Below are 72,089 nucleotides of genomic sequence, written 5' to 3' on the forward strand. Positions count from 1 at the left end.
GCCCAAACGCAAACCTCGCATTAGATTGACTTGAACATTCTCAAAGCCAATTTTTACCACTTAGTGGGGACCATGGAACCCCCCTTAAAGCCTATAAATAGCTGAGATCTCAGCTGAAAGGGGAGGAGGAATTTTTAGGAGAGCTCTTTGGAGATCCTTAGCTTTTTGGGAGAGCTTTTGAAGCATTAGTGGAGCTTTTGGCTAGATTTTTGAACCAATCTCGGTTATTTCTATTGAGATCGATTCTTTGGCTGAAAAGGATTTGTTTTCCTTTCTTAAATCAACTCATTTTTAGAGTTTATAACTCGTTGAGAGTTTATAACTTGCTCGGCAAGTTCTTCATAACTCGTTTAGGCTCCAAAACTTGCCTTGTAAGTTCATCCAAACTCGTTTAGAATTATAAAACTTGCATTGTAAGTCCTCCTAAACTGGGTTAGAGTTCAAAACTTGTTCAGAAAATTCTCAAACTCATTTAGAGTTCAAAACTTGCTTTACAACTTCTTCGAAGATAAGAAGAATCGATAAAGTTCTACGAAGCAATGTACCCGGATCGTCAATGGGATACAAGATTCAAACTCCTATCGCTACCAAGAAGAACCCAGATTTAAACAAAGGGAATGATCCATCCTTCTCTCTTTTATAAATCGGGGAACCGACAAGAAAAGTTGTAATCTCTTTTTCTAAGTCAGTTAGAGAGAGATTACAAAGAGAGATTGTATTTATTCTTTTTCTAAGTCAGTTAGGGAGATGAATACAAATTTAATTCTCAGTTTTCTTTTATTTTTTCCTGACCAACAGTGAGCCAATGCCCTTGCATTCTGACATCCTAGCATTTAGAAATATATCAATGTATATTTTCTCTGATATAAAATAATCCCCTTCTTCGATCTAGCTGTTAGACCCTAGAGGGGGGGTGATTAGGGTCTTATGCTAATCTAATCTGATTATATGCCAATAAAAACTAATAACAAGTTATCCTAGCAAGTATGAAATATAACAACTATATAAGCTAGGATAAGCAATATGAACAATGAGATATATCCTATATGATGAATATATATATGCAAGGATATATAAACTAACACAAGATGATATATCCTACCAAAGAGATATACAATACGATATATGTATATGCAAGGATATAAAACTAACACAAGGGTAAATAAAATAAAACAAGATAGTGGATGATATAAATAATAAGATAATGGAGAAATGAGCAATGAGCACAAATAAGAATAAACGCCAAAGCACACCCAAACACAATCAAATGATCACAGAGTTCGGACCTTCCGTCCTACGTCTCCGCTCCCCACTCCCGGGGAGAAATCCACTATCACAACCGGGTTTTCTACGTTCATCCGAATAACGTTTACACCACATAATACGGTTTCTAGTTTACCGAAAACTCTACAACTAACACACTCTTGTAATTCCACTCTACACCCTCTCAAGTGTTGAACTAGACGTGTCTTCCTCAAGTGCTCGGTTACAACCTCTCTCTAGGTTCGTCAACCGACGCCACTCCTCTTGGGACGATCCCCGACTCTCGCCACACACTTCTCTCGGTGTACAAGTGTATTACAAAGTGATCTCACAATAAGCACAATATAAATCAAATGATTGTTCTCTAAATAAGGTGAGAACTCAATTAAGCACAACTCTTAGTCACAAACCCACAACCCCAAATTATACTATGAATGTAAATACAATAATCTCAAAGGTTGTGTGTGAACAAAGAGATATAAATCAAAACTAAACTCAAGGTAGTTCTAGCTTAATAACAATGATAATCAAATATATAAAAGAGCTAGAAATAGAGTTTTGAAAACTTCTCAATAGATCAAGAGGTGGAGGGAGAATAGTTGGAAGCTCAAACTTCAATAGATGATCTCCTAAAGCTCTTGTGAAATTGATTTCTCAAACTCAAACTCTCAAATGCTTAAAAGCTTCTTAAAACATACAAAAACTTAAACCCTTCTTTGAAACTTTCTTAAACTTGTTTAAAACATTCTTGGATGGATCTAAGTGTTGAGGGATGATGGGTATTTATAAGAACTCAAGACAACAACCCAAAGCCAAAGAAAAGCCCAAAAAAACAAGGCAAATCCCCAAAAAATCGGAATCAGGAAAAATAGAGCCGTTGGGCAACGGTAACTAACAGAGAGTTTGGCGGTCGATCGTGGCGGTCGACCGCGGGTACTGTAGCAGTGCGTATCAGTTTTGTAAAATCAATTAAAAATAGTAACACAGCTCCAAAAATTATGAAATATTGTGAAACGGTTCTAGACATATAGACTAATATGTTAGAGAAAGAATTTCTGAAAAATCATTTCCCAGTTGAGACAAATAAATGTTTGAATACAGATTTACAGTTTCTGAAAAACTGCAGACATACACGATTTTGTAAAATTAATTGGGCACAGTAAATCAACTCCAAAAATAGTAAAATTTTGAGGGAAGTTTCTAAACATGTAGATAAATATGTCAAAGAAAGAATTTCTTGAATACTACTTCCCATTTATGAAAACTCATCTGTTTTGTAAAACATGCACGAACATGTGCACGAATAAAAAACATGATTTTGTAAATTCCATTAAACATAACAAATCAATTCCAAACTTGATGAAACTTTACGAAATATTTATAAAAATGAAAACAAACATGTTGGAAAAAGAATTTCTTAAATTAAATTTCCATTTGTGAAAACTCATGTATTTTGTAAGTGTGTCCAAAACATGAAAATCCAAAACCATGCATGTATATATATAACTATATATATACATAGAAACCAAATACGTGTGTGTATATGATATTGAGCTTAAGGTACTTAACACACATAATATAAAACCTAAACTAGATTACCCAAGCCGATCTTGATCTTCAATAAGCTTGACTTGGTACACTATGCGGATGAAGCTTGAACTTGATCTTTAACTTTGAATAGCGTAGGCTTCTCTCCACAATTCCGCCAACCTCCATTTGATATCGTCGTTGAAGCACTATTCCATCCATCCTCTAACTAGTTTTTTTGCCTAGAATAAATACGAAAACACAGACACTAGACAAACAACATTAGTCATAAATTATTTGTTAAACATCATCAAAACAAGAAAGCCAACAATCTCCTCCTTTTTGATGATGACAAACAATTTACAAAAATGATATATGCATGAAAGAAAATTGAATATATAAATTATAATTCACATGCATATAAATAAGAAAATGTATACTCACAATATTTCTCCCCCTTTGACAACATCAAAAAGGGGAAAATACAAGAATAAAGAGAGCGAAAGCTCCCCCTATAAATAAGCATGGGTGAGTAAAAACAAGTATAGGGATTGCTCCCCCTATCAAAATGCCATATACAATATATGAAATGAAGATCATGGCAAACATATGTGAGCAAGCATAGATGAAAAATATACTAAACACAACTCACATGCATAAAGACAAAGAGAACATATATAAATATATCAAAGTGAACATAGTGTCTCATTTCTCAAGCATAAAAACCATGTATGAAAGAATTTATGAAAGCAAAAGAATGAGGAATCATGAGAACCATGAAAGAAGTTTTCAAAAGAAAACAAATCACTCAAATGAAATCATAAATCAAAATTTGAGTCCAAAAACAAAGTTTGATCAAAGAAGAAAATTTTCTTTGTATAACTTGATCAAACCACATAAAGAGTACATTATAAAGCATATTTAAAATTTGAATCATCTATTTGTGCTTATATAATGAATTCAAAAGAACAAATCAAAGAAAAATTTTCATAGTTCAAAAGTAACATACAAGAATTATGAACTATAGATTTTAAAAAAATCATTTTTAAGAGTATAAAACCAAACCATCATTGATTTTCAAAAATCAAGAGAGACAACCATAACTAGCTCTTGAGCTAGTAACAACCCATATAAATATTTAAGCATCCGGTAAACATGATTTGGGAATAAACACCCAATAAACCCGGAGGGTTATATAAATACAAACCTCTCATCAAAACAAAACCAATAATCATGAAAACAAAAGAATTTGACCAATAAAAGGAATTGTTTTTATAAAAGTTTAAAATACATTTTTCAAAACCAAGAAAAAGAAAAATAAAAACACTAAAATTCTTGGTTTAAATTCAAATTTGTTTTGGTACCCAAGTATTCTTGGTACCAAAAGGTTTAGGGACATGACCCCTATTATTCAAGCTCAAAGCCTTAGGGTTATGAACCCTCTTGGGCGCATGTGGTGCACGAAAGTGGTCAAAACAAAAATTATATAAATGACCTTTACGATTGCAATTTGTGCAATGAAAAGGTTGAAATAATTTGCGTTGACCAAATGGTTGTGCACGGGAAATATTAGAAATATTTGCAAACATGGATGGTCTTTTAAAATTATTTTGCAAATGTGAAACTCTCTTTACATCAAAACAAAATTTGGCCAAATGACCAAATCGACCACAAAAATCACATTTAAACACATGAACATGCTTATGATGAACATGATGAGTATGTGCATATGTATGTGATGAAGAAGCCTTATGAGATGCACAAGGAACATTAGTCTTGGAGGATTTATGTGCATCATATTAATATTGAATCAAAACAAGATATGCGGTTTTTCACACGATTCAACTCATTATTATGCATACAAGCATTGGAAATAGAAGTAGATGAAACATGATCATTTCTAAAAGAATTAAACTCTTTTCTAATAGTTCCTACTTCTATCATGGCATCATTATTAGTATGAGTTAAGCTAGCAATAGATGAAGACATGTTATTATTTTCCAAACTTAATAACTCATTGTTTTTTTTCAAAATAGCATTCTCTTTAACAACAATATCAAGTTTAGAATCTAGCGACTCATGATCGGATTTTAAATCTACATGCTTGCTTTTAAGATCAATAAAATTATTTTGCAATTTAGTATAGGCATGAGATAATCTTTCATATGCACAAGCGAGTTCATCAATAGATAAATCATTATCAGAATCGGAATCGCTTACTACACAAGAGTTATCCTCTTGTGGCCGTGTGTATGATGCTCCACATGAACTTGAAGAAGAATCCTCCAAAGCTTGTCGGATTGCCTCCAAGTCCCCTTGATGTGCTTCAATAAATTTTTAAAGTTTGTAAGCACTATCAAAATGAACAAATTTGTTAGAAAATGATGAGTCAAAAGCATTTAGTAAAAATTCTAACAAAAACCTGTTCATTGTAAATATTTTATTATCATGATCGCTCCACTTGGATTTCTCCAATGTGGGAACAATATAAGCGTAATCAATAACTTCCCATAAGTCAATATTTCTAGATTCAACAAATAGTTTAAATCTAGAAGCCCATTGAGCATAGGAAAAATTAATGAATTTAGGAGCAACATTTGATTCATAGCCTAAACGAAATACATTTATATTCATTATATATATGTGAATATATGCAAGTAAAATAAATGTAATCATAACTACATTAGCACAAATAAGATAACTTGGATCTTTAACTCAAGGCGATTAGTCCTTAAATCAAAGAGCACCAAGCTCTGATACCAATTGTTAGATCCTAGAGGGGGGTGATTAGGGTCTTATGCTAATCTAATCCGATTATATGCCAATAAAAACTAATAACAAGTTATCCTAGCAAGTATGAAATATAACAACTATATAAGCTAGGATAAGCAATATGAACAATGAGATATATCCTATATGATGAATATATATATGCAGCAATCACAAACAAGCAATATGATTACGGAGTTCGGTCCCCACGACCTACGTCTCCGCTCCTCACCTCGAGGAGATCTCCACTATCACAACCGGGTTTTCTACGTTCACCCGAACAACGTTTACACCTCACAATACAATCACTATGTAATCACACCTCACACACTAAGTGTTGGTCCTAGCCCGTGTCCTCCTCCTCAAGTGCTCGGTTACAACCTCTCCCTGGGCACGTCAACCGACGCCACTCCTCTTGGATTTGACCCCGTCTCTCACCACACACTTCTCTCGGTGTACAAGTGTATTACAAGTGAATCCTCACAATTAAGCACAATATAAATCAATTGATTGTTCTCTAAACAAGGTGAGAACTCAATTAAGCACAACTCTTAGTCACAAACCCACAACCCCAAATTATACTATGAATGTAAAATACAATAAGCTCAAAGGTTGTGTGTGAACAAAGAGATATAAATCAAAACTAAACTCAATATAGTTCTAGCTTAATAACAATGATAATCAAATATATAAAAGAGCTAGAAATAGAGTTTAGAAAACTTCTCAATAGATCAAGAGATGGAGGGAGAATAGTTGGAAGATCAAACTTCAATAGATGATCTCCTTAAACTCTTGTGAAATTGATTTCTCAAACTCAAACTCTCAAATTCTTAAAAGCTTCTTAAAACATACAAAAACTTAAACCTTTCTTTGAAACTTTTTTAAACTTGTTTAAAACATTCTTGGATGGATCTAAGTGTTGAGGGATGATGGGTATTTATAAGAACTCAAGACAACAACCCAAAGCTAAAGAAAAGCCCAAAAAAACAAGGCAAATCCCCAAAAAATCGGAATCAGGAAAAATAGAGCCGTTGGGCAACGGTAACTAACAGAGAGTTTGGCGGTCAACCGTGGCGGTCGACCGCGGATACTGTAGCAGTGCGTATTAGTATTATAAAATTAATGAAAAATAGTAAAACAGCTCCAGAAATTATAAAATTTTGTGGAAAGATTCTAGATATATAGAATAACATGTTAGAGAAAGAATTTCTGAAAAATCATTTCCCAGTTGAGAGAAATAAATATTTGAACACAGATTTACAGTTTCTGAAAAACTGCAGACATACACGATTTTGTAAAATCAATTGGGCACAGTAAATCAACTCCAAAAATAGTAAAATTTTGAGGGAAGTTTCTAAACATGTAGATAAACATGTCAAAGAAAGAATTTCTTGAATACTACTTTTCATTTATGAAAACGCATCTGTTTTGTAAAACATGCACGAACATGTGCACGAACAAAAAACATGATTTTGTAAATTCCATTAAACATAACAAATCAATTCCAAACTTGATGAAACTTTGCGAAATATTTATAAACATAAAAACAAACATGTTAGAAAAAGAATTTCTTAAATTGAATTTCCATTTGTGAAAACTCATGTATTTTGTAAGTGTGTCCAAAACATAAAAATCCAAAACCATGCATGTATATATATAACTATATATATACATAGAAACCAAATACGTGTGTGTATATGATATTGAGCTTAAGGTACTTAACACACATAATATAAAACCTAAACTAGATTACCCAAGCCGATCTTGATCTTCAATAAGCTTGACTTGGTACACTATGCGGATGAAGCTTGAACTTGATCTTTAACTTTGAATAGCGTAGGCTTCTCTCCACAATTCCGCCAACCTCCATTTGATATCGTCATTGAAGTGCTATTCCATCCATCCTCCAACTAGTTTTTTTGCCTAGAATAAATACGAAAACACAGACACTAGACAAACAACATTAGTCGTAAATTGTTTGTTAAACATCATCAAAACAAGAAGGCCAACACTAGCTACCTCGATACTCAAAAACTATTTTAAGAGATCCGAGGTCGTTAGTTTGAAATTATTGTTGTAGATACTTCTTCAAATGACAAATGCCCTGTGCATCGTCGCTAGTGATCACAATGTCATCAACATACAACCAAAAGGATTCGCTTTTCACCATAAAATCTCCAAAAAACTGAGTGGTCTTTCTGAGCTCGATAAAGACCAAAGGTCTGGACAACTGTGGCAAAATATCCAAACCAAGCCTTCGGAGATTGTTTCAAACCGTAGAGAGATTTCTGTAATCTGCAAACCTTGACACACTCCTCTTGAGCAACAAAACCTGGTGGTTGCTCCATATAGACATCCTTATCAAGAATGTCATTGGGGGATGTATTTTTAACGTCCAACTGATGTAGTGGCTAGTGATAGCGAGCAACAAACAAAATAAGAATGTGGATAGATGTCATTTTAGCTACATGAGAGAATGTATCGATATAATTAAGGCTATATATCTGTGAATACCCCTTCACAACTAATCAAGCTTTGAGGCGATCTAGAGAATCATCTGGATTTACTTAGATAGTGTAAACCCCTTTGAGGCCAACCGCTTTCTTTCCTAGTGGTAGGAAACAAGATCCTATGTCCTATTTTTTTCTAAGGCCGTCATTTCGTCTTACGTTGCCGCTGTCCAACCAGGGTTAGATAGAGCTTGTGACAAATTCTTGGGAATCGAGTAAGAATCCAAAGAAGATATGCATGAGTAATGTGATGGAGATAACAAAACGTAAGAGACATACTATGTAAGAGGATATTGAGAAATTTGAGAACAAGATCTCTTATCCTTTTGGAGAGCAATGGGAAGATCATCAGTAGCCTGAGCAGTTGGCTGTATGAGCATATTTTGACTTGCTAGTATATTAGGCTCTTGGGTGGATTGAGATGATGGCTCAGGTTACGAAGCAGTATGTCTTGCATAAATCTGAACTGGTTCCGCAAATGTGGATGGTAGTTCAGTCTGTATAGCAGACTTGGAAGGAACATTGATAGTGGTTTTCCAAACAATAATGTAGTCATAATCATCGGGAGGGTCTAAGAATTTATCAAAGACAACATGTCATGGTTTATTCTCAAAGAAGGCAACATCAGCTGAAATAATATATCGATTCAAGGATGGGCAATAACACCTATACCCTTTTTGATTTAGTACATTCCGACATATGGGGTCTTGTTCTATTCCATCCAAACTCGATTTCTAATATTTTGTTAGTTTTTGGATGATTTCTCGCATGACTTGGATTTACCTGCTGAAAGGTAGTTCTGAAATGTTTTTTGTTTTTAAAGTTTTCTGTGTTGAGATTAAAAATCAATTTCACAGTACCAATAAAACTTTAAGAACAAATAACGCTAAGGGATATTTTGAAAGCTCTGATATCATGTAATTTGGAGAATCCTACTAGTCAGTTTATTAGCTCTTTCTAGGATATTATTTATAATGTTTAAGGAAACAAATAAATTTGTCCCTAACCGATGTGGGACTAAACAATAGTAAACAACTACTCTCAACAGACTTCCAAGTTTCAACTGAGTGCATTTCAAGACCTTTAGCCTTAGCAGTTGAGCTTTTGTAATGACTGTACTGTTTTCTCGGGTTCATTAAGACATCTTTTGTGAGCATTTACAAGAAGTTGACATTTTAAGGGGGTTACAGATGCATGACAAGCGTTGTAAATGTACTTTCTGTCTCCAATCCATGTGAGTATGAGCTAGTGCTAGAGGGCCACCAGGCCTACCACTTTCTGCTGCCTGCCATAGTGAAGTTTTGTTCAGAATCATTAACTCTGGTCATTCACAGGTTGTAACTTTCTTTTCTACTTTATTTTGCTCTAAACTTTTTTGGAGTAATTTCTGCACGCCTAACATACAATAGTGTCACGATTTCAATTGGTGACAGGTGAATTATAGGAAATTCCACTTCTTCCATTTATAGACTGGGTCATTTACTCTTGTTCGCAGGTAAGATTGTGTTAGTTTGTTTTTCTTTGAATCCTCTCCACTGAGCTAGATGTCAAAAACATTTTTCCGATCGCAATTATCTGTCATTTAATGAATGATTGAAAATAGGCGCACTTCAGTTTTATAAGGACACAATGTTGGTATGTTAGAAATGAATCGTATCCTTCCTTTTTTTTCCCCACCCTTTCGGTAAGTGCTTTGAGGTACAGGTTACAGAATGCAGACTCTTGGACAGATCAAGTAGTCCGTCTCGCTTGAAAAAGTCCTTCCTTGACATTACATTGTAAGAAATATATGGCCTATGTGTCATATACTAAATTGAGTATAATGTTTAAATAATATTAATACTATTATGAGGATTATTGGTTAATTAATTTACAGAAAAGTACTTAATATATTAGTCTATATCAATTAATGACCAAGTAGTTAATTAACAAACACCCACGTTTTTTATCATGTTGATGGAACATGTGTGAGTGGGTAGTTTTGTTAACTACCAGAGAGTAGCTCCTCTCTCTCCCTATAAAGAAACCAAAAACATAGAGTTTCTCTACACCATCAATTAACAGAAAAAGAAAAGGGCTTGGTTTTAAAGAAGGATTAGAGAGAGAAAGCAATCTTCTCCAAGATCTCAATTCTCTAAGGGTTGATAGCATGGCTCAAAGAATGATCTCAAAGCATCTTATATTTGTGATTATCATGAAGTTCTACGATCCATGTCTTCTAATTAATTATAGAGGAATTATGATTATGTTTACATACATAGCTTATCTCATTTTACTATCTGCTTGTAATTTATTCAACGACCCATATCAGTATCCAAATCAGACAATCAAAGTTAAGGACTTCCTTTGACGATTGCTGGCATTTTTTTTAACTGATCGATTGAAGCTACTAGCAATCGGCAACTGGCTATTCCCTGATACGTATGCGGATGTATACAAGTGCAATGTAATGTAGGGTATGTAACCCACCAGCCAAATCCATGTAGTCATTATTGTCGATTGAGGGGAAATAAATGTTGCATGTTCACATGAAGAACCTGCGCCATAGATTTTGAATGGCCATCGATGGTGAATTTATGGAGCTACGCTGGACTGGTTACTCACATTTCATACGGAAGGTGGTCAGGTGAGTAAATGTGGGATTAATTGGAGAGGTTGGTCTTTCTTCCTCTATTTGTGTCATTTTCTTGTAAAGGTGGCATCCTGTGGATGATCCCCGTGAATTTTGATGAGGGGATAATCATGAAAGAGAGAAAATATTCGTAAGCTTATATTCATCGTATTAATTAATTGTACACCACAATGGCGCTAACCTGTAAATTAATAAAGTTATAGATTTGTGTATTGATTCAACAATTGACATTTATTTGATGCATTATTAATATAATGAATCAGGATTGATTGATTTTTTTTTTAATTCATTATGGCTTTTGATGGGAGTGCCAAGCTTTTTCAATGATTTTTCACCGGGTGTTATCAACAACCCTCTAAACTGTTTTAGGATTGCTTACATTTAGGTGGTGTATGTGAACGTGGGCGTGGGGGCCACAAGTGTGAACGCGGAGAGAAAAACGCGTGAATAGTTAGGACGTAGGGTCCACCTAAGACAGCGGATGTTTTTTCGTTCCTTGGACATTGTTTTCTGGCCCACCCTATTACTAGGCTATAAATACCCCTTTGAGTACCTAGGGTTGTGTGCTAGGCAGGGGAAAATTGTAGAGTTCTCTTGCGGCGGGGCTTTGTGTAACGCAGCCGAAACTTTTGGCGGCGTGCAACAGGGAAACACAGAGAAGGCAGGCGGCTGTGCAAGGGTTTTGTGCATCCCCTTTTGAGAGAGAGATCGTGAGGAATTTGAGAGATTGTTTGAGAGATTAAGTTGTGTGATTGTAAACCCTATTTGTATTCTCTTCCTCAAATAGTAGACCCCCCCTCCTTGTCCCGTGGACGTAGGCAATTTGCCGAGCCACTTAAAATTAGTTTGTCTCGTTGTTTGTGTGATTTGTAAAAGCTTATTTAGGTTCCCTCGACAGGTCAGTCCTATAACTGATGAGAGGAAAAGCTGATATCCCACTTTGTTGAGATATTTTGCTTTTGGTTCTTGTTTCCATGGTGAAACCGGAATTCCTATTGTGATCTTACTCTCTTGTTGCGCTGAGGTGCTGTCGAGGTGCTGCCAAATTTTCTGTTGTGCACAACAAAGGGTGTCAGAGCCTCAGGTTTAAGATCTAGGGTTTTTGGAATTAGGTGGAGGAAGATTCTTGTGTGAAGCTTTATTCATGAAGTTTAGGCTTCGATGGAGATAGCATTAGGAGTTGCCGTTAGAGATTTTGCTTTCCTCGTGTGGACAGGAGATCTATTTGGAATCCGGTCTAGTGCTCAGTTGGGTAATTCTTAATTTCTATAAAAGTTTGATTCTTTCTCTATAACTTAATTGGAGTTAGTTTGCAATGGGAGAAGAAGGTGAAAGCAGCAAGACAATGGGGAGTACAGTCCAAGTTGGTTTTCGGAATACCAAAATTAGTGTGGTGAATTATGACGGTAAAATCAACTTTAGTTTGTGGATGAGTGACGTACAGGATGCGCTCAATGCTCAGAACTTAGAGGCGATCATCATGGTCCATGAGAGACCACCAAAATATGAAGAGGCGATATGAGAAAAGATGAATAGGAACGCTTATGGGGTGATCAGGTCCTGTTTGGAACAGAAGTTGAAGTATGATGTGATTGTGGTGACATCTGTAATGAAGATGTGGGAAATTCTCAACACTAAGTACCTTACGAAGAGTGATGAAATTCGGTTGCACTTGTTGTGTAGGTTATTCAGATTTCAGATGTCCAGAGGTACCTCGCTTGCGGCTCATGTGAACAACTATATGAAGTTGTTGTCGGACATAGCAAATGTTGATGAGAAGATTTCGGATGGGTACAAGACTATTATCTTATTGGGCTCCTTACTGGATGAGGAGTATGACACCTTTGTGCTCACTTTGTTGAACGGGAGATCTTGTATCAGCTATAGTGAAGTTACTAATGCATTGATAAATTATGATTTGAGGAGGAAGGACAAGGAGACTTCTCATGATAGTACTTCAGGCGAGGTCTTGTCGACGAGAGGTAGAAGCCCATATCCGAGAGGTGGTAATAGAGGAAGGTAAAAGTCGAGATGTCATCACAAGTTAGCAAAGAACCAATATGCATTCTGTAAGGAGCAGGGACATTAGAAGAGAGACTGTCTAAAGATCAAGGAGAAGGAGAATAGCAAGAAGAAGGGCCCGAAGGCCAATGAGGTGAATGTTGCGAAAGACGATGATTTCGATGATTCGAGCTTTTCTCTACTGATTACTCCGGAGGTGAACCACTTGGATGCATCAGATTGGATGCTTAATTTAGGTGCTACCTATCATGTGACTTTTAGGCAAGATTGGTTTGCATCTTTTGAGAAGCTCGATGGGGAAGTTGTAGTCATGGGAAATGATCAGTCCAATGGCATTTATAAGATATGTACTATACGGATTCGGATGCACGATTGAGTATTTCGTGAATTGAAGGAGGTGAGATTTGCTCCTCAGCTGAAGAAGAATCTCATCTCAGTTGAAGCTTTTGAGGCAAAGTGATTCAATGTGACTTTTGAAAATGCTGTAGCGAAGGTTACTAAGGGATGTTTGGTGGTGATGAAGGGAGTCCGCAATTGAAATTTATACTGAAGGGGAGCATCGAGATTGGCCATGTTGCTTTAGCTATTTTAGAGGCGGACATGAGCAGGCTTTGGCATTACAAGTTAGGGCACACAGGTGAGAAGTCATTGCAGGTGTTGTATAAGTAGGGACTATTGAAGGGATCCAAGAGTGGTAAAGTGGAGTTCTGTGAGCACTGTGTACTTAGCAAAAAGACAAAGGTGAAGTTCGGGACTGTTATTCATAGAACGAGGGACATCCTGAACTATGTTCACACAGATGTTTGGGGTCCCACCAAGACTGCATCACTTGGTAGTCGACATTGGTTCGTCATGATCGTTGATGACTATTCTAGGTGATGTTAGGTGTACACCATGACAAAGAAGAGTGAAGTCCTAGATATATTCATGGAGTGCGAGAAGAGGTTGGAACTGTAGATTAGGAGAAAGATCAAGACGTTAGGATCCGACAACAGTGGTGAGTACACATCAGATCCCTTTCTGTAGCTATATCGAGACGAGGGCATAGAGAGGCACTTCACGGTTAGTCATACACCACAGCAGAATGAGGTGATAGAGAGGTTAAATCGGTCTTTATTAGAGAAGATCTGATGTTTGTTAGCGCATAGTGGTTTAGAGAAGATCTATTAGGCTGAGGCACTTTCATATATGAGCCACCTTATTAATAGGCTACCTTCATCTATGATTGAGGGGAAGACCCCTATAGAGATGTGGTCGGTAGAGCCAACACAAGATTATGACCAGCTCATGGTATTCGGGTGCCCTGCATTTTATCATGTGAGAACAGATAAATTAGAACCTTGATCTAGGAAGGTCATATTTATAGGATTCAAGTGTGGTGTCAAGGGATACAAGCTATGAGATCCAGTTGATAGAAAGATTATGCTGAGTATAGACGTTACGTTCGATGAGGCTTCTATCTTAAAGCTTCCTAACTCTCATCAGGTGGAAAGCGACCCGACAGAGGAGATATTGCAGGTTGTGGAGATCGATGCAACTCCACAGCGTCCAGATGGTGCAGTATCTATTAGAGTGCCGACTGAGGTGATGCCAGACGAGCACGACGGTGACACAGAGGATAGGGGTGCTGATGTGCAGAATCAGGGACCGACGGCTCAGGTTCAGGATTTAATTACGGTTTGGAGACAGAAGAGAGACATACGGATGCCAGTACGGTATGCCGACACAGCTGCGTATGCACTTCCGGTGAAGAATATCGATGAGATAGTGCCTATTACATTCAAAGAGGCTGAATAGAGTTCAGAGACTGATTCGTGGCTGGTAGCTATGCAGGAGAAGATGGAGTTTCTTCATAAGAATGATATGTGAGAGCTTGTTTAGCTTCCAAAGGGGCGGAAGGCAATTGGTTGCAAGTGGGTATACACAAAGAAGAAGGGCATTGAGGGTACTCCATTGAGGTTAAAGCTAGGTTGGTTGTGAAGTATTATGCATAGGAGGAAGGTATTGACTATAATGAGGTTTTCTCTCCGGTGGTGAAGCACTCTTCTATTCGGATTTTGCTAGCTTTGGTGACACAGTATGGTTTGGAGTTAGATCAGTTAGATGTAAAGACGATATTTCTTCATGGTGATCTTGATGAATAAATATATATAACTCAGCCATTAGGATTCCGATCTATAGGGAAGGAAAAATTGGTTTGCAAATTGAAGAAATCGCTTTGCAGTTTGAAGCAGTCTCCTCGACAGTGGTATAGGTGATTCGATAGTTTTATGATTAGTCATTCGTACACTCAGAGCCAGTTTGATCCTTGCGTATATTTTCTCAAGTTTAAAGGAGGTGCGTACATCTATTTGTTACTTTATATCGATGACATGTTGGTTGCCTCTATTTCCAGATCTGCTATAGATGAGTTGAAGGCACACCTTTCAAAGGAGTTTGAGATGAAGGATTTTGGTGAGGCAAAGCACATTTTATTGATGGAGATCAGCAGAGGCAATAAGAAGGACAGAATTTGTTTGACACAGGTGTCTTATTTGAAGAAGATTCTACAACGATTTCATGTTAACATGGATACGAAACTAATTAGTGTACAATTTGGAGCCCATTTGAAGCTTTCGACTGATCTTTCACCAAAAATAGTTAAAGATCGAGAGTTGATATCGAAGACACTATATGCGAGCACGGTTGGGAGCTTGATGTGCGCGATGGTATGTACGAGACCAGATTTGTCACAGGCGGTGAATATGGTTTCAAGATACATGCACGATCTAGCAGTGGGTCATTGGGACACCGTGAGATGGATCTTAAGGTATATTTGAGGTATGCTCAATGTTCGTTTGATTTATGAGCGGGACACTACACGTGGGTAGTTATGTATTGGCTACGTTTATTTGGATTATGCCGGGGATTTGGATAAGCGTCGGTCTACGACGGGGTATGTGTTCACTTTGACCTGTGTGCTGGTGTGTTGGAGATGCACCTTACATTCTACGGTGGCTTTGTCTACGACGAAGACAGAGTATATGGCCATTACGGAGGCTGTGAAGGAGGCGATTTGGCTTCGAGGACATTTGGAGGAACTTGGTATATCGTAGCGGTCCGTCACTATTTATTATGATAGCATGAGTGCTATCTATTTGACGAAGAATCAGGTTTTTCCATACGAGGACGAAACACATTGATGTTCATTATCACTTCATTCGGGATGTTATTGAATATGGCGATGTGGAGATTGTGAAAGTCCACACGAAGGATAATCCGACGGATATGCTCACTAAGGTGGTTCCGAGCAACAAGTTTGATCATTATCGAAATTTGTTGCATATTTGTGATTGTTGAGGCCGTTGACGGCCATTTGAGTGAACTACGTGAAGGCTTGATTCCCTGGGCAAAGGGATATGTAGGCAGTCATTTATGATGCAACCGATTTGGGAGTAGATACCGACATTTAGAGTTTGTTCGCATTCTTATTTGGGTTCTCGACTTGTTGAGGATTGAGCCCGTTGTCGTGAATTGTTTTACTTTGTACTGGACGTAACAAGTGAGACATTTGGTTTGGTTGCTTTGGTATCGACTTAGTTTTGGGAAAACTTCGCCGAGGTGGAGAATTGTGAACGTGGGCGTAGGGGCCACAAGTGTGAACGCTGAGAGCAAAACGCGTGAAGAGGTGGGACGTAGGGTCCACCAAAGACAGCGGATGTTTTTTCGTTCCTTGGACGTTGTTTTCTGGTCCACCCGATCACTAGGCTATAAATATCCCTTTTGAGCACCTAGGGTTGTGTGCTAGGTAGGGAAAATCACAGAGTTCTCTTGCGGCTGGGCTTTGTGAGAACGCAGCCGAAACTTTTGGCGGTGTGCAATAGGGAAACGCAGAGAAGGCAGGCAGCTGTGCAAGGGTTTTTGCATCCCCTTTTGAGAGAAAGATTGTGAGGGATTTGAGAGATTGTTTGAGGGATTAAGTTGTGTGATTGTAAACCCTATTTGTATTCTCTTCCTCAAATAGTAGATCCCTCCCTCCTTGCCACGTGGACGTAGGCAATTTGCCGAACCAAGTAAAATTAGTTTGTATCGCTATTTGTGTGATTTGAAATAGCTTATTTAGGTTCCCTCGACAGGTCAGTCCTAAAACTGATAAGAGGAAAAGCTGATATCCCACTTTGTTAAGATATTTTGCTTTTAATTCTTGTTTCCATGGTGAAACTGAAATTCCTATTGTGATCTTACTCTCTTGTTGCACCGAGGTGCTGTTAAGGTGCTGTCAAAATTTTTGTTGTGTACAACAAGTGGTATCAGAGCCTCGGGTTTAAGATCTAGGGTTTTTGGAATTAGGTGGAGGAAGATTCTTGTGTGAAGCTTTATTCTTGAAGTTTTAGGCTTCAGTGGATATAGAATTAGGAGTTGTCGTTGAAGATTTTGCTTTCCTCGTAGGGACAGGAGATCTATTTGGAATCCGGTCTAGTGTTCAGTTGGGTAATTCTTAATTTCTATCAAAGTTTGATTCTTTCTCTACGACTTAATTGGAGTTAGTTTGCAATGGGAGAAGAATGTGAAAGCAGCAAGACGATGAGGAGTACAGTCCGAGTTGGTTTTCAGAATACCAAAATTAGTGTAGTGAGGTATGACGGTAAAATCAACTTTGGTTTGTGGATGAGTGACGTACAGGATGCGCTCAATGCTCAGAACTTGGAGGCGATCATCCTGGTCCATGAGAGACCACCAAAATATGAAGAGGCAATATGAGAAAGATGAATAGGAACTCTTGTGGGGGTGATCAGGTCCTGTTTGGAACAGGAGCTGAAGTATGATATGATTGGGGTAATGTCTGCAATGAAGATATGGGAAATTCTCAACACTAAGTACCTTACGAAGAGTGTTGAAAACAGGTTTTACTTGCTTTGTAGGTTATTCAAATTTCAGATGTCCAAAGGTACCTCGCTTGCGGCTCATGTGAAAAACTATACAAAGTTTTTGTCGGACTTGGCGAATGTTGATGAGAAGATTTTGGATGGGTACAAGACTATTATCTTATTGGGATCCTTACCGGATGAGGAGTATGACACCTTTATGCTCACTTTGTTGAACGGGAGATCTTGTATCAGCTATAGTAAAGTTACTAATGCATTGATAAATTATGATTTGAGGAGGAAGGACAATGAGACATCCCATGCTAGTACTTCAGGCGAGGCCTTGTTGACGAGAGGTAGAAGCCCATATCCGAGAGGTGGTAATAGAAGAATGTCAAAGTCGAGAGGTCATCACAAGTTAGCAAAGAACCAATATGTATTCTGTAAGGAGCAGGGACATTAGAAGAGAGACTGTCTAAAGATCAAGGAGAATGAGAATAGCAAGAAGAAGGGCCCGAAGGCTAATGAGGTGAATGTTGCGAAAGGCGATGATTCCGATGATTCGAGCTTTTTTCTACTGATTACTCCAGAGGTGAACCACTTGGATGCATCTGATTTGATGCTTGATTCCGGTGCTACCTATCATGTGACTTTTAGGTAAGATTGGTTTGCATCTTTTGAGAAACTCGATGAGAGAGTTGTAGTCATGGGAAATGATCAATCTTGTGGCATTTGTGGGATAGGTACTTTAGGGATCCGTATGCACTATTGACTAGTTCGTGAATTGAAGGAGGTGAGATTTGTTCCTCACCTGAAGAAGAATGTTATCTCAGTTGGAGCTTTAGAGGCAAAGGGATTTAAGGTGAACTTTGAAAATACTGTAGCGAAGGTTACTAAGGGATGTTTGGTGGTGATGAAGGGAGTCTGCAATTAAAATTTATACTGAAGGGGAGCATCGAGATTGGCCAGGTTGCTTTAGCTATTTCAGAGGTGGACATGAGCATGCTTTGGCATTACAGGTTAGGGCACACAGGTGAGAAGTCACTACAGGTGCTGTATAAGCAGGGGCTATTGAAGGGATCCAAGAATGGTAAAGTGGAGTTCTGTGAGCACTGTATACTTAGCAAAAAGACAAAGGTAAAGTTTGGGACTGCTATTCCTAGGACGAGGGCCATCCTGGACAACGTGCACATAGATGTTTAGGGTCCCACCAAGACTATATCACTTGGTGGTTGGTTCATCACGATCGTTGATGACTATTCTAGGTGATGTTGGGTATACACCATAACAAAGAAGAGTAAAGTCCTAGATATATTCATGGAGTGGAAGAAGAGGTTGGAACTGTAGACTGGGCGAAAGATCAAGACGTTGCGATCCGACAACGACGGTGAGTACATATCAGATCCCTTTCTGTAGCTATGTCGAGACGAGGGCATAAAGAGGCATATTTGTAGGATTCAAACATGATGTCAAGGGATACAAGCTATGGGATCCAGTTGATAGAAAGATTATGCTGAGTATGGACGTCACATTCGATAAAGCTTCTATCTTAAAGCTTCCCAGCTCTCATCAGGTGGAAAGCGACCCGACAGAGGAGATATCGCAGGTTGTGGAGATCGATGCAACTCCACAGCGTCCGGATGGTGCAGTATCTATTAGAGTGCCGACTGAGGTGATGCCAGACGAGCACGACGGTGACACAGAGGATAGGGGTGCTGATGTGCAGGATCAGGGACCGACGGCTCAGGTTCAGGATTCTATTACGGTTTGGAGACAGAAGAGAGACATACGGATGCCAGTACGATATGCCGACACAGCTGCGTATGCATTTTTGGTTGAGAGTATCGATGAGATGGTGCCTACTACATTCATAAAGGCCGAGCAGAGTTCGGATGCTGATTCGTGATAGGTAGCTATGTAGAAGGAGATGGAGTATCTTCACAAGAATGATACGTGGGATCTTATTGAGCTTCCAAAGGGGCGTAAGGAAATTGGTTGCAAGTGGGTATACACAAAGAAGGAGGGCATTGAGGGCACTCTATTAAGGTTCAAAGCTAGGTTGGTTGTGAAGGACTATGCACAGGAGGAAGGCATTGACTATAATGAGGTTTTCTCTCTGGTGGTGAAGCACTCTTCGATTCAGATTTTTCTAGCTTTGGTGACACAATATGGTTTGGAGTTAGATCAGTTAGATGTAAAGACGATATTTCTTCATGGTGATCTTGATGAATAAATATATATAACTCCCATTGGGATTCTGATCTATAGGGAAGGAAAAATTGGTTTGCGGATTGAAGAAATCGATTTGCGGTTTGAAGCAGTCTCCTCGACAGTGGTATAGGTGATTCAATAGTTTAATGATTGGTCATTCGTACACTCGGAGCCAGTTTGATCCTTGCGTATATTTTCGTAAGTTGAAAGGAGGTGCGTACATCTATTTGTTACTTTATATCGATGACATGTTGGTTGCCTCTATTTCCAGATCTGCTATAGATGAGTTGAAGACACACCTTTCAAAGAAGTTTGAGATAAAGGATTTTGGTAAAGCAAAGCACATTTTAGGGATGGAGATTAGGAGAGGCAAGAAGAAGGACAGAATTTGTTTGACACATGTGTCTTATTTGAAGAAGGTTCTACAACGATTTTATGTTAGCATGGATACGAAGCCAATTAGTGTACCATTTGGAGCCCATTTGAAGCTTTCAGCTGATCTTTCACCAAAAACAGTTGAAGATCGAGAGTTGATATCGAAGACTCCATATGCGAGCACGGTTGGGAGCTTGATGTGCGCGATGGTATGTACAAGATCAGATTTATCACAGGCGGTGAATATGGTTTTGAGATACATGCACGATCCAGTAGTGGGTCATTGGGACGCCGTGAGATGGATCTTAAGGTATATTTGAGGTACGCTCAATGTTCATTTGATTTATGAGCGGGACACTACACGTGGGCAGTTATGTATTAGCTACGTTGATTCGGATTATGCCGGGGATTTGGATAAGCGCCGGTCTATGACGGGGTATGTGTTCACTTTGACCCATGTGCTGGTGTGTTGGAAATGCACCTTACATTCTACGGTGGCTTAATTTGTCTACGACGAAGACAGAGTATATGGCGATTACGGAGGCTGTGAAGGAGGCAATTTGGTTTCGAGGACTTTTGGAGGAACTTGGTATATCGTAGCGGTCTGTCACTATTTATTGTGATAGCATGCATGCTATCTATTTGACGAAGAATCAGGTTTTTCATGCGAGGACGAAACACATTGATGTTCATTATCACTTCATTCGGGATGTTATTGAATATGGTGATATGGAGATTGTGAAAGTCTACACGAAGGATAATCCGACGGATATGCTCACTAAGGTGGTTCCGAGCAACAAGTTTGATCATTATCGAAATTTGTTGCATATTCGTGATTGTTGAGGCCGTTGACGGCCATTTGAGTAAACTACGTGAAGGCTTGATTCCCTAGACAAGGGGATATGTAGGCAGTCATTTACGATGCAACCGATTTGGGAGTAGATACCGACATTTGGAGTTTGTTCGCATTCTTATTTGGGTTCTCGACTTGTTGAGGATTGTGCCCGTTGTCGTGAATTGTTTTACTTCGTACTGGACGTAACAAGTGAGACATTTGGTTTGGTTCTTTGGTGTCGGCTCAGTTTTGGGAAAACTTCGCCGAGGTGGAGAATTGTGAACGTGGGCGTAGGGGCCACAAGTGTGAACGTTGAGAGAAAAATGCGTGAAGAGGTGGGACATAGGGTCCACCTAAGACAGCAGATGTTTTTTCGTTCCTTGGACGTTGTTTTCTGGTCCACCCGATCACTAGGCTATAAATATCCCTTTTGAGTACCTAGGGTTGTGTGCTAGGTAGGGGAAAATCACAGAGTTCTCTTGCGGTTGGGCTTTGTGAGAACGCAACGAAACTTTTGGCGGCGTGCAACAGGGAAACTCAGAGAAGGTAGGCGGCTGTGCAAGGGTTTTTGCATCCCCTTTTGAGAGAGAGATTGTGAGGGATTTGAGAGATTGTTTGAGGGTTTAAGTTGTGTGATTGTAAACCTTATTTGTATTCTTTCCCTCTAATAGTAGATCTCCCCCCCCCCCCCCCTTCCCCTCCCTCCTTGCCCGGTGGACGTAGGCAATTTGCCGAACCACGTAAAATTAATTTGTCTCACTGTTTGTGTGATTTGTAATAGCCCCTCCCCAAAGGTAGATACAATAATCAAACTCAAAGTTATCCATGAGGCATCTAGATCATCCATGTAAGCACACCACAAGCAAGGTACCCCAATGTAATTAATTAATCTACCGTCTTATTAATGCGGTGGGAATCATCTTAAATTACTTTTTTGCCCTCGCTGCTTTACCCTGCTCCTCATTAAATTCCAAAACCCTTCCTTCCTCCCTTCCTGCGTCTAATCACCCAAGCCAGACTCGGCAAAAACTCTCAAAACATGAAACCCGCTCTCTTCATAGCGCTCCTCCTCCTCACCACAACGCGCCCCTCTCGCCACCCGCAAGCTCACACCACAACCCCAACTCCCCCGCCGCTTCACTCGGATCCGGGTTTTTCGCCCCGGGCACCGGTCCAGCATCCCGGCTGGGAGACCTGGGCGGCGGCGGCTAATGGAGCCGGATACGGCGGGTCGGCGGCGGATACTCCCGGTGGAGGAACCGTGCAGCCGTCTGTTGTCTGCAAGGAGAAGGGCCGTGCTATATGAAGAAGCTTGACGTGTCCGGCGAAGTGCTTTAGCTCGTACAGGCCGGTCCGGGAGAATTATGGAGGCGGGGGTCGGAGGTGGCGGGTGCAGTGTGGATGTACTAAGAAGTGTACGTCGTATTGTTAGATGTATGGATCGTACTAAGAAGTGTTTCGCGTATTGCTAGATGTATTTATGTATGTATATTTGGTTATGTACGTAGCAGCGCTGTTAGGTGTTTTGGTGTCTGTTGGATTTTGTGTTTGTGACTTGATTTGGAGCGGTGCGGGAGGGGGAGCCTGGAGTTTGTATTGGTAACTTTTTGTGCGTGTGGGCGGCGTGTTTCCTTTTTCGTAGCGTATTTCCTTTAATTTTTTATTAAATGCTAATTTTTCTGATTGAAATGTCCTGGTTGCTAATTATGGTATTAAATTCTGTTTGATGGATAAAAGTAAGAGAGAACATATCAAATGAAAAGAATACAAGTTGATATCAAGTGTGTTCTTCCATCTATCCGCTGTTTGCAGACAAGTGTGTTCGGATCAAGAATCCGCTTGAATGCATTTATGAGCAGAACTCAAGAGTCACAGACGTCTCACCCGAGTTGAGCTCATCCCTCTGATTGTAGAGAGAGAAACATGGATGTGCAACCACCTCATAAAGAAAAAGACAATGATTAATCGTGGTTCGGCAAGATGCCTACGTCCACAACCGGCGAGATCGACAATCCACTATTTATCAAGAGGTTACAACGAAGACGGAGAAGATAGAAATTCTAATCTCTCTCCCTTACTAAACCAAAACAAATATCAAATTTTCTTGTTAAATATACATAGAGAAACCCCAGATAATCTTTATGTATAGCCTCTCTCAAATTCGAGTCCAACTAGCCAAACTACTCCTCAATTTGAATCCAAACAGGAGTCCAACTAGCTAAACAACTCCCCAATCCGAATTCAAACATGACTCAAAAACACGTCCAAATCATGTGGGACCTATCGGTGTGTTCAGACTCTGTAGTCGACAGAGAGATCTGGCAATTGGTTGCTCAATATGAGCCACCGATGGGTGGCTTTCAATATAGCCAACTTCACAAATTTCCACCTTGGCGAAATTGGTAAGCCATCGATAGTCTTCATCACCCGAGTAACCTCTGATCTCTTCAACAACCACCACGATCAAATCAAATCGCCCCGTAGGACCTCAACACCGAAGAACATTGATCAAGTTGAGACAGTGCTCAAACTTGACTGTTAGAACAACCTTTGTCAACATGTTCGCCGGGTTCTCCTTAGTGTCAATCTTCGCTAGTCGAATCTTGCCACTCTCAATTATCTCAAGGATAAAATGAAATCGAACGTCAATGTGCTTGGTGCGAGCATGATGGACTTGATTCTTCGCAAGATGAATTACACTTTGACTGTCAAAGTGCACTTTAACAACCTCTTGAGATATACCCAAGTCACCAACCAAGCCACGTATCAATACGGCTTCCTTAATCGCCTCTGTTACTGCCGTGTACTCTGCCTCTATAGTAGACAACGTCATAGTTGACTATAACATAGACCTCTCACTGATCGGACCGCCGGCATGAACAAAACAATACCCACCGGTGGACTGACGCCTGTCCAAATCACCCGCATATTCCGAATCCACTAACCCTCTCGCATGTGACTCTCTAATCTTCAAATAAACCAAACCGACATCCAACGATCCTTGAAGACACCATAAAATACACTTGACAGCCTTCCAGTGTTGTTTACCTAGATTTTCCATATACCGACTAACTAAGCTGACCACATGTGCAAGATCTGGACGAGTGCAAACCATAGCATACATAAGACTACCAACCTCACTAGCATACAGAACTTGATACATGTACTCACGTTCCACCTCAGTAGTAGGAGATTACAGACCTGAAATCTTAAAGTGAGGAGCCAACGGAGTACTAACTTGCTTCGAGTTTTACATCCCAAAACGAGCCAACACCTTCTCCATATACCGCCTTTGAGAAAGGCACAACCTCCCCTTCTTTCTACATCGAACAATCTCCATCCCAAGTATCTTTTTCCCAGGATCCAAGTCTTTCATCTCAAACTCAGAACTCAACTTCTTCTTGAGCTTGTTGATTTCCAACATACTATGTGAGGCAATAAGCATATTATCAACATAGAGCAACAAATAGATGAAAGAACCACCAACCTGCCTGAAGTACACACAATGATCAATCTCACTCCGTGTAAACTTTTGCAGTATCATAAATGTGTCAGACCTCTTACACTATTTTCGCAGTGATTGATTTAATCCATACAATGATTTCTTCAGTTTGCACACATAATCCTCCTTATCGGTAACTATAAATCCACGGGGCTGTGACATATAAATGTCCTCCTCCAAATCTCCATGCAAGAATGCAGTCTTGACATCTAATTACTTGAGCTCCATGTCATACTGTGCAACCATCACTAAAAGGGCTCGGATAGAGGTGTGCTTCACGATCGGAGAGAAAACTTCATTATAGTCAACACCTTCTAGTTGTGCATACCCTTCTGCCACCAATTTTGCCTTGTACCATACACATGTACTTCCACGGGAGCTTGGAAAACCATCATTCACCGTATAGACCCACTTGCACCCAATCGGCTTCTTCCCATTTGGTGCTTCCACCAAATCCCAAGTAAGGTTTTTATGAAGGGACTTCATCTCATCCCTCATAGTTGTCATCCACTCCTAGCTACGATCACCCCTCATAGCCTCATTGTAAGTAATGGGCTCATTTCCATATACAAATAAAGCATATGCTGCCATATCCTTTTATAAACATAGACGAATAGTGTTGCACGCACTCAAGTCGAGCTCCTCCTAATCATCCTTCTCCATATTGTTGGGTTTTACCCTCTCAACACCTTGTAAAGCTTCTCCTTGTAGAGAACGTCTTTAACTTGTGTTTGCCACAAACCGAAGATGTTTTGGCCATTAAACTTCCCAATCCCATAGATTGAAGCACCCTTTGAATACTTATCGGTCCTCTTGTCGAAGATGATTCACTACGAGCCCACTCGACCAGTTATTCGATGACTCGCGAGGTCGACTCGAAAGGCGTTACTTCTCAGCCAAGCCACAGAACGACTTCAACCTCAAATCTCTTCCATTGACAACACATCAGCATCACATTTAATGCTTGGCAGGTGTCATCTTACCTCTAGCCCCGATAGCCTTCATGACTCATCAGACCACGTCAGTACCGTCATGCCTCTGATCACTTAAAATTAATTGTTAAGGTGATCTCTCCTTCACTTGCCGACCAGCACATGTAAAATAGGTGTTGATGCAGCCGCCAGCCTATACTTATTTACCGCCATCCTCTGCCCATCCGAAATGATGGTTCTACCCCTTTTCTACCAGTATAAAGAGAGGTACTATTCCAAATATCAAGGTATGCTATCTTAACAAATTCCACTGCACTAAAGAACTGAAACAATTCTTTATTTTTCCACTCAAGTTTATCAACTAACTTGATCATTGAAGGAATCATGAGGGAACCAAGTCTCATCCTCTCACGAGTTGCTATTTGTGCAAGCTGAAAGCTACTCAACTCAAATCAGATATTCGGAGAAGTGAGCGGCCCCTAATCAATGTCACCCCCACCATATATTTGACTGTTTGATTATTAAACATCAACAATTTCCTAATCTAGTTTGACTCTAATAATGAATTTATTTCCTATTCTAATAGACTCTAACTTTATTACTAAAAATAAACTAAAAGCTGCTTATTTTAGGATTTTAGCCAAAACTGGGTGCTACTAGTGAGATTTTAAAAATCTGATAATCTGGTTGGCTCTGTCTCGTCGAGATAGGGGATTTACATATATAATATGTCAGAATCCACCTTCCGAGTTGGAAGATATGATTATTTCTTTATGAAAGTCAATAATATGTATGAGTCTGTATTTAGCTCGAGATTGTCCCACTCCTCCATGAAATTGTCTATTAAGGGTTCTACATCAGTCTCCCCTTATTGAAAGAACCTTGACCCTGAGCTTATATTTTCTTGGATAGTAGATTCATCGATAAATATTTTTTCTTCTCCTACATCAATCAGCATCCGTCTTGTATTTAGCATTGATTTTCTCTATTTGTTCTTTTACCTCCTCTACTAGGACTTCTTCTATATCAAACTTGTATATAAATCTTTCCAATGACATGTGTATGTAACTGGTAGCATGTGGCTCTATAGTAGCATAAAAAACTCCACCAAATATTTTCCTTATTGTTTCCCATATTCTAGTGTTAGCGATATCATCTCATCATGTTAAAATTATTGATGATCATTGTTTCTACAAAAGAATTTTCTCCCTCATACTCCATACACAATTCTTTCATCTCCTTTGTCACAAGCCCTCCACTAAGAAATTTACACATACCATTAATTGTCACACTCTCAATTTAATCCTTCTCCTCCACCAGGAAAACATTAATATATATGTGCAATATCGCTCACAATCTCTCTGAAAATATCATGCATAATATCCTTCTTCACTATCATATCCCCATCAGCATCATGAATCTAATGCATAATGAGTGTTTGCACCTTAGGAGGAATTTCGGTAGGGGCAGGTTCTTCTTTTTAAATCATAACCAAGTCATAGATCTCTTCAGATTGCTTCAAGTTTTCTGCTAAAGCCTTGATATTTGTCACCAAGAATCTCTTCTTTGTAGTAGTCTCTATCTTAGATAGCTCCTTTTATGTAAGAGGCATGAGTATAATTCGACGCCCATCCTTCTTGAAGACATAAATGTTGCATCTGCTTCTATGGGTAGCACCAACATCGAACTACCATAGTCTACCTAAGAGCATATCTCCACTTTAACCACATCACATAATATCTCATCAACATAGCGACCTATAGAAAAGTAACCAACATATCTCATCATTCTGCACATCATTGCCCTTATGAATCCAATCGATTGAACACAAGGTATGGCATTTCTCTGTCTTCAAGCCTAACTTCTCCACCATACACTGAGAGATAAGATTCTTTCTACTATCACTATGAATAATAAGATACATATCTTCTGAATCATGGTGCATCTCGTGTGAAAGACATATTGCTTATGAGGTGGTTCTTCTTTATTTGTAGCTTCTTTAGTGCTCTTCATAATTCCAGAGTCTTGCTTAGAGGTAGGTTGAGGTTGCTTAATCCCTCTATGATCATAATTAGAGTGTGAACTTAAATATTGATTGAACACATAATTATATGTAGGAAGAAAATGACCTTTTAACAATTCCTTCATCTTCGCCCATGATCAGATTTTTTGCTTCTACTGACGGACTCGGTCCTCACATAATGATTTCCACCAAAAGACTACGTTACCCTTCAATCAATAGGCTACTCGCGTAACCTTTTGATCTTCTGCGATTCTCAAATGCCCAATAAATTTCTCCACTTCATCAATCCAATCAAGAAAATCTTTTTATATCTAGTTTCTCACTGAAAGATAGTAAATCAATCCTCATGTTTTTAATATCATATGGATCCCATCTTCAGTAGTCTCTACAATCATAATTTCTGTGCTAGGCTTCATACTCATCGATGTTGATGTTGAATTCTTCATGTGAAGTCCAATCATGTCTTTGGCGACCATCAACGCGATCTTGAACTTGTCCCTGGTTCACATACTCCACTACCAACGCAAGTCGATCTACGCAAGTCTTAATCTGAGTCAGGGTAATAAGGTCTTCGTCGCCTGCCATCGGATCGAAGAAACATGGCTCTAATACTAACTAACGCAACACGAAAGTATTAAATCTTGGAATCCACCAAGGGGTGCTCTTTAAATCCACAAAGAACGATTTTTGAATCTACAAAGAAAATATAATAAGAAAAATTTATTGATAAAAATGATCTTATTCATGAGATTTACAATTCTTCTTCTTAAATAGAAAAACAAATAAGACTCCTACTAAGACTAGAATTATAAAAAATAGAAAGTATCAAATTCTACCTAAAAATACTCCCTATAACAGAGAAAACATATCATGAATCAAAATTGAATTTATTTTCTAATCTAATTTGACTCTAATATTGAATTTATTTTCTAATCTAAATGTACTCCAACTTTATTACTAAAAATAAACTAAAAACTGGTTTTTTTTTTTTTTGGATTTTAGCCAAACTGAGTATTACTGATGAGATTTTTAAAATCTAACATTCTAGTTGGCTACGTCTCGTCAAGATAGACGGTTTACATATATAACATGTCAGAATCCACCTTCCGGCTTTGAAGATATGATTATTTTCTTTGCGGAAGTCAATAATACGTATGAGTCTGTATTTTGCTCGTGATTGTCTCACTCCTCCATGAAATTGTCTGTTAAGCGTCTTACATCACTATATCATCTATATCATTGTTATTTACCTAATCATTAATTGGATTCTGGGCTTGTGGAGTTGCCACCATTGGTTGCACGCTCTTAGTTCTTCATCTGAATCAAACCTTCCTCGAATCTTTTGATTGAGCATCTCCGCCTTTATTTACTATTTTGAAGTTCTCTGAAAACCCTCAATCAACATCATCCTCCTCCTCCTCCTAGATCACTGAAAGACACGTCTTCATTGTTTCCGAATGGTACATTTGTTTCTCTAGAACAACCAGCTTGCTCAGGCTCTTCATCTTCAAACCATGCTCACCGTCCTCTCTTCGTTCTTCTGTATGGATATAGTACTAGAGATATCAATGTTTGGATCCTTGGATTGAGCTTGGACAGGTCGGTCTTCTTCAATGACAGACTTGTCAATATTTCACCTTGCTAGTCTCAATAGTGTGCTTTTCAGTCTCAACATTGGTAAAGTAGAGGGCTTGTCTATTTGAAGAGTCTTGCTTGATGATGTTTCTGCAGATATTTGGGTTGGCTTTACAATGTTCTGTTCAGGTGGAACCGATGCATCCACCTCTTTTGGAATGAACGATGCAGCACTGGCGAATTCCTTGGAGTTTGGCTTTTATGGGTTTGCAAATCTTGTAATAAGCTTGACCAGCTTGCACAATCTGCTTGGAGTTTCGAGTATATTAATTGGTTTATATCAAATTGACGTGCCATTTTCAACCTGGATCAATAAATGGTCGAGTCCAGAATGTAGAAGCAGAAACTTATATCTTCCAAAAACGACTTTCGAGCCGTAAGACTTGGGCAAAGCTCAGTCCTGTGTGCTGCCAATCTTGGAGCTAGGCGCTCAACAGCCGATGCATGCTCTTGCTGGGTGTCAGACATGTCAATTTATAGAATAAGCAAAAGCATGTCGTAGCACATATGGAAAATGAAGTTTTCGTTTAACAAGAATGACCATGAAGATTATGACATGTTTCAATACGACATGCTAAATTATCACAGAATTTGCATTCAACCAGGAACACGTACACATTGTCGTTCGCACAAAAAGTGACAAAATTATACCAACAAATTCAACATTATCCATCTACGCACGTTTGGATTAAATCAACAAATTATTAAGCCCAGCACGCCTTAATAAATGGCAGAGATATAATAGATTCTGGGAGAGATTCTGCCAAGATAAGAGGCTCGACGGTAAGCAGGAAAATTGACATGATGAGAAGATACATGCTACACTGACGCTTTGAGATCAACTCACGTGTTGGACAAAAATGGTGTTTAGACCTCTCTTCACATACACTGGTTCACTTGCTCGCTAGATACCACACTAACTCTAATCAATAAAGGATTTTATGGAATGATCGAAGGTATCTCACTTAATTCTACCATTATCAAGCTTGAAGCACCTAGACCATATGAAATGACAGCTTGAACTGCATGATACAGTGATGATTCATCTCGTTCATACTGTTATAGGTTACCTGATGAGGACATCCACACACGTACACTAGATTTTCACCGAGTGTATCAACACAGGAGACGCCGTGTTTCAGCATTATGGTTTTGATTTAAGTTAGCAGTATTTCAGTTAAAATAATCAATTTGAATTTTGAATTTTTGAATTTTTGAATTTTAATTTTGATTTGGTAGTTAATCAGTTTTAGTAACTGTGAGAGATTTGAGGGATTCTGTGAGATTTCCAAATTTGTAATCTTTTTTCTTTAAAAGGATTGCTGTAATCAAAAGGAATTATTGAAGAATAAAAATGAAAATTATTTGCTTAATTGACGTGTGAAACTCTAGCAATATTTTCGTTTCTTCTCCAGCCGCAATAAAAAAAAGAATACTCCGTTCAAAAATACACTGCAACCTGCTCATCTCTTTCAACCCACCACCTCCAGCTCTTCTTTCTCTATCACCGCAGCCAACCCAAGCCTCCCGCCTACCTCCTCCTCCAAAACAACGCCACCACCCCCTCCCCTCCCCCCACCCACCTCCTCCCTCTCATCCCACAGTCGCCGACTCAGCTCCTTCCCTCCCTTGCTCTTCCCTCCATGACCACCAACGACCTCCCCTCCCCCACCCCCACAATCCCGCTCCAGCACCACCCCCTGTAGCTGCGTGATGCCTTCAACCGCCGCCCATCCCCTTCATCTCAAATCAGCCCCCAACCCCATCGGCGAGCTGTCGCCCTTCCCCCTACTCTCCTGCATCCTTGAGCAGCCCCGCCAAAGGCTACCACCCGCTCTTCGTGCCCTCCATGAGCAACTGCCACCGACGCCTTGTTCCAAACAGCCTCGTCAGATTCCCCCTGCGCTCCTCCACTTCGAGCAGTCTCGTCGTCTTAGACTAGCTCGACGCCATTGCACTCATCATCCTCAGTTCGTTGTCGTCATCGTTCAGTTCGACGTCATTGACATCGCCAGTTCATCCGTCGATCCGTCACCACTGGATAGCGTAGTTTGCCGTCGTCGTACACATCGTCATCCAGTTTGTTGTCACTCCTCCAGAGAACCCTCACACCAAGTCTGTTCAGACCGACGAATGTTTTGTTTTCTTACACCTAAGTATTTTTAGAACCGCTATTGCGTGCATGTTTTTATTAATATTAATATTGATTGCGCTTGTGTTGTACTCAGATTGATTTGTGAGCGAGTGATTCAGTTGCCAAGTTTATTTCACTGCTAAAAAACTAGGCATCCTAGACGGAAAATTCCGTCTAGGATACACAGAATTCCGTCTAGGATGTGTATCCTAGACGGAATTCCGTCTAGAATACCCGTCTAGTTTATTTCCGTCTAGGATGTAGTATTCTAGACGGAATTTCCGTCTAGAATACATCCTAGACGGAATATTCTAGATAGAATTCAAAACCGTCTAGAATACATCCTAGACGGATTATTCTAGACGGAATTTCCGTCTAGAATAATGCATTCTAGACGGAAAAAATTTCCGTCTAGAATGAGTATTCTAAACGGAAATTTCCGTCTAGAATACTCATTCTAGACGGAAATTGATTTTTTTATTTTTTTATTTTTAAAAAGGTATTCTAGACGGAATTTGAGCATCCTAGACGGAATTTCCGTCTAGGATACTATGCTACAGTAGTTTTTTTTTTGCAGAATCTATGTAGGATGCATGTACACAATATTGAACAACAAAAAATTATATTCATATCGAGCACAATCTAATTATATTCCAATATCAAATCAAATTATATTCAAATAATACATTCATCAAAATAATAGAAAAAATTGTTTACAAACTTTTACATCAATTATGTACACGAATTAACATAGGATTTTCCCTTCGCAATCAACTCATCATCATCACCACTCTTCTTATTAAGCCCAAGTCTAATCTTTCTTGCCTCTTCCTCTTCAACGTCTTCCTCGCCTTTGTCAGAATGATCACATGTATCTTCGCTTTTCACCTTCTTGGAACGAAAAAAAACATTAGATCTCTCCGCCTGACACAAAGCTTTAAGCAAAGTACCTTTGATCTGTAGAAAAATGAAAATGACATTTCAATATCTACTAGGAAACAACATTTTGTAACGGCTAACAGTGATGGGTACATGAAAATTGTGGTTACAAGACAATATTATGACAAAAAAAACAAATGATATAATTGCATCCCTTAGGTAGAACTAGAATGTAAATTCTCAACGTATCTGAAAACATGCACACTAGCACACTAAACACAAGATTAAGGCTCAAAGCTTTAGTATTGTGAAGAAGATTAGAACAACACACAAACAGAGAGCTGCAAACAATGAAAACATGAAACAAAAGAAAACCTTGTCAACAAGAGTATGCAAACATCTATGACGAGTTTCAACTCAGATTTGTAAGAAGCATGTCGTTCCAGCTTGTCGGTGTCAATCATGGATACATAGCTATTGTGGATTTCCTATCTTACAAAAAATTGACATTTACACATAGTGCAGAGGACAGAAAATCAAACAAATATTCCCATGAAGCCACATATCAGTTAGGGGGATAAATAGAGTCTTGGTTCTTGTAAAATCAAGATGGCCAACACAATAAATCCAAACACCAAATAAAGAACCACTTATGCAACAACCAGTTAATTTTCAACTACAATAGAACTTATGGACCCTATAAAAATCAAAATTTGTCATGTATCTACCTCGTTATGTAATTATTGTGTAAAGAATAATCCTGCATGGGAGAGATAATGGGCAAACAAACCTGTACTGGTGCGGAGTTTTAAATATATCTCATCTCCTTGACCCCTGCTCCCCTTGCTCAACCTATCTTGCAGAGAATGCCTAAGAGCACATATACAACAACCAAACCAACTATAAGAACACAATATCAACTCAATTCACAAATAACATTCATGCCGAATAGGAAAAATTCTCCTACTTACTCACTGAAACCTGCTGAGCTTTGTTTCAATCTACAATATAATCGCTTTACTGCCTAGAAACTCATAGACAAGGTAGGTGTTGCCTTCATGAAAGCAGAAACCCGAAAGCTTGTCGAAGCCTTACCCGATAAGGCTCCATACTCGTCGGACGTAGAGATGCCCAAACAATATATCATAGGACAAAAAAATTCAATACTTCCCACGCCTGCAATAACTGCTAGTGCAATTGCCATTCTGATGTTCAAATAATTTGCATACATTACTCTTTGATTTAAACAAGTTGATACTTGTACTTTAGCAATAGCAAATATAAGCAAGGGCCTACTTGGATAATCCTAATGGTTGAAGCTTTCGGTTCACGGTCCACTCCTCAAACCTTTTTAAGGATTTAAGAGTGAAAAAAATCAATCAGGAGGTCTGTCCGCAACAAATAGTTAGTTAGAATTGTGCATAAAAATTAATTGGATGGATTCTCTATTATTTCACTCTGTTTAACACAGTGTATTACTTCTGTTTCCATTTTCACATCTTAAGTTTATTTCCGTGTAAAAAAAAATTATGAATAACTTCCATAATTAATCTCTAGTTATAACCCACCAAACTTCGCTAAATCAGGAATCAGCGTACACATATTTTAATGGTAAAAAAAGTTTTTCTAAGTATCATGGAAACAAAAGGTTGGGTTCTTGAATAAAGTCCTTAACTAAGATGGGGATGTTAAATCGCTAAATAAATTCTCCCAAAGAAAATCAGAAAAGATTAAAAATTTTCCAATTACCAGCAATGCTGAAGAAGAGCTCCGACCTCCGCCAGCTCGAAGTCCCTCGCCACCTCTTTCAGCCTCGCCACGATCGCTGGAGGAGAGCGTGCCGACCTCCGCCTTCAGGTCCCCCCGCACTGCGGCCGAGCTCCGACCAGAACAGCGCGGCGATCGAGTCGACGGCGACGAGCTTGGCGGAGCGAGGAGGTAGGAGGACTCGGCGCAGCTGAGGAGGGAGAGGAGGTCGCGGGGGAGTGGGCCCAGTGACGAGGGATGCGGTCGAGGGGTTGGGCCTGGGTGGGTCGGAGAGGAGAGGAGGCTGCAGAGGGAAAGGGGAACTCGGAGTGGATGAAGAGGGAGGGGGAGAAATTAGGGAATGAAATTTAGGCGGCATTAGGGATTTTATTTCAGAGTTTGAGAATTTAGGCGGGGAAATGAACTTGGGGGTGAAATTTTGGGGGGGAAGGGAACCCACCATCCTAGACGGAAATTTTCCGTCTAGGATGTTTCCTAGACGGAAATTTCCGTCTAGGATGCTCACTCTAATTAAAAAAAATAAAAAAATATTAAAACCGTCTACTTTGCTATTCTAGACGGAAATTTCCGTCTAGAATAGTTTTTTTCTAGACGGAATATCCTAGACGGAAATTTTTCGTCTAGTTTAATACAAACTAGACGGAAAAATTTCCGTCCAGGATATTCCGTCTAGAATGTGGGTATTTTTACTAGTGTTTGCTAATCTAAATATTACAAGTCGAACTGTATTAAGAGAACAAATCATTATATTAATTATCTGAATAATTTACAAAGGTCTGAACTTAGTACATTCGTAATTTTTGCTTAAAAATCATCTGGAGCGTCACTTTATTCTCGAGTTTCCTACTTAGATCAATCGCTGATTTGGTGAAATATTATCATCGCTGATCTTTATACCTGCATCACATTGTTTCGCATCATTGCCTCAAATACTCAAATCCATATTGCTTTGGGAGTTCTTTTTATGGTTTGGCTTGCTTTGTTTTGATCAAGAGTCCTGCTTACATTAGACTTAGCACAACTAATCATATTAGAGGTTTATTTTTACTTGGGCTCTTGTTGGGTTTTAGGACATGTGGACTTATATTTCTATTAGTACTATTATTCCTCAGACAGCAAGAAGTTGGGATCTTCAAGGATATATAAGAACAGTCTTTCAAGCCAATTAGATACGTCAATCTTCAGAGCACTAATCAAAAAAGAGAGTTCTTTTATGAAGCATATTTGATATTCTTCTCTTTTGTTACTTTTATTTAGAGAGATTGTACGGAAATCTTGGGGTGTTATTTAGGATTGAGTGATTGAGAGATCTCCGCTTTGTATTCCTCACTATTTAGTTAAGCTTTTCTCCTCATTTGCCTGTGGACGTAGGCTACAAGCCGAACTATGTATATCTTTGTGTTTGTGTGTTCTTGATATTTTTCGTGCTCTCATGTGATTGATATTAGCTTATCCTGGAGAGTTTATCATAACAAATTGGTATCAGAGCCCTCAACTATCTATCGAATAAGAATTTAATGACAACCACTATGAAGTGGGATATCAAGAAGTTTAACGGTAACATCAGTTTTAGCCTTTGGAAGTTATGATGATCGTCATGTTGACACAGAGTGGATTGAAAAAGGCTTTATTCGGAAAGTCGAAAAAACCAGCTACTTTGATAGAGGAAGATTAGAACAAGTTGGATGATAGAGCTCTCACAAAAATCCAATTATGTTTGACAAATGAAGTTTTGCAAGAAGTTCTCACAGAGAAGACAACTGTTGATTTGTGATCTAAATTAAAGGATTTGTATTTAACGAAGTTGCTAACTAATCACCTCCTCTTGAAGCAGCATTTGTACATACTTCAGATGTCGGAAGGAACACCCATCAAATCTCGTATTGGTGAATTTAATTCTGTGATTATAGATTTGATTAGTAAGATTAATGTTAAGATCGATGATGAAGATCAAACCCTATTGTTATTGTGTTCTTTGCTACCTTCTTACAAGTACTTCAGGGATACTATGATCTATAGTTGAGATTCTATTGGCATCAAGAACCTTAAAGAGAACTTGTTGAATAAAGAGAAAATTGACAAAGAGTTAACCTAAGTGAAAGTAGCGATAAAGCCGATTGTTATAGATTTGGAAGAAGAAAGGGCACATTAAGACCGATTGTTATAGATTAAAGAACATGAATAAACAAGAAGAGTATGAGGGAAAATCAAAGGAGGACTCTGCTGAAGTTGATATTGTTGAAGAGGTGATTTTGTTAGCTATAGATGATATAAACAGGAGCATTGATGACTGGATTTTGGATTCGGGTTGTTCCTATCATATGTGTCCTAATCGGGACTGGTTCACCACTTATGAAGCTATTGATGGTGGAACTATTCTTATAGGAAATAACACCTCATGCAAGACTATTGGGAAAAAAAATTCAGATTAAGATGCATGATAGAGTCATCAGGACTTTGACTGATGTTAGGCATGTTCCAGGTTTAAGGAAGAATCTCATCTCTTTGGGCACTCTTAATAGCATTGGGTGCAATTTTTTAGGTGAAGGTAGAGTTCTTAGGGTTATAAAAGGTTCTCTTATGGTTATGAAAGGAAAGAAGTTCGGCAGCTTGCATGTTTTGTAGGGTACTACTATTACCGATTCGACTACAGTTACATCATCGATATCAGGAGCTGATACTACTAGATTATGGCATATGAGATTTGATCATATGAGTGAGCGCATATTGGCCGAATTGAGTAAGAAGGGTCTTTTATGTGGACAGAGTACAAAAAAATTAGATTCTGCGAGCATTGCATCTTTGAGAAGTAGAAAAGAGTCAGCTTAAGTATGACAGTGCATTAGACTAAAGGTAGTTTGGATTATATCCATTCAAATCTTTGGGAACCTTCACAAGTTGCCTCGAAGGGTGGTAGTTTTAGATATTTATTGACCTTCATTGACGACTACTCTAGGAAGGTTTAGATCTATTTTTGAGACATAAATATGAGGTGTTTGTGACTTTCAAGCAGTGGAAGTTTTTGATTGAGAAACAGACTAGGAGGCTGATTAATAGACTTAGAACTGATAATGGTCTTGAGTTTTGTGAAGAATAATTTAATGAGTTCTACAAGAAGTAAGGAATCGCTAGACATCGTACAGGCCCTCACACGCCGTAACAGAATAGAGTGGTAGAACATATGAACATAAACATATTGGAGAAAGCTTGTTGTATGATGTTCAATGCAGGTTTAGGCAAAGAATACTGGGTGGTGAATACGACTTGTTACTTAGTGAATCGATCGTCATCTATTTCTATTAGTTATAACACGAGAGGAGGTTTGGTCTGATAAACCTACGAATTATTCTAATTTTAGAATATTTGGTTGTCCTGCATATGTGCTTGTTAGTCAAGGGAAACTTGAACCACGAGCGAAGAGGTGCATATTCCTAGGTTATGCATCGGGTGTTAAGGGTTTTAGGTTGTGGTGTCCTGTTCCGGAGTCTTTAAAGATTATTATCAGCCATGATGTTACTTTTGATGAGTCTACTGTGTTCCACCAGAAACAATCACCGGTTTTAGTTGATAATGCGCGCACTACAGGATATAATGTGGAGTTAGAAATTCTTGATTCGGCTCTTTAGCAGGATAAAACTACGAGAGTTTAGCAGCCAGATCTCATTCAAGTAGATGAAGCATCTCAGTAGCTGCAAGAAAAGCGGGAATACACTATTGCTAGAGATTAGTCTAGACAAGATATATAACCACTATGAAGATATGAAGATACGATAGCTTATGCATTGTCGGTTGACAATTTTGTACCCTTCGGGTATTCAGGAGCTATTTCAGGTGATGACTTCGCTAAGCTTTACGGTCATCGTGCAGACAATTCGGTCGATTTGTTGAGGAGGCCTCTTTCAGGTGGCAAGCTCAAGCCGGGCTTGGACAATATATGCCGCACTTGATGCCCTGCGGGAGAAGGTGAAGTAAGCTAGTTTTTGGAGTGAAGGATTTCTACGCATTTGAGTCAAGATGGAGATTTTTTTGTAGGTTGCCTCAAATACTAAAATCCATATTGCTTTGGGAGTTCCTTTTATGACTTGGTTTGTTTTGATCAAGATTTCTACTTACATTAGACTTTGCACAACCAATCATATTAGAGGTTTATTCCTACTTGGACTCTTGTTGGGTTTTAGGATATGTGGACTTCTATTCTTATTAAAACTATTATTCCTTAGATAGCAAGGATTTGGGATCTTCAAGGCTATATAAGAATAGTCTTTCAAGCCAATTAGATTAATCAATCTTCAGAGCACTAATCAAGAAGAGAGAGTTTTTTGTGAAGCATATTTGATATTCTTCTCTTTTGTTCCTTTTATTTAAAGAGATTGTATGAAAATCTTAGGGTGTTATTTATGATTAAGTAATTGAGAGATCTCTACTTTATATTCCACACTATTGAGTAAAGATTTTCTCCTCCTTCGCCCGTGGATGTAGGCTACAAGCCGAACCACGTATATCTTTGTGTTCGTGTGTTCTTGATATTTTTCGTGCTCTCTTGTGATTGATATTAGATTATGCTTATGTTTAAGAAGTGTTTTGAGATAGGTAATAAAAAGAAAGTTAAGATAATAGAATGTAAAATAGTTAAGAATCTGTTCTTCTTTAAATTAGGGTGTAATACATATTAGGAATTTTATGGAGATTAATCTGCGGAATTAAACACTAAATAAATAACTACACCAATGAAAATACTACATGCAAGTAAACACTAAGATTTAACGTGGTTCGACTAATCGTGCCTACGTCCATAGGGCAATTCAAATAACAATATTTCACTATCAATCGATTGTACAATCCTTCAAAGTTACACCCGAACTTGAGGATCAAATCACAAAGAGAAAAATACAACATTACCTATAGGGCACTAAACCCTAAAGCATGTATCATCATAAGTCTCCAACTCCTGCAGAGAAATCAACACCATACTCTCGATAACATCGTCATTCAGAAGACAACGGATTTTAAATCACTGCAATCGGACAACCGAGTTATCCGGAATCTCAACTTTTCTCTCCTTTTTTTCTCTCTCCCCTCTTTTTTTCTCTCTCTCGGATTACTGTAGCTACAGGAAAAATCTGACCTCAGGGTTATACTCTTCACATGCCCAATTCCTTTAATAAAGGAATTTTATCCCTAGGTCCATCATTCCTATTCAAATTATGAATAGGCCCCTCAAATCCTTTTCTTAGTAGGATACAACCAATTTGACCTAGTACTTGTGGGCCTCAATTGAGCTGGACCCACAACAACCTCCCTCTCCAGCCCAGCGAAGGGTATGCTAATTTGTAACTCCTCACCAGGAGTTCATGCTGGCAAATTGCCGACACAACTCGGTCTTCTCTCTAGAAATGATCTTTGTTAAAAAAATCTGCTGGATTTTCATCTGTGTGAATTTTCTGTAGCTTTAGCTCCTATTTCTCAACAGCTTCTCTGAGTCAATGATATCTCACATTAATATGTTTTGTTCTGGAGTAGAATGTGGAACTCTTTCTCAAATCAAGAGCACTCTGACTATCAATGAAAACTTGATAATTCTCCTGCTGCAAGCCTAACTCCTACAGAAATATTCTCAACCAAACTATCTCCTTACTGGATTCTACAGCTGCAATATACTTTGCCTCTGTTATAGATAAAGTAACACACTTCTGCAACCTAGTCTACGAAGATATAGCTCCCCCTACAAAAGTGAACAACCAACCTGAGGTAGACTTCCTATGATCAAGATCACCTGCCATATCCGCATCTGAAAAACCATATAATACTACCTTCGAACCTTCAAAACTCAAACACAATCTAGAACTGCCTTTCAAATATTATAAGATCCACTTTATACCTTCTCAATAAACTTTTCCTAGATTACAAAGAAACCTACTCACAACGCCAACTGCATGAGCTATATCTAGTCGAGTGCAAACCATGCACACATCAAACTTTCTACAACTGAAGAGTAAGGAATATTCTCTATCTCACTCTTTACCTCATCTGTAGTCGGACAAAACTTTTTGCTAAGCTTTAAATGACCTGCAATAGGAGTACTAACTGACTTGGCATCTTTTAGGCTGAATCTATCAAGTAGCCGTTCAACATATTTCTCCTGTGATAACCACAACTTATTGGATTTCCTATCACGAGCAATATCCATACCAAGAATCCGCTGTCCGGAGCCTAAATCCTTCATGTTAAAGGATTTAAATAACTTATTCTTCAGCTTATTTACCAGATTACCATCCACGTTTGTACACCTATATAAAGGATTGTTTTAGGGTTTCTAAACAATCAGATAGATTCAAAGAGAGATTCTAATCTTTGTATTAGGGTTTAGAGAGGATTAAGAGGTTGTTCTCGATTCTAGTGAGATTATGAGGGAGAGATTGTAATCTTTTCTTTTTCATAATCTAGAAGAATGTATTTTCCTTCGCCATACTGAATTGCCTTGTGTTTTAGTTGTCTTCTTCTTAACCCACCTTTGATAATTCTGCGACTAAAGGGTACTCGCATGGCAACTCGTATCAAGTTGTTATCAGAGCATCAGATTCGGTGAAAGGGCATCTTGTGTATGGTCCTTACTCGATCCCAATACAAGAAGCTTGGTGAGATCCTTATTTCATTGGAAGAAGTCCAGGTTTTAAGGAAGAAGAAGATGGCTAAAAGAGACAATTCAGCGAGGATTGATGTATTGGAAAAGCAGATCGAGACGATATGTTCGATTCTCACACAACTCATCAGTCTTATCCATAGAGGTGGTAAACAAGGTGAATCTTTTTCGAAGAAAATTATTGAGTCTGATGTGGAAAGAGTAGATTCAGATTTTGACGAGGAGGAGGAGACTGTTAAGGCTGCATTTCATCAAGTGGGTAAGAATTCTTATCAGAACCTGAAGATTGACTTTAAGGTGGAGATTCCTGTTTATGATGGGAGTGTTGACGTCGAGAGGCTTGATGACTGGATCGAACGGATGGAGACGTATTTTACTCTTTATGGCTATTCGTCAAAAGAGAAGATTGTGTTCGCGACTTTGAAGCTTTCAGGGCACGCATTGATGTGGTGGAAATCCTACTATAAGCAGGAGAAGAAGGCGGTGTTGTGGAACAAGTTCAAGGAGTTACTGAGAAAGCAGTTCTACCCGGTGGGATTCCTTGAAGAGTGTTGGTACAAGTGGTACGGCTTGCGCCAAAAGGTTAATCAAACCGTTCAAGAATACACCACGGAGTTCCAGCAGCAGGCGATGATCCTCAACATTGTGACAGAGGAATATGCCGTGTTTATGAAGTATATGGCGGGATTGAGCGATTACATCTGAAAGGAGATGAAGCTATTCACGGTGGAATCAATTGCAGAGGCGAGCGTGAAGGCTATTGCCCTCGAGGGCAAACAAAAAAGGGCAACGAGGCTAAGGGAGACTCCAAACAGACGGGAGGCGAGTCTAGTGGTTCTCAATCTAAGAAGGAGAAGAAGAAGGGTGATCCAGGGAAGGCAGGGCTGATTTGTAGTCAATACGAGAAGACAGGGCACGAAGCTGATCGATGCTGGGAGAAGTATCCTCATCTGAAACCAAGAGGGTTGAAGAGAAAGGAGGAGAAAAAGGCATACATGATAGCTCAAGGTCCGAAAGAAGTCCCAGGATGACAAGTGTAGGTGTAAATTTTGATCTCCTGAAATAGGGATTTCATTTGTATTTATAAGAACAGCTTATTACAAACTAATGAATCAAAATTATAACAAAAGCGGAGGGAAATCCCTCCTTATTTAACGTGGGGACTTTTGGTAGCGATAGGACGCCTCCCTCGGTGCTCATGCCGAGTTTACTTCCCTTGGACGATCCGATCGAAGTTGCTGCTAGAGCTTCAGTTCTCAGTAGAAGGTCCGATGTAAGTAGGTTCGAGTCTACCCGAGAGCCTCAAGTCAGAGAGTTTTGACAAGTCTCTTCAAATGAGGGAGCCTTTACAAAAGCCAAGTTTCAACCTTTGGAAGATTAGCCAGCCGAGTAAGCAGCAACCAATTTCGCCTTCATGTTGGCTGAAGATGGCTTTAAATATGTAAGGGATAGCATGGACCATCCCTTGATTTGTGGGATTTGACCACTAGTAGGGGTGAGGGAGCCAGCCGCCCTATTCTTGTAGCCGTCCCTGGCTGTACCTAGTACCCAGGTGAGGAATGTCATGCTTTCTCCCTTGAAGCGTGAGATATGGCCATTGATAGGACTGTTCCCATACTCCAAGTGGGCAGTTGACAGCGAGCTGGCGAGTCTGCCGGCGGACTTGGGTTTGCAGGTGAGATTGGGTCTGCAGGCGGGCTTGGGTCTGCAGGTGAGTTTGCTCGCGTAGGAAAACTGCAGGCAGACTTGGGTCTGCAGGCGAGTTTGCTCGCGTAGGCGAACTGCAGGTGGGCTTGGGTCTGTAGGCGAGCTGAGTCTGCAGGCAGACTTGGGTCTGCAGACGAGTTTGCTCGCGTAGGCGAACTGCAGGCGGACTTGGGTCTGCAGGTGAGCTGAGCTATGTAGGCGAGTTGCGCTAGAGGAAGGGCTTCAATGCTGTCAGGCGGGCTGAGCTATATAGGCAAGCTGTTAGGTTAGCTATAGCCCTGCAGACAAACCTCCTTGTAGGCGAGTTTTAGCCTTTACAGTCGAGTCTCGGCCTTTATAGGCGAGCTTCAGAACATGCATCAACGAACAGGTCGTAACTTTCAAACCGTAAGTCAGAATTGGACGAATTATATATGAAAATCGACTATCTCGATGAGACAGAGCCGACCAAACCTACCCGAAGGGTTCGGTTTTATTTCTCTGTTTTGCCAAATTCCTTACGGTTTGAGAGATATCTGTGTTTTTTTTTTCTGCTATTTCGGGTGAGGTTTTAGCAGTTTTGTTCTAAACTTCTCTTATAGGAATTAAAGACAATTTTTATTGCCTATAAAACCCCCTCCAAAGTTTTTAGACCTGAATCATGCCGCATGGGGTCTGGAATACTTTGGATATGAAGACATGTAAAGTGGTCCCTGCTCAGATGGAGTGAGGAGCCTTCCAACGAGCTCGGTGAAGTTGACCTCTTCACTCGCAACTGATGATCACCTTCTAGGATTTTGAGCAAACTCTTAGCTATCAACGGACTTGATTTGTCTTTACCAACTACCATTTGAGTTGGACTAGCCATGCTCTTGCCCTTAGCATGGTAAGTTTTCTAGGAGTTACTCTTAGACTTAATGCTAAAATTTCTCCTCTATCCTTAGCCATTTGAGGCATTTGGATATAGAGAGTAGGGAGCAGTTTAAACTCATATATCAGTCGGAGGGTAGGAGCAGTTTAGTCTCATGCACCAGTTGGAGAAAAGGGACAGTTTAGACTCTTGCACCAGTAGGATGTAAGGGACAGTTTAGACTCATGCACCAGTGGGAGTGTAAGGGGCAGTTTAGACTCATACACCAGTGGGAGTGTAAGGGCCAGTTTAGACTCATGCACCAGTGGGAGTATAAGGGGCAGTTTAGACTCATACACCAGTGGGAGTATAAGGGGCAGTTTAGACTCATGCACTAGTAGGAGTATGCCGGGTTATCCTTAGGAGTTTTCTCTAGGAACTTCTCGTCAAAGGTAGGGAACAGTTTAGCCTCATACATCAGTTGGAGGTTTGGGAAACAGTTTATACTCGTATACCCGTCGGAGTCGTGAGGAGAATCTCGTCTTCTCTTGGGGCTAAAATAAACCCTGATTTGTCTTTTCTTGGAACAAAGATGAAGCCTGATATAGTGGAACATCACATGGTAGGCCACTATCAAACAACAACGCCTTTTACGGGAAAGACGGTGCTGGGGGAATCAAATCGTTCAGGGACGTATGAGTGTGATGATTGATTGCTATAGGAGCCATCGCATGATAGGCTACTATCCATCGATTGTTCTAAGGAAATATCAGAATGCTCGGAATGGATCAGGTCATTTAGGGGCGTATGAGTGTGACAACTGATCGGACAATGCCATTTGCAGGAACGACAGTGTCAGCTATCAGAGGTAATCGTTAACGTGATAGGAATTATCGTGATCAGAGCGACTTTGAGGACTTACTATCCTATTAAAGAGGATTGGTAAGTTGATTTCGTCAGAGGTGAGGGTTAACATAACATTAGGAGTTCGTCCCATCATCCTATTAAAGAGGATCAACGGGGAAAATTTGGAGGAGACTATCAGAGGTGATTGGTAACATGATAGCTTTAAGTGGGCCCGTCGTCCTATTGAAGAGGATCGATGGGGAAGATTGTAGGATATGAGGAAGTGGTCTCCACCACCAAGGCATCTTGGTCATCATCTCCTCGAAACCCATGCGGCTCTTCGTCACCCATACGCTTGAGCATGCTCTCGACTCATTCTCCTTGGCGGAGTAAGTCTTTCCATGAGTGAGCTTCAACAACGCCCATATTGGACAGAACGTCGATGGAGAGTGTTCCGGCACATCTGGATGAGAGTGGCCTCGGAAACCCATTCGCAGGAATGCAGCGATCGGTTTCTAAATCTCTTGACAAAGCTGTTCACAGACTCTGTCTTCTTCTGCTTCACAGCTAACAGGGTGGCCATAGATACTTCTGTATCATCGTCGAAGAATCTGGCCATGAAGAGCCTTTCCATGTCCTTCCAGCAGGTGATAGACCCAGGTTCCAATCTGCGAAACATTCAAAAGCGACCCCCTTGAGGGTACCAATGAACAATCGAGTCATAATGGGATCGTTTCCTACTATGTGTCCAGTTTGCGCCTGGAAGTAGTAAACGTGCTGGGTAGGAGAACCCTTTCCATTGAACTGTAGGAGGTCCAGTGGCTCGAACTCCGCTGGGTAGGAGACCGTATCCTATTCAATTGGATACGGTCTGACAACCCCCTGCTTGTTCATGTACTTTTCGAGCTTCAAGGCGTCGAGTTGACTTTGGAACTCGTCAAGCCTTTTGTCCCTAGGATTATGATCCGAAGATGATGCTCCTCTAGATGACTCGGATGAGGAGTGAGAAGGAGTAGGCACCCGCTCTCTGTGCTTCGAGGATTTACGTGAAGCCTGCGAAGTCCTAACTCTTTTCTTCTTCTTCTTCTCGCTCAGAAGCTGCTCCAACATCTCCTTCAGGGAGTTGAAGGTTGCTTGTTGCTCGTTGAATCTTCTGGATATCTCATTAGGGATGTCGGTCATGTGCACATTTGCGTGCTCACCCTGAACTGAGCTTGAAGCCTGTGACGTTGCCACTATCGAGCAATCGTCGTCAAAGACAAACGTCATGCGCGTGTTAGTGAATGGAGTGGCCACCCCCGTTTGGGCGCGAGTGTGTTGGTGAGGTTCAGGCTGGCGAGGCTCGCCCGTCAGATGATATTGGTACAGTGTGCCTATCTGGCGAGCTGCTGCTTTGCCTTTCTGGCGGACTTGGTCCGTCAGGCGAGCTTGGTGAAGTCTTCTTGAACTGCAGAGTTTGCCAGATGCTCTTGGTTCTCCAAAATTGAGCTCCTTGCTTATAGAGTGGGGCTCGCCTAAACCATTAGGCTCACCTGATTTGAGCGGTTCGTCATAACTGGGAACCTGACTCATGAAGTGGCGCTCGATTAAACCGTTAGGCTCGCCTGATTTGAGTGGTTCACCATAATTGGGAACCTGGCTCATGAAGTGGGGCTCGCCTGAACCGTTAGGCTCGCCTGAACCGTTAGGCTCGCCTGATTTGAGCGGTTCGCCATAATTAGGAACCTGACTCATGAAGTGGGGCTCACCTGAACTGTTAGGCTTACCTGATTTGAGCAGTTCGCCATAACTAGGAACCTGGCTCATGAAGTGGGGCTCGCCTGAACCGTTAGGCTCGCCTGATTTGAGCGGTTCGCCATAATTGGGAACCTGGCTCATGAAGTGAGGCTCGCCTGAACTGAGGCGATATTGGTACAGTGCGCCTGTCTGGCGAGCTGCTGCTTTGCCTTTCTGGCGGACTTGGTCCGTCAGGCGAGCTTGGTGAAGTCCTCTTGAACTGCAGAGTTCGCCAGATGCTCTTGGTTCTCCAAAATTGAGCTCCTTGCTCATAGAGTGGGGTTCACTTAAACCGTTAGGCTCGCCTGATTTGAGCGGTTTGCCATAACTGGGAACCTGGCTCATGAAGCGGGGCTCGCTTAAACCGTTAGGCTCGCCTGATTTGAGCGATTCGCCATAATTGGGAACCTGGCTCATGAAGTGGGGCTCGTCTGAACTGTTAGGCTCACCTGATTTGAGTGGTTCACCATAATTGGGAACCTGGCTCACTTGTTTGGCTCTTCTCAGGCCTGAATAGTAATTTAGGCCGTCATAGGAGATGATGGATTGCGCCTCCAGATGGGCGAGAGCTTTTCTTTGCCGCTGTTTGGATCTTTTTGAACGAGGAGCGTTCATGTCGACGGTGAAGGCGTGGTCTGCGTCGATACGAACGGTTGTTTCCTCTTGCACAGGGGCATGCGAGAATCGTTCAACGACCCATTCAGTAGCCCTTAGACTTGCATTCCTGGCTTTCGGCTCGGCCTCAACTGGTTCGGGGGAAAAGAACCCCATGCCTCAGCTCGGGTAGATCCTTCAGACTTGGTTGCCTCGGCCACTTGGGGTTGGGCCACACGCGCGACTCTACAGCACTTGCGAGACGTATCACCACGAGAGGAGGATGATTGTAAGTACTCCTCGAATTTGATCACGAGGGACTCAACAGTTGCCCCTGCAGCAACTTCGGCAAACTGCGCCACCACCAATTCATCTGAATGAATGGATCCTCCCACTGTGGTCGCCATCTTCTGTAGGTGTAAATTTTGATCTCCCAAAATAGGGATTTCATTTGTATTTATAAGAACAGTTTATTACAAACTAATGAATCGAAATTATAACAGAAGCGGAGGGAACGCCCTCCATGTTTAACGTGGGGACTTTCGGTAGCGATAGGACGCCTCCCTCGGTGCTCGTGCCGAGTTTGCTTCCCTTGGATGATCCGATCGAAGTTACTGCTAGAGCTTTAGTTCTCAGTAGAAGGTCCGATGTAAGTAGGTTTGAGTCTACCCGAGAGCCTCAAGTCGGAGAGTTTCTACAAGTCTTTTCAAATGAGGGAGCCTTTAGCAAAAGCCAAGGTTCAACCTTTGGAAGATTAGCCAGCCGAGTAAGCAGCGGCCAATCCCCCTTCATGTTAGCTGAAGATGGTTTTAAATATACAAGGGATGGCATGGGCCATCCCTTGATTTGAGGGATTTGACCACTAGTAGGGGTGAGGGAGCCAGCCGCCCTATTCCTGTAGCCGTCCCTGGCTGTACCTAGTACCCAGGTGAGGAATGCCATGCTTTCTCCCTTGAAGCATGGGATATGACCACTGATGGGACTATTCCCATACTCCAAGTGGGCAGTTGACATCGAGCTGGCGAGTCTGCAGGCGGACTTGGTTCTGCAGGCGAGATTAGGTCTGCAGGCGGGCTTAGGTCTGCAGGCGAGATTGCTCGCGTAGGCGAACTGCAGGTGGACTTGGGTCTGCAGGCGAGTTTGCTCGCGTAGGCGAACTTCAGGCAGGCTTAGGTCTGCAGGCGAGCTGAGTATGCAGGCGGACTTGGGTCTGCAGGCGAGTTTGCTCGCGTAGGCGAACTGCAGGCGGACTTGGGTCTGCAGGCGAGCTGATCTATGTAGGTGAGTTGCGCTAGAGGAAGGGCTTCAATGTTGTCAGGCGGGATGAGCTATATAGGCGAGCTGTTAGGTGAGCTCTAGCCCTGCAGACGAACCTCCTTGTAGGCGAGCTTCAGCCTTTACAGGCGAGTCTCAGCCTTTATAGGCGAGCTTCAGAACATGCATCGAAGAACAGGTCGTAACTTTCAAACCGTAAGTCGGAATTGGACGAATAATATATAAAAATCGACTATCTCGACGAGACGGAGCCGACCAAATCAACCCTTCCTCTGTTTTGCCAAATTCCTAACAGTTTGAGAGATATCTATGTTTTTTCCTTTTTCTGCTATTTCGGGCAAGGTTTTAGCAGTTTTGTTCTGAACTTCTCTGATAGGGATTAAAAGTAATTTTTATTACTTACACAGAGCCCAACAATAGTCTCAACCTTATGGTGGGGAAGCAGACCACAAAAGAGGACGACGACCCGAGAGAGCAGCTATTTGTTCTTAAGTTGCAAGTGAAGACCAGTTTGGTTGATGCCATTGTTGATTCGGGCAGCGAGAAAAATTTGATATCCGAGGCATTGGTTCAGAAGCTGGGTCTGAAGACGATCAAGCATCTAAAGCCCTATCCAATAGGGTGAATTCAGAAGGAGGAGAAACTGTGTATAGTTGATCAATGCACTGTCAAATTTGTGCTACACGAGTCGTATATTGACGAGGTCACGTGTGACGTTGTTCCATTAGATGTTTGTCAGATTATACTGGGCAATTCGTACTTATAGGATAGATATATGATCTACGAGAGGCGGGCTCAGAAGTACACCTTCACTAAGGATGGTGAATGGTTCATATTTTGTTTGGCATCTCTTCTGAATGAGACAAGCTTGGGGACAAAGACACGAGCGAAGAGACTAGTGAATGCAAGCAAGAAGTTTGTCTCGCTGTGCATTAGATTTCCAGAAAAGCCATCGATAAAAGATTACAACTTAGAGCGAACGGTGACTACGACGAGACGCGGGACGAATAAGTTGTTTCTAATCGGATGTCGAGACCGGATTCCTAGCAAGGCCAGGTGGTGTAGAAAAGATGGAGGAGCTCGAGAGTTTCCTCAGCAAAAGTTCTAACTTGAACGGGACTTCAAGTTCCTAAAGAGAGGACCCATGATACGTGTGTATCTTCTCTTTGGAACTTAGCGATCCTCATGGGAGCTTGAGGATAAATGATTCACATAATAACATGAGAATATGGGTGTAAAATAGTACAGTGAAATACAGGTGGAAGCGTGGAATGAGACGACGAGCAGCAGAATCGAAGTATCTAGTTTTCAGCCCGTGAGTCGACTCATAACAGTCATGAGTCGACTCATCAAGTTGAGTCGACTCATGACTGTCATGAGTCGACTCATCGCTGGTTTTTGTGTTTTGTTCAGTTTTGAACGAGTCGACTCATCTCAGTCATGAGTCGACTCATCGATGGTTTCCTGGTTCATTTGGGTTTCTGTTCACACGAATTACTGTTGGTTTTAGGCTTGGTTATTTACCAGATTGACATCTACGTTTGTACACCTATATAAAGGATTGTTTTAGGGTTTCTAAACAATCAAATAGATTCAAAGAGAGATTTTAATCTTTGTATTAGGGTTTAGAGAGGATTAAGAGGTTGTTCTCCATTCTAGTGAGATTGTGAGGGAGAGATTGTAATCTTTTGTTCTTCATAATCTAGAAAAAGGTATTTTCCTTCACCATACTAAATTGCCTTTTGTTTTAGTTGTCTTCTTCTCAACCCACCTTTTGGTAATTCTCCGACTGAAGGGTGCTCGCACGGCAACTCGTATCAAGAAGAGTAGTGACTGACTAGGCATCTTTTATATTGAATCTATCAAGTAACCGTTCAACATATTTCTCCTGTGATAACCATAACTTCCTGGATTTTTCATTATGGGCAATATCCATACCAAGAACCCGTTGTGTCAAGCCTAAATCTTTCATATCAAAGGATTTAAATGACTCCTTCAACGCACTGATCATCTAGCTGTCCTGACCAACAATCAACATATCGTCCACATAAAGCAAAAGGATAATGAAACTAGGATCTGAAAATCTCCTGAAATATACACATGAATCTACAACTATCCTCTGGTAGCCATGAATCAACATGAAAGAATTAAATTTCTTGTACCACTACCTATGTGCCCGCTTCAAACCATTAAGGTTCTTCTTCAACCTGCAAACCATGTGTTCTTTTCCCTTTACTTCAAAACCCTTAGGCTGCTCCATGTAGATCCCCTCCTCTAAATCATCATGAAGGAATACAGTCTTCACATCAAGCTACTCAATCTCGAGGTCTAAACTAGTTGCTTACTCCAAGATAACTCTAATGGACGTCATCTTCACAACTGGTGAAAAATCTCATCAAAATCAATGTTATTTTTCTGACCAAAGCCTTTCACCGTTAATCTAGCTTTGTATTTCTGAATCTCTTTATAACCACCCTTCTTTAACTTGAATACCTACTTGTTCTTCAAAGCTTTTCAGTCCTTCAACAAATCCACCAACTCATAAGTATCGTTCTTCTCAAGAGATTTCATCTCTTTCTTCATAGCATAGAACTATTTGTACTTATCTTTATGAGTATGTGTCTCCTGAAAGCCCTCTGGCTCTCCCTCTTTTGTCAGCAAAGAATACTCCGAAAGAGGATATCTCGTGGATGGTCAATGCTCTTTAATAATCTCCTAAGTTGTGGCTCCGCAATGTCCTACTGCTGGTGATGCTCTCCCTGCTGAGGAGCCTCATGCTCATGATCCTGATCACTATCTCCCTATTCTGATATCTGACCGTCATCATTAACACCATCATCATGCACCTGCTCTGTATCTGTAGGATGTAACTGTACTAGAGATAAAACAGGTGTCATATATGGAATCTCACTAGCAACACTATCTAACTGTCCTGCTCTCCCGAGATCTGCAATTGTCCGGTCCTCCTAAAAAACCACATCTACTCATCTAATAATTCATCTCTTTTTGGATCCCATAGCTTGTATTCAAACTCATCTTCTCCATAACCAAGGAAGATGCAAGGAACCGCCCTATCATCAAGCTTCTGTCTCTTCTCTTTTGGAATGTGTACAAATGCCTTTCAAGCAAACACCTTCAGATGAGAGTATGAAATATCGATCCCGGACCAAGCTCTCTCTAAAATATCAAAACCCAAAGGAACTGACTTTTGCCATCTTCAACATGCATTGCGAATAGTTTTAGCCGAGAAGCTCTTAGGTAACTTCGTCATCTTCTACATACATCTGACTGTCTCCATAATGGCCCTGTTGTCTCTCTCTAAAACTCCATTATGTTACGATGTGCTAGGCTCTGTCCTCTGATGCCGAATACCATGCTTGGAACAATAATTTCTAAACTCAATGGAAGTGTATTCTCCTCCATTATTGGTGTGTAAACACTTCAACTTCTTTCATGTCTGCCTGTCCACTATGACATGAAACTGCTAGGAGACTAAAAACACCTAATCCTTTGTTCTTAACAAGAAGACCCACATCTTCCGTGATGCATCATCAATAAATATGAAAAAATATTGATTGTCACCTATGGACTCTACCTTGATAGAACCACAAATATCAAAATAAATCAAATCTAGGATATTATCTTTTCTTTTAGAAGGCTTACTAAAAAAACTCTATGTTGTTTTCCAAACAAACAATAATCGCAAGAGGTGAGCGACAAACCTTTGGCAAAGGGAATGAGAGACTTCTTTACCAATACTTGCAACCCCTTCTCACTCATGTGCCCGAGCCTCATATGCTACAAACTAAGAGTATCAGCGTCTTGAGCCACACTCAAAGAATCATATGAAGCCTTCACTTGGGTCTCGTATAAATTATAACATATAGCTCCTCTAGCCACCACAAGAGAGCTTTTGGTGATTTCATATTTTTCTCCACCAAATTAAATTTCATATCCCATTCGGTCTAAAGTAAGACCCAAAATCAAGTTGGGCCACAAATTAAGAACATGCCGCATATTCTTCAAGACCAATGTGCATCCGGTATTTATCTGTAAGTGTATATCACCAAGTCCCATAATCTTCGAATAGATAGTATTACCCATCTTCACATTATCAAAGTCACATGCTTATACGACGTGAAAAGGTCTCGATTGGAGGTAGCATGACATGTAGCTCTTGTATCCACTATCCATACGGAATTCTGACTTGTACCATGCATACAGTCTTCTTCCCTAAAAATGAGAATAACATCAGTCTCAGATAAAGTGACTGTAGTGTCACTGTCTACTTTCTTCTTCTCATCTTTCTTTTCATTTTTGTTCCCAACTTACTCTTTTTTTCATGCTCAACAATTTTTTTTGATATGACTCAGCTTCCCACAATGAAAGCAACCTCTCCCTTTAGATTTTGATCTGCTCCTGGATGTGCCACGACCTGTGGACTGATCCATATACCTGCTCCTACCCTTGTTCTCCGTGACAAGATCATATGAGTTATATGTGCCAGTAGACTTTCTCTGAGTCTCCTCATTGATAAACTACTAGTAACCATATTCATCGATAACATACTATCTAGAGGTACATTGCTGACCGTCACAACCAGTGTCTCCTAACTGTCTGGTAACGAATCCAATAGCAATAAAGTCTGTAACTCATCATCGATAGTCATCTTCATGGTAGCTAACTGATTGATTAAGCTCTTAACTAATTCAAATGTCCTACTATGTTTCTTCCTTCTTTGAACTTCAAGTTCACCAACCGCCTTATAATAAGCGCCTTGATTCCCGTGGTCTTCTTCTCGTAGAGATCCTCAAGCTTCTTTCAAAGAGTCCTCGTATTTGTCTCACCCTATATATGATGAAACACACTAACGTTAATCCATATTCGAATATAACTGATCGCCTTCCTGTGTTGTTTCTCTCACTCTTTATCAGTCATCTTTTTTGACTTAGCTTCATCTCCCTCAATAGGGTCATGTAAATCTTTACATTACAGAATATCATCTATCTTAGACTTCCATACTTGTCCATTGAACCATCTAATTTTATCATTATGCCAAAACTCTCCATCTTTTCCATCCCAAAGCATGCCTCAAATCAGGGCTCTGATACCACTTGTTAGGAATTTAATCGAGATTAATCTGTGGAATTAAATACTAAATAAATAACTATATTAATAAAAATACCACACGCAAGTAAACACCAAGATTTAACGTGGTTCGTCAAATCATGCCTACGTCTAGGAGGTAATCTAAAGAATAATATTTCATTATCAATCGAGAGTACAACCCCTCAAAGTTACACCCTAATTTGAGGATCAAATCACAAAGAGAAAATACAACGTTACCTCTAGGGCACCAAATCCCTAAAACTCGTCTCACCATAAGCCTCCATCTCTCGGGGAGAAATCAACAGCGTTCCCTCGATGGCGTCATCATTTTGAAGACAATGATTTTTGAATTACTATAATCGGACAACCGAACTATCTGAAATCTTAACTTTTCTCTCACTCTTTTTTCTCTCTCCCCTCTTTTTCTCTCTCTCGGATTACTGTAGTTAGAGGGAAAGCCCTAATCTTAGGGTTATACTCTTCACGTGCCCAATTCCTTTAATAAAGGAATTTTATCCCTAGGTCCACCTTTCCTATTCAAATTATGAATATGTCCCTCAAATTATTTTCTTAGTAGGATACAACTAATTTGACCTAGTTCTTGTGGACCTTAATTGGGCTGGACCCACAACAATAGAGAAGATGAGAACCCTTGAACATTACATAAAGATAATTTTATCCTTATGTCAAAGATAGATATTCAAAAATGTAAAATAACATATAAGATTATTTATGTAAATGTATATATGTTCCTTTACCTTCCCTTTGTTCTAGTAAAACTTTCTAAACAAGATAAAATAAGTTCTATTTGATTTAACTTATTGACTTATCAAAATGAATTTTATATATTAACTCCTCTTTGCTTTAGGGCATGTTTGGTTCATTTCCTTCATTTTCCAAAATCCATTTTCCTTCACTTTCATCATTTTCCTTCACTTTCATCATTTTTCACTCTTACAAATCTCCCACATCAACCAATAATATGGTGACAACTCATCTCATCTTATCTCATTTCTTACTTTTAAAAATAAACTAAACATAAGAAATGTGTCACATCAATCAACTCATCCAACTCACCTCACCCTATTTTCCTTCACTTTCTACCATCTTTAAAAATTACTCACACCATCCAATAATATGGTGACAACTCATCTCATCTCATTAAAATTTTCCTTTCATCCCTTTCCTCCAAACAAACAAGGAAATTGATTTTCCTAAGTATGAGTCACATCATCCAATAATATAATGATAACTCATCTTCTCCCATCTATTTTCTTAGTTTTAAGAATGAACCAAACACAAGAAAAAAACCTAAACAAGGAAAGTGGAGGAAAACATTAAAAATTACTCATCTCATCCAATAATATGATGACAACTCATTTTCTCCCCCACTTTCTTTTATAGTTTTGACAAATCAAACATCTGAAAATGGAAAAAAAACATCAAAATTCACCTATATCAATTTTTTCCCTTACCTTCCTCTATTTTCTGTATTTTTTTACGAAACAAACAGGCACTTAACTTATTCTTATTCACTAGCCTCGTTTTAGAGCAGTGGGTTTACTGGTGGCACAGAGGTGCAATTAATGGGATATGATGGGTTCTTTAAAACTTGTGTCTCGAGTCGGGCATCAATGACTTGGATGCGTGGGCTTTGCACTCGTCCAGTTGATTATTATTATGAGTTCTTGGCCCATCATCACGCTAACGTAAGCGTCATAATATTCTATTAGCTAGTTTTTATGAACGGGCAACATTACGACACTATTGACAATTTGTTAATAAAAAATTAGTCTAAATTAGTCTAGAAATGTTGAAATGTTTCATAGATAAAAGAATGTAGAGAATAGGAAATAACTAATAGTAGACAAAATGAAAAGTCACATAGCAAATTATCTTTAAGTTTCACAATTTTGCTTCTCTTGTCCTTTTATCTAGTTAGTTAATATTGAGACATATTATCGTGTACCAGAGATTCTCTTTATATAGTAAGGGTACATTTATTTTTAGATAATCGTACAGTATAAAGTGCACTATTCTTAAAAAAGAAATACCCTGCTATGGCTGGTCAAGAGTAGGGATGCATTCGAATATGATACTTATCATATCCATATCCGCTTACCAGTCACATATACAAATATGAATACGGATATGTCTCGGTGAGAAAAAATTATATTCATATCCAATAAATTCAGATATGAATATAGATACACATGCGAATATACATGAATATACAAAACGGATATGAGAAAATAATATAATATTTAAAAATATATAGTTTATATCGCACAAAAGTGTTTATTTGTTAGGATTTTTAGATCTCACAAAAATTCTGAAAAGCACCAACGCAGCAAATAGAATCATACGATATAAAACCACGGGATCAAAATCAATCCACTATCACCTTCAAATTATAATTTTTTACAAGGACAAAGAGTGTAAAACTCTCTCTCACAATACCCTTGAACCCGGTTACACCCTCTAAAACCCTCATTACAAAAATATTGTCTCTCTCATTCTCTCTACTTTCAAACCTTAGAATAGGAGGCATTATTTAAAGACACCCCTGACTTGCCCGCCGAGTTAACTTGGCCTCTAAGAAAAGTATGAAGACTAGGCCTAGCCTTTAAACCCGCATCTAACTTGGAGTTTGAGTCGGTACCCAACATATCCTCCCTCGACAAAAAATCTCCAAGTGTCTCAACGGCTTTAGAAAAACTCACTCTCTTTTTCTTGTTCTTCACCTTTCTCTTGTGGACAAGAGCCTGAGAAGAGTCATCTACACCATTAACAGATTGCCCATCAAAATAGCAAAAATGGTTGCTATTCTTCCTCCCTCGCAAAATCAAATCACCATCTCTATATACTTTGCACCACTCTCCTTCGTCAACAAACTTGTACCCACGTGATGCCATCTCACCCAACGAAATTAAGTTAGCACCACATGACAACACATATCTCATATGACGAAGAATTCCAACCTTTGCAATGTGAAGCTTGAGGCGAACACTTGCAACGCCTTCAACCTTCATCTTCTTGTTATTTCCAATGACCACGTCATCAAATTCTTCATCTGTCTTCAATGTATCAAAATAATTTTTTTTTTACAAACGTACATAGAACCTGCAAAATCTAACACCTAAGTGTTACTCGCATCAGTACATGTACTCTGCATCAACAACACCGCATCTTCATCACACATAACTATCAAGGAGTCCACCTTCTTCCCATTTTCTTGAAGCTTCATTTGTCTAATAGTTTTCAAATCATCTCGTATCTGGGAACATCTGAACTGAATATGACCATTCTCTCCGCAATAATAGCACTCTCTTTCGTTGTCGCCTCGGGCCGGAAATTTTGACCTTCCTCGATAACTGTCACATCTCCCCTTTCTCCTCCCTCTATTAGAACCTTCAAAAGCTAGTGCACTATCACCACCATTAGATGAACTCTACTTCCCCAATCATTCTTTTATTCTCACATAGGTGTGTTGTCACATTGTCAAACTTCAAAGTCCACTTCACTGTAATTATCGTCTGAACTAACTGTTTGTACGACTTTGACAAGGAAGATAATAGGAGTATTGCATGCTCTTCTTATTTGAATCAGACGTGATTCTAGTAGTAGAGTTGTCGGTATATAATTATTCAGAGTCATGGCAGGAACAGGAGTTGGTTGGTGTGTAGACTCGAGGTGGATAGTGCCAAATTAGGTAGAGCTCACAAGCAGACACAACTGAGTAACACACATAGAGATGGAGATGGTGGCATTGGACTTGAAGACAACGAGCGCTCATATTCGGTCCAAACCAAGCGATGGAGAAGATAGGGGTATCCAGCTCGTAGTGTGGAGTAAGAAAGGTGTACCAATATAGTTTGAGACGAGTGATGCAGGTGGAGCACAAGGACAACAAGGGGGGAGGCTATTGTTAGGCTCAGGTTAGGAGGACAAGCATGGTTGATTTGCTTCTGATGTTAGAGGTGGCGAAGATTTCTTGGTGCACACAAGAGAGGTGGAGGCGCCACAACGAGGCAGATGAAAGTGAGGCTGATAGGTGCATCTAGTTTGAGTGCAAATGTTCTGATTAGGAGCGCGGGTGCTTTGATTTTAAAGTGTAAAAGAATAGAAGATGCTAGCGGGAGAGGCAAAGTTTTAAGATGGTGATGATATGTCTTTAAGGGAGCTTGGGAATTAAATCTAAGGTGGAGATTATTGGGATTGTGTCTTTGATTCTTTATACAACTTTACGAGAATTAGATAGGATTAGAGATCTATCATGATTAGAAAATTTAGTCTTATCATGATTAGGAGTTTGTATTAATTAGGAAGTTTGGTTGGGGGTAGGGTTTTGGTTTCCCTATATATATTCTTCTATTATTGGAGAAAAATAGAGGAGAGGAGATAGAGCCAATATTCTTGTAATGTAGGATTAGCAGAGGACGTAGCCTGATTTGAGAATATTGTGCGAGAGGCTAGAGTTTCGTAATCTTTATCCGTACAAAAGATTATAATATTAGGAGAGGGTTTTATAGTCTTTATCCATTCAAAAGATTGTAAGGATTGGGTTTTGGAGAGAATATGAGAGTTGATTATGCATGTGAGGTTGAGAGATTAAGAGATGAGAGTTGAGTGATTCCTCTTATAGTTTTCTCTGATACATAGTGGATTTCTCATATTATTACCCCATGGATATAGGTTGAAGCTGGTCGACCGAACTATATAAATCTTGGTGTTCTTTCTTTTTATTGGAGTTATTTTCTATCTTGTTGATTGTAGGGTTGTCTTCTGAGTTACAGAGATCGTAGTACGTAAGGAGATTAAAATTTCCCAACAAGTGGTATCAGAGCCATGATGATGGATCCGGTTAAGAATTCGCAAGATAAACGTCATACAAAAGTTAAGATTGATGGCGTTACAAGAATCATGATGAAAAAAAGGAAAAGAAAAAAAGAAGGTACTGTAGCGGCAGGAACACTGTTCACATGGGTAAGGATTTTGTTAAAAATTATTAAACCAAACCCGACAGTGCAAATTAATTTGTCTTCTGATCGAGGGTTTGGAGTCAGATTTCAACGACTCAAGAGTTGATTCGTAGGTATTGGAGTGCTCTGAACGCGATGGGAGGGTTTCATTTTTTAGATTTTGCTCAGATTGGTCAGAAAGTGCTGATAAGTTCTAATGGTGGTAACGAGATAGATCTGGTGGGAGATAGGGCAAATGAGTATGTGACAGATAAGAGATTGAAAGAGGAGAGTCGAGTGATTTTTCTTGTAGTTTTTCCTAATACATAGTGGATTTCTCGTATTATTGCCCTGTGGATATAGGTCGAAGTTGGTCGACCGAACTATGTAAATCTCGGTGTTCTTTTTTTTTTATTGTGGTTATTTTCTATCTTGTTGATTGTGGGGTTGGCTTTCGAGTTACGGAGATCGTAGTACGCGGGGAGATTAAATTTTCCAACATTATTAACATGCTCATTATATCTGAAAGGCTATGACTAGATATCTTGATGATTAAAATTAACATTAAATTCATTAATCCAAGGATTAAAACTGTTGGAGCTGTATGACCAACATATATTTAGATATTTTGGGTACAAATACAGATATTTCACTATACATCTGTATTTATAACTATATTCTAGTTATCGACTATTGATTTTAGTAACCATATGTATACTAAGGATATATATATTTTCTTTTGTACAGATATTTTTAAACACCCCAAGTCAATAGCATGGTTCTTACGAATTCATGCGTCAAGAAGAAAAATCAGACCTCTACTAAAGCGGTCCCCTATTTCGTTATGTTTCGTTTTTAGGAGAACGTTCTTGATAAATAATCACGAGTTTAGAATTGTTGATGCGCATGAATAAATAATTATATAATTTTCGCATTAGTTGACAATATTCCGCCGTATCTTGCTGGCTTTTGAAGCCCATCCCTTTGATTTTTCACTGGCCGTGTGGCCCATACACGTACTTCAAGCCTCAATCGAGTCAATCGCAATTTCGCTCCTTCAATGCTACGTCGCAGGTCAAACCGTCAAAGTTTATGCAAGCCCGCCACCTTCAATTAAAGAGGCAAAGACATCACCGTATTTGTCCTTATCTTAATTTCCATTCATTTGCGTAGTATTAAATATAATGGTACCCAGTATAAATAACAAAAGAGTCATGGAAAATAAGTTATCAATTTTCAGGGTCAAATTTTAGAGATGAATCAAAGAGAAATGTTGATATTACTTATCAGGATTTTTCTAATCTATCGTTCAAAATTTATCTCAAATCTTGGTATTTTTGAATTTACCCTCAAAATCATTCGCTAATTCACCCGTGAATTTAACTCATGCTAGATTCTAACCAGATTAGAATAAAATTTCTATCTATCCTGAAAGAGAGTGAGATGGACAAATGAGATAGGAGCTTACCTGCCTTGCCGATTGACGACAGGCACTGCGGCTGCTCCTACCGGCGGAGACTCTCTTTCTTCGCCTTCATAATTTTTTTCATTTCACTTAAAATAGACTAATTAGTGAATCAATTAAATACGTAGAATAATTTTGTCATATTTTTTTTCAAAATAGTTGAATTTTTAGTAACCTATTATTATTTTGCAAAAGCATCTACACGCGTTTATGCTACTTATCCCCCTTTTTTTTAATGACGCATGTGCTTCACAATCTATTTTCTCAAATAATCTTTATTTATCCAACCTCACCAACCATCCCATGCATACTCAAAAACGCCACCTATATCCGTTTGACCCCCTCCACCAAATCCTTAACATAAAACCCACCACTTCATCACCCCCATCTCAATTTCTCTCCCTATATCTACCAAAAACCTTCCATCATTAACCGAACGTAAAGGGGGGGAAAAAGCATTTGATTATGAAGGGGAGCAAATGGGTGCGATGCCTAAAAGCACCAGTCCGAGTTCTGACCAGCGTGCGAGACCTGTACATAAAAGGCATGAAAGGGTGCGCGGGTAGAGTTCAGCACAACGCGGGTACGTTGGCCTACCCGTCATTCGCCAGGGGTAACTACGGCTATAGCTTTGATCATTCGGCGAGGTCGAGCGCGAGCGGCGAGGATCTCAGCGAGCTCATCAGGGCGGCGTCGGTGAGGAAGATGCAAGTGAGGAGTCAGAGTGTCGTTGTCGGGAGGATTGATGAGGAGGAGGAGTTTGAGGGGGATGGGATTGTGGGTTCGGGTTTGTTGTTTCCTAGGAGTAGGAGTTACGCTGTGGGTGTGAAGGGGAGCGCTTCTGTTTTTGCTTGAAACAAGGTCTTTTTTTTTTTTGGAAATACAAATCTTATCAGAACAGCTCGTACGCGAACTATAAAGCAGGACAATTTAAATCTCTGGACTGTTTCTTTATTTAGTGATTGGTCGGGAGCACTTTGCTCCGAGGTGTTTTGATAAAATTTATATTCGTTTTCGCTGTGTTTAGATTTGGTTTTGTGAGTAAGGTTAAGAAACCCTTCAATAGTTAAGTATTTTTTTCCCACAAGATTTTGATTGTGTATCATTATGATTGTTGTGGTCTGTATACAAAGAGGGACTCTCATCTTGAGAATGGCTCGCATCAGGCCATGGAATTCTGATTCTTCTTATTTGAGAAATGTGTGAATTAATCTCTGTTAATTTCATACTTTGTCTATCAAATACATCCTTCAGTCAGGTGCGAAACAAAGGGGCTATTTGGCAACCCCATTTAAATTGGTTTAACGGAGCAGAATTGGTCCTAGTTTGACAAATAATTGGACGGAACTTAAAAATTTTGTTTTGTTGAGCTAGTTTTTAGCCTTGAACCAATTCAGAATTGGTCCATCATTTTTTCTACAACTAAATTGGTTGATTGATCCGTTAAAGTGACCCGAAGAATTGGAAAATTAATACATCGATCAGAAGAATGTCCTCTTTATGCATCATCTCTTATTTCTTTCAACAAGTTCCCCTGCTTTAAATTTGCGTTCATTATAAACATATCCATCTACTGAATCTTTTGACTCTCCTATCAGCAACAGTTCAAAATTTTAAGTCATGAACTGAATTCATATGATAGATAACCTAGTAAATATTTTTTACTGAATATTTGGGCATGTCTAGCCAGCAGAAATTGGTGTAATGAATGACAAAGTTTTGCGGGTGTTTTAGTGTAAAGTTAAATATACCAAGAATTTGGTAAATGAAGTAATACAAATTAATCATTAGAAAAGAAGCCAGCAGAAATAGATTTGTCGCATAAAACGGCATGTCGTGATCAGCTTTGAATATTTGCCAACTAAATATATTTACTCTTTCTTCTCTGTTGACTTCTAGAGACAAAATTTTCGACATAAAGTGTTAACGTGTACAGATTTAAGGCCTCCTTGACTTTGTTCAGCCACCGTCATTATGTTCTAATGATACGTCATGAATTTCTTCTTTGGTTATAATTATCATGGATGAAATAATTATCATGGGTGATGATGACTAGCTAACCACAATTATAATGACAAAGAAATTAATCGTTATGTGGAAGTCTAACTGAAATAGGTAGTGCTCAACCGAGCTAATTAGAATGTCCTGATTCATGATCAGTTAGTCGGTAGATAAAGGCAACAGTTATATTGGAGATGGTCCCGTATAGATTTCTTAAATATTCTTACTTAACATGATTACTAAACAAAGAATTTCACTAATTAGTAGTAGGGAAGATTTGATGGAAGTTTCGGCGCAAAGGTAGGGTAGTCACTGTGTGACCTGGAGGACATGAGTTCTAGTCGTGGAAACTGTTGTGCGCAGCGAAAATTTCGGCAGCACCTCCGGTGCGCAAGGTGCACAACAAGAGATTAGATCGTAAGAATTCCTGTCTCACCAAGGAAACAAGAATCTGAAGCGGATATCTCAACAAAGTGAGATATCGGCTCTTCCTCTCATCAGTTCTAGGACTGACCTGTCGAGGGATCCTACAAGCTATTACAAATCACGGCAAGAACACAAATTTTTACGTGGTTCGACAAACTGCCTACGTCCAAGAAACAAGGAAGGGGGAGATCTACTATTGTAGGCGCCAAATAATGCTGAAAGGAATCCAAACACAGCTCAAAAGGAAGTCATCCAAAATGTAAAAAAGAACACAAGTATAGACTGTCTCGCATGCGAGACAGTCTTTACTGTCTCGCACGCGAGATAGACTTGACTGTCTCGCATCTCGCACGCGAGATAGACTTGACTATCTCGCCATGCGAGACAGACTTTTACTGTCTCGCTCACGCGAGACAGTCTTTACTGTCTCACCGTGCGAGACAGAATTTACTGTAGTGTTTACTGTCTCGGAACCCGAGACAGTAAACTCTGTCTCGGCCGCCGAGACAGCAAACACTGTCTCGGCAGCCGAGACAGCAAATGCTGTCTCGCGAGCTTGATTTCCGCCAACTGTTCCTAGGGGTTATAAATACCCCCCGAAGGCCATTTTTGAGAGGGGCTGATCATTTTGAGCACTTTGGAGCAGAGAGAGCAGAGTTCCTGAGCTTCTGGCCATTCCTTGAGATTCGAGCTTTGACTTGATCTTAAGAAGAGTGATCGTCTTACTTTGATAAGATCTTCACTTCAAATTCCTACTTCGATAAACGAAGGAAGAATTCCCAAAGCCTTCACGATTCAATCAGAATCTGTGAATCGGTGGTCCACGGGCTAACGCGCTCCCGGCACAGGCAAAGATCACACGCAAGCAGCGATCCAAACAACGATCCTGCGTTTGTTTCTAAAAAGTTGTAATTTTCATTTTGTTGTGTAAAAGAAGTCTTATAAAAAGACTATTTCTTTTGAATTTGTTGTAATCAACCGAAGATATAATGAATTCCACAGCAAGAGCAACTTTTGATGCAAACAAACTGGCGACCACAGTGGGAGCCAACGGTCTCGCTGCCGAGACCATCGTGTCGTAGCCAATCAAGGTACCGGTTGAATCCATGGTCGAGTATGAATTCGACCAAACTAAGTTTGAGGAATATATCTCATCGTCCTCTTCAAGATCTTCATTATCACGTAAGTACAAGAGGATCTCATCATTGAAGAAGACCTATGCGCCAGAGAAGGCTAAAAGTGAACCCTCTCATCCAATAGTTGTTGAGGTCATGCCTCGCAACATTATTCTGGCAACCCTCAAGGCCGGAAGCTCTGCTCATGATCATTCATCCCCAATTAAGGAGTCGTTCGATCGAAGTTCGTCAACTCTGACGAAGAGGGCTCGTCAGAGGCGACGCCAACGCCGCGCTCGTCAATTGGCTAAGGCCTTGGAACAAACCGATGGAGTTCGTTATTATGCGGACTTAGAATCGAGGAGACATCGAGTGGTTCAGTTGTCTCAACGACCAACCACTCATATCTCTACTAAACTAACGACGGATGAATGGACTTTTGTCAAAAGGGCTCGTTCGACCCTCAAAGAACGAATACAAAAGGGTCGTGCAAACACTTCTCATGCCCGTTCTCTCTTACAACAAAGACGAGAAAGAAACAAGGAAACGGTGGCCAAAGAACCACCATAACTCTGCAAAGTTTGGAGTCCAAAGTCTGGAGTTGTGCAAAATCAGCATTCGGAGCCCGTTAAGATTTCATGCCCACAAGGGGGTGGTTCTAAACGTCTGATTCCCAACATAACCTTGGATCGTTCAAAGACAATAATAGGTTGTCCTGAGAATGCCAACAAGGTTTTACATCCTCAGAAGAAAACATGTTTGTCAAAAGACATCGTTATACCTGGGGGGTCATACCAACAGACGATAAGATTTTCCGGCAATCATACCGATGAATCATACTATCAAGCTAGAGGTATGAACTCTCATTGTTCCCGTGCGCGACTCATTAGAGCAATGCTATCAGAATGTGACTGTTTCAAACGAGAAGCCATCTCACGAAGAGTCTCGGTATTCCAGAGACTTTCTACTGAAATGTCGAAGCCTAAGCCGAGACATTTCCGCAAGAGAAAATCAGCTGCCAAAGATGATGAATTCCCTGAAGTCACCATCAACGTGGCTGATAAAAGAAAGTCTAAGCAGCATTCAAGTGACTCAAATCCCGACTTTTCCCCGAGAGGAAAAGTCAATCCAAGAATTGCTCAAAGGATGTCTCGACTCCAATTAGGAGCCATCAGACACAGAGATTACAAGAAAATGCAAGAAGGAATGTCCTCGGAGGATGAATTCTCGGACACTTGTTCTGCAATCGCTTCTAATGATACAATGTCTAGCACGGGACAAACCAGAGAAGTACTCACGATCACCTCTGATCAATTTGCTCAAATGCTTCAAGAAGCTCTAGCGAAGCAACGTGAAGAAATTAGAGCTGAGATGAAGACAGAGATGGAGTTAGCTATCCAACAAATGAGAGAATTGCTAACTCAATGGCCTCAACCTCCTTAGTCCAGTCAGCGAGCTGAATCCAGCCGCCACACTCAGAATGTTGTAGATGACAGTGATCCAGAAGTGGATGAAGTCATTATGGCTGATACACCTCCCAATAGTAATAACGCTGGGGGTGGTTTAACACATCCTCCCAATAACGATATTGGGGGTGGTTCAATGACGCCTCTTACAGGGGATGGTCTAACTCATTCTCCTCAACGTCCTTCGAATGAAGACATAGACGATGAAGAAAAAATGAAAGAGCTTGAGAACAAAATCAACGCTTTGATGACGGCTCAAGAAGTGAAGAAGACGGGTATTGAAAGAGCTTGAGAACAAAATCAACGCTTTGATGACGGCTCAAGAAGTGAAGAAGACGGGTATTCCATGTCCCTATCCAAGAGAATGGGATTCAATACCTCAAGAAGTGAAGAAGACGGGTATTCCATGTCCCTATCCAAGAGAATGGGATTCAATACCGTATCCGGTAAAGTTCAATCTGATTAACTTCACACTGTTTGAAGGGAAGAGCTCGCCTATTCAGCACTTGATTTATTTCAAATCTCATTTGGGCATAATCTATGGAAACGAGGTTTTAATGGTCCGGTCATTCGTTTGCACCCTTCGTGGGCCCACCTTCAATTGGTACCGACGTCTTAAGCCAGGGAGCATCAATTGCTGGGATGACATAGAAAGTTTATTCCTCAACAATTTCTTCGATGATGACACCGAAGTGTCAATCGGATCCCTTCTAGATGAGAAGCAAAAAGATGGAGAGTCAGTCGACAATTTTGTCAAGCGCTTCCGTAACAAGGCAATGAATTGCAGAGATCCGATTACAGAGGAGTTCATCCTGCAAACATGCCACAATAACCTCTCCATCGATGTCCTGGAAGCTCTAGGGGTCGTACCATCCACCACTTGGAAAGAGTTAAAACTACGTGGTGAACAAGCTGAATACTTTCTTAAAAGAAAGAAAGCTGAGAAAAACCGGCCGATAACATCTGCAATCACTGGGAACGCGACTCTCGATCCGAGGTTCCAAAAGGAGTATTCTTTTGAAGATAATGAAGCTCCAACCATATTGGAATACCTCCTCGCCAATGATAAAATCGAGCTACCGCCTATTAAAGATCAGGAGGGTGCTAAGATGATTACAGATCCAAACTACTGTGCATACCACAGAAGGATTCTTCATCCCACCAATATTTACTTTGGACTCAAAAATAAGATCCAAGAATTAATTGACTCCGGCGTCATAATGGCGAAACAAGCCAAATGAAGTGATAATCATATTTTACTACAATTTTATACCCTCATTATCTATTTTATATGAATAAATATACCACTAATAATTGCTTTTATCTGTTAATTGCAGGTTAATGATGAATAAATCTCAAACTCCAATATCTCAACAAAAACCCCTTGATTTAATGAAGAAATGAAGCCCATGAAGCCAAAGAAATTCTTTTAAATAATTCAGAAATAATTCAAAGTCCAATGGAAAATCAAGAGAAAATGCCAAGCCCAAAAGTCCAAGCCAAAGCCCAAGACACAAGCCCAAAAGCAAAGAGTTCTGCGGACAGCAACAGGAGAAGAGCAGGCATCGATGCCTGCATCGATGCCCGCATCGATGCCTGTATCGATGCCCGCATCGATACCCCTATCGATGCGGGTATCGATACGGACGTCCAGGCAGTTACAATCCAATGGCTGATTTTTGTTGGTTTTGGATAAGATTTGAATCCAATGGCTCTCATTCACTGATGTTTACTATAAATAGGGGTAGAGAGTGAGGGGTTAGAGGTGTGAAAATTTTGTAACCTCCTTTTGGAGAGGAGGGCTACTCTTAATTGAGAAGGCCTTCCAAAAATTGTTACTTTAGTTGCAATTAATAAAAATAATTTTTTCCTCTTTAAATTTGTTCTTTCTCCTCTTGTTGAATGATGAGGATGGAGATGAAGAGCAATTTGAAGGTTTACATTTCTTTTCTCTTTTATTTCTTTTTAGTAATTTCTTTATTATTGCTTATTAGTTAGATTTAAATTCATGCTTGTAGTATAGATTTACTTTCTTGTCTTTTTTATTTTCTTTTTGCACTTTAATTTGTAGAGTAGATTTATTTTTCTTGCATTTAATTTCTGCAATTTATTTTGTAGTTTAGATTTTTATTTTCTTTGTAATTAGATTTATTTCTTGTTCATAGTTTAGATTTTTCTTTTCTTTTTAATTTTGTAATTAGTCTTCTTTTTCTTGTTTTTATTTCTTAAGATGTGAATTTAATTCTTGTAGGAATCTTAGAATTGTATGAAACTAGTCTAATTTCTTTTATATTGTATGAATTATTCTCTTGTACTTAAAATGTTCATGTTTAGGATAATCAACTAGAGAACTAATCGGTAGAAGAAGAATTTGATAATCTATGCTTATCTTAAATGGTTTGATAGGTTATGCTTATGAATTCTAGGATTATTATCATGTTGTTGTTCTTATCATGAATAGTAATTTTAGCTTAGATGATAATTTGATAGGTTACACTTTCCTTAAATGGTTTGATAATCTATGCTTAATAAATCTAAGTTGAAATATGATAAAAAGAGAATAGTTTATATTTTGTAATTGAAATTGGTTAGTGGATTATATTCTAGATTTCTTACCTCTTTTGAATCCTTCATCTTAACTTTCTTAAATTTTCTTTTCATTTTTGGTTTTATTTCTTGATTTTATTAATTCATATTTCTTGCCTTGTGATTTCATTTATTCTTTAATTCTTCCTTCTCTCCTCTAAAATTCAATTTATTACCTCTTGCATATAAATCAAAACAACCACTCATACAATCACACTTATTCTTTATTCCTAATTGTCACGCACAAAATATAAGAACCAAGTTTAATAATCTCTTAAAATCACCTTCTTCGTGGGATCGATATCTTTTTATACTATAACTTGATAAATTGTGCACTTGCAATTTTGGTACATAATTATGCCGCATCAAGTTTTTGGCGCCGTTGCCGGGGAAGGTGCTAAAATAGGATTTTATTAACTTGATTCTTTAACTTGTGTATTTTTCTTGTGAAGGAACCGCTTGGAGCTTGAAAATCTTGGATTGAAGATCAAGAATTTGGAGCATTGCTTTCGGGTAAGTCTTCTTTCTAGTTTTCAATTCCACCCTCTTTAGCTAGCTTCACAATTAGAGACAATTAGGATTTAAAAAAAAAGATTTTATTTTTGTTGACCATAATAAAATTCATCTTCTCACATTTGATTATTATTGACCATAATTAAAAAAAAGATTTTCTTTTTATCATCCTTTTTAGTCGCTTTTAATTTCTAGGGTTGCATTTCATATAGTGTAGGAATTCACCAAAGTGATTGTAGCACTTGATTTGGCACACACTTAAAACATTCTTAAGGGCAAAACCCCAATCAAGATAAGGTAAGGGATTTCATCACCCTTTCCTTAGCCCACAAATCACTAATTCCTCACTTCACAAATCCAAGCCTTCTAAAACTCATTAGACGTTGGCCCCTAAGGATTCGAGCTCAATAAGGAACAAGAAATCCTTAAGTGAACGGTTTAAGTTTTCTCAGAATAGTTGGTGTCTAAGGCAAGGTTTAGGGGTTGCGTAAAGCGCTCCGCAAGGAAAGAGGTACTTAATTGATCTTTGATCACCCTCTAGTACTATCCTTACCTGGCTAACTAAAAAAGAAAAAAAAATATTTGTTTTGGTGTATGCAATTTTGGGTTCGGGATAATTTTCATCGCTTAATCCGTGTTGAACCAATCCAAGAAATGGCAAATCAGCCCGTTCTTCAGGATATGTGTTACCCCACCAGAAATGCAATTCCATCTTGCATAAGACTCCCCGAAGTAAATGGAGCAAATTTTGAGCTTAGACCGCATTTCATTAACATGCTTCCCAAATTCCTAGGTAATGAAACAGAAGATGCATATATATTTATCTCGGAATTTGAGGAAGTATGTATTATGATTAAAATGAGAGAATTAACCGAAGATGCGATTAAGCTTAGATTTATTCCATTTGCTCTAAAGGACAAAGCTAAAAAATGGCTGTACAACTTACCGATAAATTCCATCTCAACTTGGGAGGAATTTGTCACCGTTTTTCTCAAGAAATTTTTCCCTATTCACAAAACGGTAAAGCTTAGGAACAGCATTCAGAATTTCAAAATTGTCCCGGGAGAGCCATTCTGGAAATACTTTGACCGATTTAAAGATCTTTTAATCCAATGTCCTCATCATGGTCTAGAAAAATGGCGATTGTGCCAAGTCATTTATGAAGGATTGGACTATTCTTCAAAAACATCTTTAGAATCGATGTGTCAGGGAGATTTTATGAGAAAAAACGCCGATGAAGCTTGGGAATTCCTAGAGAGTCTATCCGAGAAAACAATGCAGTGGGAAAACTGTGATGACAGGGTTTCATCTGTTTCCCAATCTAAGTCTAGTGGTCTTTCCCTGGAGTCAAACATTGCATCTGAAGCGAAGATGGCGACGATTCTGCGGAGGTTAGAAGCCTTAGAAGTTAAGGAACGAGCTCCGGCTCAAATCAATCATATTTCTGCCCCGGGATGTCATAACTGTCAGTCTCCTACACACGTTTCAGAGGAATGTCCTCTTTTAGGAAACAACCATGCTTTAGAACAGATGAAGGCTGCATTCCAGCGCCCTAGAAATGATCCATTTTCTCCAACCTACAATCCAGGTTGGAGAAATCATCCCAATTTTGCTTGGAACCAAGGAACTTCTCATGGAAACCAAAACTTTATTCCCGCGTCAAACCAACAATTCCCCAGGGGAAACACTGTCCCATTCAACGCACCGAACAATTTTTCTAACCCACCTTTTCCAAACCAACATCCTCATCCTCACCAGCCTACAAATCCTTCAAATTCCGATCATGACAAACGTTTAAGTGTCTTAGAAAAGGGTTTAGAAGCTATGATCAAAGCTTCTACACAAACTACCAACATGTTGACCCAATCATCCACCACTCTAAATTCATTCATGCAAACCACCGGCCAAGTGCTCAACTCGAACACACAAGCCATAGCCCGGTTAGAAACCCAACTTGGGCAACTAGCCGCTACCGTGAGTGAGAGAAAAAAAGGAAAATTTCCAAGTCAACTTGTTGCAAACCCTAAAGACACTGGATCCAGTTCCAACAACCCAGCTCAACTGAATGCAATTCATACACTGCGATCAGGAAAACAAATAGACAATTAGGTTAGAATGTCACCGGATCAAACCCCTTCTCCCATTCAAAACACTCCTTCCGATGAAACAATTCCTTCTGATGACCAAAGCAAACCCTAAAGACACTGGATCCAGTTCCAACAACCCAGCTCAACTGAATGCAATTCATACACTGCGATCAGGAAAACAAATAGACAATTAGGTTAGAATGTCACCGGATCAAACCCCTTCTCCCATTCAAAACACTCCTTCCGATGAAACAATTCCTTCTGATGGTTGAGAAAATCCTAAAAACATTCAAACAGGTCAAGATCAACATCCCTCTTCTAGATGCAATCGAACAAATCCCTTCTTATGCAAAGTTCTTGAAGGACTTATGCACTAAGAAAAGAACCACCAACGTCCCCAAGAAAGTCTTCTTAGCTGCTAACCTCAGTGAAATCTTTTCGAAACCAATGCCGTTAAAATATAAGGACCCTGGTTGTCCCACAATTCCATGCGTCATAGGTAACACTCACATTGATAAGGCACTTCTAGACTTGGGAGCCAGTGTCAACCTCCTTCCTTATTCAGTCTATCAACAGCTAGGTGTAGGAGAACTTAAACCGACAAGATGCACTCTACAGTTAGCTGATAGATCTGTAAAAATTCCCAAAGGAGAGGTAGAGGATGTTCTGATCAAAGTTGGAGAGTTCATTTTCCCTGTTGATTTTACCGATAAGATGCACTCTACAGTTAGCTGATAGATCCGTAAAAATTCCCAAAGGAGAGGTAGAGGATGTTCTGATCAAAGTTGGAGAGTTCATTTTCCCTGTTGATTTTATTGTCTTGGAAACGCAGCCCGTTTCCAATCTCAAGAGTCAAATCCCCGTCATTCTAGGAAGACCGTTCTTAGCCACCTCAAATGCTTTGATAAACTGTAGAACCGGTCAGATGAAACTATCTTTTGGGAATATGACTGTTGACCTCAATATCTTCAACTTAGGGAGACAGCCTAGTGATCCATCTGATGAACCCATGGAAGTGAATTTCATTCAAGGAATATCCAGTGAACAACAAGAGGGAGAGTGTGAGTCTGATTCAAATGCATCTGATTTAATGATTGAGGAGCTTTCTGATAACGAACTAGACATAGAACCGCTGGTCAATCATGTTTTTGCTATTGGCTGGCAACGAGAACCTTTAGAGATAGAACCCCGAGTCCAGCTTCGCCCATCTGTGGAGGAACCCCCTAAGTTAGAGCTCAAACCTCTACCCGAAAATCTAGAGTATGCCTACTTAGGGGAGAACGAGTCTTTACCAGTTATCATTTCTTCTGAGTTGACTACCGGTCAAAAGGAAGCTCTCTTAGCTGTTTTAAGAGAGAATAGGGAAGCCATTGGATGGACCATGGCTGATATCAAAGGGATTAGTCCAACCATTGTTCAACACCGAATCCATTTGATAGATGATGCCAAACCTACTAGAGATGCTCAACGTAGGTTAAACCCAGTGATGAAAGAAGCCGTTAGGAAAGACATTCTGAAATGTCTCGATCATGGGATCATTTATCCCATTTCTGATAGTTCATGGGTGAGTCCAGTCCAAGTTGTTCCAAAGAAATCTGGGATCACCGTGATCCAAAATGAGGCTAATGAGCTGATTCCCACTCGGATCCAAACTGGATGGCGAGTCTGTATTGACTACCGAAAGCTCAACTTAGCCACTAGGAAAGATCACTTCCCTCTTCCTTTCATTGACCAAATGTTAGAGCGTTTAGCAGGACACGAGTTCTACTGTTTCCTGGATGGATATTCAGGTTACAATCAAATCCCTATCGCTCCAGAAGATCAGGAGAAAACCACCTTCACTTGCCCGTATGGAACATTCGCATACCGACGCATGCCTTTTGGCCTGTGCAATGCACCGGCCACATTCCAACGTTGCATGATCAGTATTTTTTCCGACATGGTAGAGCGATTTCTCGAAATTTTCATGGATGACTTTTCCATTTTTGGTGACACATTTTCCCAATGTTTGCATCATCTTAAACTGGTCCTAGAACGGTGTAGGGAGAAAAATCTGACTCTCAATTGGGAGAAATGTCATTTCATGGTCAAACAAGGCATTGTCTTAGGACATGTAGTTTCCAATAGGGGAATCGAAGTGGACAAAGCTAAGGTAGATCTCATTTCCAATCTCCCTCCTCCCAAAACTGTCAAAGATGTCAGATCGTTTCTTGGTCATGCTGGTTTTTACCGACGTTTCATCAAGGATTTCAGCAAAATTGCTAGACCCTTGACCAATCTCTTAGCCAAGGATACATCATTTGTCTTCTCTCCCGACTGCCTCAAAGCTTTTGAATATCTGAAAAAGGAGCTAACCACAGCTCCTATCATTCATGCACCGGACTGGACCTTACCATTCGAACTGATGTGTGATGCATCTGATTCTGCGATTGGAGCTGTTTTAGGACAACGGTTTGATGGAAAACCGCATGTGATCTACTACGCCAGTAGGACTCTGAATGATGCCCAGCAAAACTACTCTGTCACAGAGAAAGAGTTTTTAGCTGTAGTCTTTGCCTTAGAAAAATTCAGGTCCTACCTCATCGGTTCCTTAACCAAAGTTTTCACTGATCATGCCGCACTAAAGTATCTTTTGACCAAAAAGGATGCTAAAGCACGGCTCATTAGATGGATTCTCCTTCTTCAAGAGTTTGACATTCAAATTCTTGACAGAAGGGGAACAGAGAACCCCGTAGCAGATCACCTCTCTCGACTCCCAAATGCACCAACATCAACCGTTCCAATCAATGAACATTTTCCAGATGAACAACTCCTAGAAATCCAATCTGTTCCC

The 72,089-nt window shown here is 39.8% G+C and overlaps 1 long non-coding RNA gene across 5 annotated transcripts; it reads right to left on the reverse strand.

Annotated features, from left to right (window-relative positions):
• On the reverse strand, positions 31,874-33,914 carry LOC109849139. 5 transcript variants are annotated; one of them, XR_002249008.1, is made up of 5 exons: positions 33,843-33,911; positions 33,390-33,440; positions 33,065-33,298; positions 32,884-32,963; positions 31,874-32,171 (listed from the first exon to the last, which is right to left on the reverse strand). It is a non-coding gene; the product is annotated as an uncharacterized LOC109849139 (long non-coding RNA). The 5 variants fall into 5 exon arrangements; XR_002249009.1 differs by lacking the exon at positions 33,390-33,440 and having other exon boundaries at positions 33,843-33,914; XR_002249007.1 differs by having other exon boundaries at positions 33,065-33,440.

This window comes from Asparagus officinalis, chromosome 7, assembly GCF_001876935.1.
Source record: "Asparagus officinalis chromosome 7, Aspof.V1, whole genome shotgun sequence".
Taxonomy (NCBI): Eukaryota; Viridiplantae; Streptophyta; class Magnoliopsida; order Asparagales; family Asparagaceae; genus Asparagus; species Asparagus officinalis.